Here is a 59038-nt window from a genome sequence, read left to right as displayed (position 1 = left end):
AAAATATTACTACACACCTATTGGAACGGCTGAAATAAAAAATAGTGGTAACACCAACTACTTGTGAGAAAGTGGAGCGCTTGGAACTCTCATTCATTGCTGGCAGGAACGTCAATGGTACGAACTCTGCAATACAGTTTAGCAGTTTCTTGCAAAGTTAAACAAACACTCACCACGTGACCCAGCAATTCCACCCCTGCATGATTATCCTGGAGAAATATAAACGTGTGTTCACACAAAAACTTGTACAGGAGATTCATGACGTCTTTATTTGTAACAGCCGAAACCCGGAAAACCCAGATGCCCTGCAGCAGGTGAATGGTCAGACACCGCTGTGGCCCGTCCACACCACGGAACACCACTCAGCAAGAAAAAGGAAGATGCTGCCGATACCCTCAGCACCCTGCCTCCACCTCAAGGGCGTGATGCCGCGTGAAAAGGGCCGGTCTCACAGGGCTGCACACTGCCTGGTTCCATTTATATGACCTTCTCTGTGGGACAATGGTAGTGATGGAGGCTAGATGGGGGGTGCCAGGAGTTACGGTTGGGGGGTGACTATTAAGGGATAGCACAGGGATGGTCTTTGTGGGGTGGGACAGGTCTGCATGCTGACTTGTGAGATTATTCAAATCTGCTCGTGTGGTAAACTCTCCACGAACCACGGACACACGCACACACGAATGCACGTAGAAACTGGTGAAACCCGAACAAGGTTCGTAATTTACTTCACAGGACTGCACCAATGTCAGCTTCCTCGTTTTTACAGTGCGCTATGGTTATGTAAGATATTCAAGGAACCTGGGTGAGGGAGCATGGGAACTCTCCGTACTAGTTTTGCAATTTGTGTGTCTTAAAGTATTTCAAAATATATAAAGTTATAATTTAAAAAAAAAGGACAAAAGAAAAACCAGGAAACTGCAACATATATATAATAGAAAAAGAGGTACCATTCAAAACATATAGAACTCCTATAAGTCAATATGAACATGGCAAATAACCCAATCAATAAGTGGACAAATACCAGGAAACAGAGAAGAAATGTAAAGCCACATCCCATACTCAATCTCATTAATAATCAAATAAGTTCAGCTTAAGACAGCAGGAAATATTCATTTCCATCCATAAAGGGCTGATGGCTTTATGACGTGGAGAAGGGGCAGGGCCACACTGCTGGTGGGAGTGTAAACTGGCCAACATTCCAACAGGCAGCTCGACAGCACATCTCCAGATTTTAAATATTTACACCGTTTGACCCAGTAATTCTAATTCTAGGAAATACAAAGTTTATAAAAGTTTATAACAGTGAAAAATTGGAGGTGACCTAAATGTTTGTTACAGGGAATTGGTTACACAAACTACAACAACGGCAACTGCTATTTAATTGGCACGTTCCACGTTCCAGGAACTCTCCTAAGTGCTGTATGCATATTAACTCATTTGATCCTCACAGCAATCCTAGGAAGCAGCTTCCGGGTGCTCCTTTTTTTTTTGAGGAAGATTAGACCTGAGCTAACATCTGCTGCCAATCCTCCTCTTTGTGCTGAGGAAGACTGGCCCTGAGCTAACATCTGTGCCCGTCTTCTTCTACTTTATATGTGGGACGCCTGCCACAGCATGGCTTGATTAGCAGTGTGTAGGTCTGCACCCGGGATCCTAACTGGCAAACCCCGGGCTGCTAAAGCAGAGCGTGCAAACTTAAATGCTCTGCCACCGGGCCGGAGCAACAATAAGGATTTTTAAAGGTAAAAGACTAAAAATTGAAAAGAGAGAGAGAGAAGAAAGAAAAGAACAAACACCAGGTAGGAATTGCACAGTCTTGGACACTCGTTCCCCGCCCCCCAGCTAGGGGACGGTTGTCATGGAGGGTCTCCCCTTGGCTGGGGGCTCCTTCTCCCTGAGAGTGAAGCAGGTAGGTGTTGACTCATGTAGGTGGCAGGCCACCCTCCCCAGAAGTCTCCAGGGCTGGCCCTTCCCTGAGGAGCTGATAACCCCCCAGGGGAACATGAGATCCTGGCCACTGTAAACCACTTCAAAGGAAAAACGACAGACTGGATTACAAATATCATCAGAACTGAAGGTCAGAGGGACAGGCCAAGGTTTTAAAATGTGCATAACAAACACACAGAACATACAGCGTATGGATTTGAGATTCTAAGAATCACATGGGTTGTGCTTTAAAAATGCCAATATTTGCAACGTGGTGGAAATTACATTCCTTGCAACTACTTAAACTTATGATGAAAAAGCATAAACATCAATTTAAACATGTGCAAAGGGGCACACCACTTTTCAACATCATTTGAGGAGCTACTTGAGCCAAAAGAAACCACAGATCCCAGCCTTGCACCACGCAGGCTGTCTGATCCTGGCCTCTCAATGGCCACAGCTCTGAACCTGCCTGTCCTGGACTTAGGGCTCTGCCAAACTGTGAGGCAGGAAGTGTCTGAAGTCTTCTGGCAAGAAAGCAATTTCCTTTTTTTTTTCTTTGGTGAGGAAGATTGGCCCTGAGCTAACATCTTACCAATCTTCTTCTATTTTGTATGTGGGACACCACCACAGCATGGCCTGAGGAGCAGAGTAGGTCTGTGCCCAAGATCCGAACCCACAAAACCCCAGTCTGCTGAAGCAGAGTGAGCAAACTTAACCACTGCACCTCTTGATTGGGATCCAAGCTTAAAATGTATCCACCCTCTCTGGGAGAAACAGGAAAAGGCTCACTTGGTGGCTAACACCCATGTCAAAAGCTCCACCTGTTTGGGGTGGGGAGGGCTTCCTGCTTAACCATTTCCTGTCCACTTATGGGTGAGCGACACTTAAACTATTGACAAAGGTGTACTTAGGTGGGCTGCAGCAAAGCAGGGAGCTGCTCCCTAGACTTACAGGTGTGACGCTGCCATGCTGGCGGCCCCCGTCTGTGTCTAAGTCCAGTAATAATTCATTTGCTGTCAATAGTAAAACAAAGTTTTAAAGAGCTAACATTTAATCTAGGAAGAAACACTCTTCAGCAAATGCTAGTACCCTTGGAACAGTGAGACGGAGAACTTCAAAGCCGTCCTCCTGGTCATTAAATAGGAGAAAGTCCGGGCGTGGACCCAGGCTCATCGGGCATCTCCGTGCTCTCTGGGCCAAGGCTGTGCTTGAATCTGGTGCAAGGCAAGGCCATGTTTAATGCAAGCTGGCAGGATGATTTTGAGAGTCCTCTGGAAGTGCTTCCTGGTGCAGCTGGGATTCACCGCCAGGTTCCGACCTCTGGGCCATGAGCCCTCTTCCTCATTTAATCCAACCATAGATGCTCTCGGGCACTGCCTCCTTCCTCCACCGCCACGCTCAGCCTGACTGCCCGGGGAGGCTACTCGCACAGACGCCACGGTGCAGTAATGCGGCGGCCCCACAGCACACTCGCAGCACAGGCGTGGAGACAGCTGTCAGGGTGCAGGCCCAGGCCAGGGACACACCAGTGCGACCGGCCACAGGGGAGGAGAGGCCCCTTCAGCACATGTTACCAAACCTGGCTCCCTAGGGTGGGCCTCAGAGCAGCCTCACATGAAACTGTCAGGGGAAGGGACGCTTCAACGAGAGTTGGAGTTAGGCCAGGAGGCATGGGGGGCTTTGTTGCGTTGAGATACTTGGGCCTGGCCCCCTCTTCCTAATGAGTCACCTGCGTTTCCTTGGAGGAAGCTTTGCCCGACTCGTGGTGCGCAGGAAGCAGCAGGGCCCTCTGGTTTGGGGGTCTGCCGTGCTTCTGCTTTGCTCACCTGCTCTGAAGAACACTGTGGTGATGATGGGGAGAAGATCCCAGAAAAAGATGTGGACAGAAGGAGCTGGAATAATGACTCCAGGGCTGTTAACTGGAAACGAACTGAAGTAGGAAACGGAGAAAAACACACCGGAATAGCTTGAGTTTTCTATTTCACGAGACTGAGAGGTCAGCTAGGCCAGCTAAATGGAAAGGACTGAATGCCTTTAAGGCCCTTCAAATATCCTACCCCATTTAATCTTTGGAATAACCCCAGGAGGCAGAAATTACCACGCCGTATCAGTAAAGCAACAAGCTCAGAAATATCAAATGACACGTCCAAGGTCATCTAATAAACAAGAAGTGACATGGGAATTCAGCCCTGAATGCCACGTGGGTCCCTTCACCCCACTCCACTGATCTAGTCTGAAAGCAGCTGAACTTCCAGGAAGCGAACCTTCCCGGCTACGTGGGTTTGCTTCCCCTCCTCCCCAAGTTATGATTTAGCTAGAATGCAAGGGTGGAGAGTGGCCTAGGGAGCTTCATCTCGGTGCTAACACTGACTTTGCCCTTCCCCCGGCCCAGCCCACCCTACTCACGAAGGGCAGGACGTGTGTCCTATTTGCAAACCTATTTGCATGGGTTGCTCTTTGTCTGCCAGTTCAGAATAACACTAAAGCTGCCTGTCCCCCACCCCCCAAACACACACACACACACACACCCCCATCGCACTTAGGAAGACGTCGGTGCTGGGGCCTCCTTCTCCAGGAAAGGAGGCTATTACAGAAGAAATTATTTGGTAATAAGCCAACAGGAAGCTGAGCTTGGTAGTGAGGAAATAAACCAGCCCTGGGCCTGCAAAATCGTGGCCTTATGCTCTTATTTTTCTTCCTTTTTCAAGTCAATCTATGGGAACTCTTCTCCTTCAGACATAGCCTGGAGGGGGCAGAAACGCAGCCTTCAGGGGAGGGGCTTGGCCTGGGAGCAGGAAGACCAGGGCAGAGCTGCCAGGAAAGCTGGGAAAGGCCCTGGTGGTCAGGTGGGGCCGAGGGCGGGTCAGGTGGGCCCCTGTGGTAAGCTGAGGTGGGGGCGTTCACCGGAGACCGTGTGGAGGGAGAGGGCCCTTGGCAGGTTTTCTGGGGTTGGCAGCAGACCAGAAGGCAAAGGGAGGCTGACCCAACCCCACCCTCAGCCCCCTTGCCTCTCTCTTGAAACGCCACACAGCTAACAATCCACGCTCGGGGTGAAGCGCTCCATTGTCCCACTCCCCGAGAATGCATTTTCCTCAGCAGAGGACCCTGAGCATCCTGAAAGTCTGAAAGGGGAATGTCAAGCTCAGAAGGAGGAGGGAGATGCTCGGAGCGACCCAGGGAGTAGCTCATGGTTTTGAGGAGGGTTGACCTTGCTTCCTGGTGGTTGGGAAACAAAAGGACTCCACAGAGGGAAGGGGCAGATGGGTTGCAGAAAGGAAACCTCACAAAAAAAATGTGATCTATTCATACAGTGGAGTATTATTCAGCCTTAAAAAGGAATGAAATTCCTGATAGGTGCTGCAACCTGGATGAACTTTGAAGACACTATGCTAAGTGAAATAAGCCAGACGCAAAAGGACAGATATGGTAGGATGCCACTTACAGGAGGTACTTAGAGTAGAGAGGTTCATACAGACAAAAAGTAGAATGGTGGTTATGAGAGGTTGATGGGAGGGAGTACCGGGGAGCGGGTGTTTAATGGGGACAGAGTTTCTGTTTGGGATGAAAAAGTTCTGGAGAGTGGTGATGGCTGCATAACATTGTGAATGTACTTAAAGCCACTGAACTGCACACTTGAAAATGGTTCAAATGGTAAATTTTAGCTTATGTATATTTTACCACGATAAAAAACATAAGCCAAATCTAATAGAGCCTTTAGACCTAACTTCCAGTTTGCAGTAAATGCAGGAGTTAGAAAAACCAGTTAAATGACACTATGAAGACACAGTCAGACAAATGTAGAACGCGGGACACCCTACAGAAAACTGAACTTCAAAACGTGAATGTCATAGGGAAAAAAACTGGAGGAGTTGTTCTAATTAAAAGAGACTAAAACGAAACAATAACCAAATGTAATGCATGCACCTAATTGGATCCTGCGTCAAAAACAAACTCAGAAGACACATTTGAAACGAGTAGCAAGAGCTGATTAAGGACTAGATATTAGGTGATATTAGAGAATTAATGTCAGTTTTCTTAGGTCTGAATACGGTATGTGGTTATGTTAGAGAATGTCCTTATTTTAGGAGCTACATGCTGAAATATGCTGAATTATCTAGGGATGAAGTTTCAAGATAAGCGCAACTCACTTTCCAGCGATCCAGGAAAAATCCACACCTATAGAGGGAGATAAAGCAAATATGGCAAACCGGAAACGCCTGTTGAATCCTAGGTGATGGCTGAACACTAGAATTCTTCCCATTTTTCTATATGGTGAAAACATTCTTCAGAAAAAGTCGGGGAAGAAAAGTTCTAGCTGCAGTTTAAGGAGCCGTGTGACCTTAGGCAGACTCCTTGCCTTCTCTCAGGCCTTATCTTCCTCAGCTAAACAACAGGCTTCAAAGTACCTACCTCACTGCTGTCTGGATTACAAGTGTGAATCACCTGGTCCAGGTGCCCAGGGGCTGTGGGGTTATTATCCTTAGTATTATTATGACAATGCCCAGCACGGTGCCTGGGACATAGAGTGACGAGTGGCTTTGGGAAAACCACTTGAGCCGCCCGGGTCTCAGTTTCTCAGCCTGGGTCGGGGGGGAGGGGCGCCCTGGAGGCCACCCCGACCCACCAGCGCGCGGTGAGTCATAGTGGAACTGCTGGGAGCGCGGGCTGCGGAATCGGGGGCGGGGCCTGCGGGTGGGCGGGCGTGGGAGCCCAGGCCTGCAGGGAGGGCCGCCTCGTCGGAAGTGGGGGGCGGAGCCTCCTCCCTGCGGGCCAATCACGGAGCGGATGTCAAGACGGGCGCCGAGGACAGAAGTGGAAGATGCTGGAGGATTCCGGCGCTTGCGGCTTGGGCGCTGCGGCGGGCCTCCTCTCTTCGGGTGACTGGGCCGCCCGGTCTGCTCAGGCCCTTCCCTCCCTGGTCCCCAGGGCACGAGAGGGGACGCTGCAGACCAGAAGCCCGGCCCTGCGGTCTCCTCCGGGTGTGACCGCCGGGCAGAGCCACGTAGCTCTTAGACCTGCTTCCTCCTTATAAAGTGAGAGCAGTAAAACCCCACGTAGGAGGAGGACTAGACAGGTCCCAGTGACTCATAACTAGGAGATGAAGGAGAGAATGGCGACTTGTCCCTCTGCCTCGTGGTACCGCTCGTCTTTCCGAGTCTTTCTACAGTGCACGTGTTATTTTGGTAGTCAGGAAAAAGTTAAACTAAAAATGAAGCCATCCTTTCTGGCTAGCTCACAGAGTTGTACTTGATGGCTCCTGTGCACTGAGGCAGCACCCGAAAGGAGCACTTCGGATAGTGATTATGTGAAACTGGAATGTAAACCGGGTATTGGAGGATACCAAGGAATCACAGATAATTGTTAGATGTGATAATGGCTTTATCAGCCATAAAATTATCAATAAAACTACCCATTTTCTAGAGCTGGAGGCGGAAGCAAGGTGAAGTTGACAATGTCTGGGAGCTGCTTTGAAACAAATGCTAGACCGAAGTTTTAGTTGTTGCTTTGTCTAAGAGATGTGATTGTCATTGGTCTTTCTCTGAGGCTTGTGAATACTTTAAACACGGTGTGTAGCACTTTAAGAAATGGAAGAAATAGGCCTAAGTGGGGAGGGTATCTTCCCTATCCCCAAGCTCTTTGGATTATTATATCTAGAAAAGACTGTAAAAAATCCAGTGTTTCTCTTGGTGACAATCCTAAGAGTGTTTGCAGCTGTCGGAGCTTTCCCAGGTGAATCTTTCCTGGATCTTAACATTTCTTTCTCGTCATTCATTTCATGGCATTTTGCCAATTGCAGGGCAAACGTCTATGGCAATCTGAAAAACCAAATACAAAGTGAAATGAAGACTGATCCTGAGTTCCTGTCTCCATGCTCGCCCCAGTGGAGGTTTTCAACCTCCGCTTCAGGCTGTTTGATGCCCAGTAAGCAGTGGGTGAATTCCTACTTCTCCAACTATTCTCCGAACTTTAAGGAATTCTTGCTCAGTTTGCAATTCTTAAAACAATAGTGACATAGGGGACATTGGCCTTACAGCAGACACAATTTCAGTGAGAAATTGCACCAAAGGCCCTCTCTGTCATTGGGTTAACTTGAAGGTTTACAAAGGGCTGCGAATTCTCATTTAATCCTCATTTTACAATAGTCCTGCAGGTTAGATACGGCTACAAGCCCTATTTTACCAACAAGGGCACCGAATCTTAAGTCAGGAGATGTGTCCAAGTGACACAGCAACTGCACCGCAGGACTCAGCAGCCAGTGACTCTAACCGTTGGACAGCACGGTCGTTGCCGACCACCCCACAGCCATGCCTCATCTCAGGGCCCTTGCACCCCCGCCCAAGTACACGTATCTAAATGGTCGCAGAAAGGCGGTTCCCTCGCAGCCAGGGGCGTTTTAGAGGCATTTGCACCAACCTCATTTGCAAACCATTTACCGGACCCGCGAAACGGGTTCAAAGGAGAGCCGTTTTCGGGGAGGTGGGGCTGTGGGGGGTGGGGGAATCCTCTCCCGCTCGCCAGCGGGCTCCAATCGCGTTGTCTCATTCAATCCCAAACGGTTCCCGGCCAAACGCGCGCCATCGCCTCCGACACGCACGGGGGGCTGCAGCTGTGGTCCGGGGGGGGCCCGCAGGCGCCTGGGCAGTGCCGCTCCCGGCTCGGCCCGGCCCGTAGCCCCCGGAGGTCCGGGTGGGGGCCCCCCGGAGGGTCCTGAGGCTGCCCGGAAGGCGGGCGGACGGCGCTCCCGCGCAGCCCTTGAATTTCCACCACGACCCGCCCCTGAACCAGCGACGGGGCGCATCCAATGGGAAGGCGGCTCCGGGCCCCGCCCGCCGGGCATCTCTGGCCAGGCCACGCCCACCGCGCTCGCCCTTCCCCGGGGCTTTAAAAGCCCGGCCGCTGGGCGCCGGGGGCTCCCAGGACCCGCGCGCCGCCTCACCTGTCTGAACCGCCAGCCGCCATGCTCTCCGTCCGCGTCCCGCTCGCCACCATCGCGGACTCGCAGCAGCAGCAGCTGCAGCTCTCGCCCATGAAGGGGCTCAGCCTGGCGGACAAGGAGAACACGGTGAGCGCGCGAGGGCCAGGGAGGGCGGCGGGCGCCTGTGGGGCGTGGGCATGCCCCTCACCGCGCGTCTCCTTGCAGCCCCCGGCCCTCAGCGGGGCCCGCGTGCTGGCCAGCAAGACCGCGAGGAGGATCTTCCAGGACCCCGGCGAGCCGGTGAGTAGCGGGCTGGGGGCGCAGGGGGCAGAGCGGGCCTGAGGGCGCGAGGAGCGCTGCATGTAGGCGGCGCCACGATTGGCGCCAAAGCCTCATTGTTTCCTCGGCTGTTTCAAACCCTAGCCCCTCCCCGGCCCGCGCTCCTTTCCCGCCAAAGTTCCCCTTCCTTATCGTTTCCTACTTGCACGTCTGTGTGTGTCCGATTGCTTCTCTGCTGCATTCCTGTTGTGTTACATATGGAACACATGTATGGCAGCTGGCCCTTGAAACCTCGAACCGCATGAGGTTGCCGATAACTGAACGTGCTTGGCCTGAAAAAATGGCAGTTTCATCTGGTGCGCCCTCTGCCTTAACATGTTCATGTCTTTCTCCCCCAACAGAAGACGAAGGTGCCTGCCCCCAGCGTGGAGGATGAGCCGCTGCTGAGAGAAAACCCCCGCCGCTTTGTCATCTTCCCCATCGAATACCATGATATTTGGCAGATGTATAAGAAAGCTGAGGCTTCCTTTTGGACAGCTGAGGAGGTAAGCGGATTAGGGAACTTGGAGACTTAAAAAAAGGGAGTTTAAGCCTTGCCCCGGGGGTGGTTGGGGACGTTCTGATTGGCGAAGGGAGCTGTATGTGAGGGGCGTATTCATCGAGCGGTGCTAAACTGGAAAGAAGGGTTGAGCACCGTGCGCGCGTGTGGGTCCTCATGCTGGATCCTTGTGGACTTCAGGTGGACCTCTCCAAGGACATCCAGCACTGGGAGGCCCTGAAGCCCGAGGAGAGATACTTCATATCGCACGTTCTGGCCTTCTTCGCAGCCAGTGACGGCATAGTCAATGAGAACTTGGTGAGTTTCCCCCCAAATTCTGCTTTTCCAGTATTTCAGGGAGAGCTAATTTTCGTTCCTCATCGTTGACCTTTTACCATACCGAAGGCATGTATGTTTGCAGGTGGGCTTCTTTTCTATGGCATTTCCCGTTTTATAATACTCTTTGCAATTCTTTCTTTATTACAGTACTTTTTCCCCTGACTGGAGAAGCTCAAAGGGTTAGTGGTAGTAAAAGGTTTACTCCCGTGCCTGCCACATTGCTCTCCTTTAAAATAGCGGTTATCTATGTTCTGATCTGTAAATTGAGCATATAACGTAAAATACCCAGCTTTACCGCAGAATAGTGAAGAATGATATAAAGAAATAAACCTTAAAATGGGACAAAAAAGGGAGTGTGATGCGACCAACATCCATTGACTGACTTGCTGCCGGTGGTCTTCCCTGAGGCTGAACCTGGCTGTGTTTTACCACTAGGTGGAGCGGTTTAGCCAAGAAGTTCAGATTACAGAAGCCCGCTGTTTCTATGGCTTCCAAATCGCCATGGAAAACATACATTCTGAAATGTACAGTCTCCTCATTGACACTTACATTAAAGATTCCAAAGAAAGGTGAGTGTTTGGGTGGTGTGCCCGCATGTCTAGGACTCACTCATTGTTCCTTTATTTCGTTTTTGAATTCATATAGGGATAGAAAAATGACTCTCAAATGCTAAGTCAAAGAAATTCCCGGCACCCATGGTCATGTCTGCTGAGGAAGAGGCCGAAATTCACTTTATTAGCCAATCACTTAACAGTCATGACGTTCTTCCGCGTAATCTGTACCGTTGATCTAATGTTCTTTTGAAAAAACATCCTCGAGGCTTTCTCTGATGAACTAAAACCTAGGTTGACAGTTTTTACTCCTGTGGCAAATCTGTTGACCCACATGTGAGGCGGGGCGGACTGGAGGATGCAAGGTAGAAGGTCACCGCTTCTTGCAGAGCTGGTGAGAGGACAGGAAATGAGGCCAGAAGTATAAGCGAGGAATGAGTGATGCAGAGGCAGCCAGGAACCGTGAGACTGATTCAGACAGGGCAGTTTGACGGGAGTGGTGGTTTATATTAGGGGATAGTAGAGGAGAAATAAAGGTAGCTAAGGCCTGATTTACATTTTGAAGATGCACTGGAGAGGAGGGGGAAATTAGAAGTGGACTATTGGAGTGGTCTAGATACTAAGGTCAACTTCAGGAGCGGGGCCTGTGGAATACAAGTGGTCAGCTCAGGGAGATGATTGCATATCGCCTGGGGAAATGTGAGGAGGAAAAAGAAGTGGTGACCTGAAAGGCTAGCAGGGGTGAGGGAACCCTTTGAGGGCAAAAAGATTTGAACATGTTTGTAGACAGAAGTGGGAAAAGAAGGTAAAGGTGGGCATGATTGAGGTGAATTGCCAGAAAGGGTAGGATCAGGAAGGTCTGGTGGTTACGCTGCAAAAGCTAGGGAGAGGGACCAGCCTGGTGGAGTAATGGTTAAGCTTGCGTGCTCTGCTTCGGCGGCCCGGGGTTCATGGGTTTGGATCCTGGGCACAGACCTACACACCGCTCATCAAGCCATGCTGTGGCAGCGTCCCACATACAAAGTAGAGGAAGATCGGCACAGATGTTAGCTCTGGGACAATCTTCCTCAAGCCAAAAAAAGCTGGGGGAGAGGCACACCCAGGTCTCCACTAGACCACATTGACATGGAAAGAGAAGGGAAGGGGCCTGGTGGTCTGATGACCTTCACTTTAGAACAGGTCACCTGGGAAGGAATATCTGGGAAGTCAGTAGGCTGCCAGGGTGTGAGCAGGGACAGGTTGGAGGCAGAGGAGGGTAATGAGGAAGACCCAGTTAAAGGCTGGGCCAGTGGATTGCCTTCCTGACCTGGGATCAAAGTGGCACAGAATTACAGTAGGAAGCAACCTGAGGTGTGTTAGGCTGTTGGCTTTAATTGTTTTATTATATGCATATGGCATTTGGGCCCAAATAATTGGCCCGATGATAGTCTTGGTGGGGGGGCTGTCTACTGAGGGAGATAACAGTAAGCACAGCTTAAGCAGTCCTGGCAGTTAAGGGTTTATGGTTCTTCAGATTGAAAGATAGGGCCTGTGAAACATGTCACAACTTGGACTTCAAATAATGAAGCCAATAAATGCTCTTGGTGTAATGCACTAAGAGTTTTAGTGTTAGTCATTCTTAGGGCTCAGTATGAACTAAAGAATACCTAAATTTGTATTGATGTAAAGCAAATCAATGTTGAGATTTTAGCAAGAACAGTGGAGCAGGAACCAGTAAAGAGGAAACACTTGTTTGAGTCTCAATTTGGCCTCGATCCCAGTGTTCTTCTCTAGAAGCCTGTGGTGGGAGGTCTGTGCTGACATTGCTGATGCTCTGTGTGCCTGCTAGGGAATTTCTCTTCAATGCCATTGAGACGATGCCTTGTGTGAAGAAGAAAGCAGACTGGGCCTTGCGGTGGATTGGGGACAAAGAGGCTACCTATGGTAAGGACGCCTTTGGCCTTAGACCTGAGCTTCACTTTCTAAGTGATGTTACTGGTTTGTTTGTCCTTCATTCCTCACTGTGTGTCTTGGTGTTGACTCTTAATAGGAGAACGGGTTGTAGCCTTTGCCGCAGTGGAAGGAATCTTTTTTTCTGGCTCTTTTGCATCCATATTCTGGCTCAAGAAACGAGGACTGATGCCTGGCCTCACATTTTCCAATGAACTTATTAGCAGAGATGAGGTGAGTCTAAATCAAATAACAAGCTGATCTGCACCCCACACAGCTATGACATTGTTCCCTCAAGGGACCCCAGGATGATCAGATGCGTCCTGTCCACGTTTAACATATGCATTCAACCATATACATATTTGACAGAGAATGAAATACTTTGAATTACTTTGCTTGTATTCTCAATATGTTATAATATAGTCATACATATGTACTGCCCTATAGGGATGTTTTATTATTTTTGCCTGGTATTCTGTGTGATCCTACTGTTCTTCAAAGTTCGTTCAAAAGCATCCCAATGAAATGAAAATCCACTCTGCTCCAGTGTGTGTCTTTGAATCCACTTGGATTAAACTGTGGAAAGGAAGGTGAAGGTACCCAGACATTTTAAGTTAAGCCACATCTGGATTACTTGGGGTTTAATGCACTAAAACTTGGCAGGCTCAATTCACTTGAAATTGCATTGCTGATTTCCGGAGCATTAAGATGTAAATCTAAAAACTAACTCGCCTAGTCGCTGAGTTTGGCCTTTCCTGCTGGGAGTAGTGGCAAAATTAGAGCTCTCTGCTGCAGAAAGAATGAATGCTCTGAACGGAAGTTCTGCCCCATCCTTTGCCACCACACAGAGCAGCAAGTAGCACACCTGGCCTGCCATCGTCATCTAGGTGGCAGCATTGAGAGCCTTGGGTGGGGCTGAGCCTACCTCAGGGTGGCAGCAGAACAGACAGTAGCTGAAGTCATCTTCCCTTTGACAGTTTAAGTGCCTTCAAGATGGCCAAGCAAGATGTGTGAGGAGCATGTGGGAAAGGCTAAAGCAGTTTCCTATCCCATAGGAGTGACAGAGGTCTCCCAGTTTTATAGTGATCTGAAACTTTTTCTTCTAGGGTTTACACTGCGACTTTGCCTGCCTGATGTTCAAACACTTGGTGCACAAACCTTCGGAGCAGAGAGTAAAAGAGATAATTATCAATGCTGTTAGGATAGAACAGGTGAGCGATGCGTCCGGGCCTTGTGCTTGCGAGAGGACATTTCTGCGCTTTTGTTTTATTGAGAAGCTGTGCTTGGTCCCTAGGAGTTCCTGACGGAGGCCCTGCCAGTGAAGCTCATTGGGATGAACTGCACTTTAATGAAGCAGTACATTGAATTCGTGGCAGACAGACTTATGCTGGAGCTGGGTTTTAACAAGGTACGGTATTGTTGATAGCCTTCTGGTTCTTTTTGAAACTGGAGTTCTGTATTGATGTTTTGCTGTGAACCTTTTCAGGTTTTCAGAGTAGAAAATCCATTTGACTTTATGGAGAATATTTCACTGGAAGGGAAGACTAACTTCTTTGAGAAGAGAGTAGGCGAGTATCAGAGGATGGGAGTGATGTCCAGTCCAACAGAGAATTCTTTTACCCTGGATGCTGACTTCTAAATGAACTGAAGATGTGCTCTCATTCTGCTGATTTTTTTTTTCCTTCTCATCCAAAGAAAAAAAAATCAGCTATTTCAAGTGTATCAACGAGCTACACCATGAATTATCCATAATGTTCATTAACGGCATCTTTAAAACTGTGTAGCTACCTCAAAATTAGTTCTGTTTATTAAGAAGGCTAGCCGTGTTACATAGAGCAAAAGCATAGACAAGGCTTAGGTTAGGGAAGATCTCGTCCATCCCTGTTGGGCTTTTGCAAGCAGGCTAGCTGCACGTGGATTCACCGTGGCTCTGAACAGCTCTTGGCCTCTGTGGGGACTCGAGCAAGTCTGCTCCAGCGGGATTATTAAGCTTTCACTTAGCGCCACAGGCCGTTGGAAGACATCAGCCTCACTGCTTCAAAGCAGATTTTAAAGTTTGCTTACTGATTTGTATATAAAACTGGCACTTTACACATAAATAAACATAATTTGTACTGTTGAGGTAAAGGCCTGATTTAAACTAACTTTGTTGGTTTCTCACCAAACGCAGACCTATTGGCCGCTAATGAGAGCCGATTCAAAATTTACTCGGTGACAAAAATAAGTTAAACCTGTGTAAACTAAGCATGTTATTTGTTCTTTATTTTCTTTAATGAATTGAAGGGCTTTTTAATCAACTTTAAAGTCAGTCGTGTGCATACCTAGCTGTTAGCCAGTTGGTGCCACATACACGACGACAAGTTGTGTTTTGTATTCTGTAGCCCAGGTCAAGTACCATGGGATAAGAGATAAAGGAAAAAGGAGCTTCTAATTTCAATAATTAGGAATTAAAGTGTGGCCTGGGCAGACTGCTGGCAACCTGGGGGTGTGAAGGACAATATCATTTTATTTCTCAAATTGTATTTTTCCTAACTTCCTCTTAGTATGAAAGATCCTTGAAATGTCTTCATAGCTGGGATCTAAGATAGTATTGTAAATTGATTTTCAAATCATCCTTGAACGAAATGACCCAGCTAAGATCTTGCTCCTATTAAGTGGTAAAAGTAGGACTGAAAATGGCTCTCCAACAAGTTGTATTCGTTCTGAGTTTGGTTTAATTTGTGTGTGAGTAGGTACTGTTGACATAATCCATTTATATTTACTACACGTCTTAAATTAGAAAATGCTTTTTTTTTCTATATGTCCTTTTAGATATATCTGTAGTTCATACTTTGAAATAATTACCCAGTATTATCTTGCAGTTCATAGTTGAGTAGATATCGTTCAGTGCAATTACTTGTAGCATTTGCCTAAATCTGAGCATCACCTGGTGCATTAGAAAACTAGTTTGTGTGAGCTATTAATACATGTTCCATTCAAATAGTAATTTCAGAAAGAAGTATAAACTAATAGATATACTTAATAGGACAGTTTGAATCAATATGCCTTTATGTTCCAATCTGCCAAAAAAAGGCCAAGGTGTTACTTGGGAGACAAGCGTCATACATCAATCCTTTGGCCACATTTGTTAACACATGTTGTGTGTTGGCTGACCACTAGCCTGTTTCATTGTCAGTTTTTTTATTGTATAAATGGTCAAATAGCCCATTTAAAAATTTCTGTAATATGTGATCATTTTCTATCTTTTAAATTATTGTTACCTAAAGTTAATCCAGATTATATAGTCCTTACACTTGTGCAACACAAAAAACACACCAACACTTGGCCTGGCGTGGTCAGGTACAGGTGGAAGTTGGGAGCAGATTTTCGGATTCCCTTCCCGTTAGCTGTGTGATGTAAGAATTAACTTCTGCCAAGTAGGAGTCAATTTCTTCATCTGTTTAAATGGAAACAGATTTTGTCTAAAGCGTTTCAAAATCTCTTAAAATTGAATACTGCACAAGTGTTAAATGATTAAAATAGAACTGCTCTTATGTCAGTTCCTTGATAAATCTTGCATTTCAATTCAGGAAGAAAAAAATCAGGAAGTATCTCATGCGTGGGGTTTTCCTCATGCCTGTTCTGGCACAAGGTATATAGGAAGAGGTGCACCTGAAAGGTGGGGCCCAAAAGCATCACCTGCCACACTGCACGTGGGCGGTGTGAGGCCAGGAGCCAGTGAGTCCGCCTTCCTAACCACCCTGGGGGAGCCGCTAATCTGGGCCTTGGTTTTCCCATCTGTAAAGCAGTGGGGGTGGGAACAGATGGGGCTGAAGCTTCCCGGTGGGGTTTTGCTTTGTTCTCCCATCAGATTGACCTGTGTGGACTTCCGCGTGGGCTCAGATCAGTCCCTCTCTATAAATGCCCTTCCTGACTCAGTCCCACCCACCTTAGTAAAACCTTTTAGAAATCACACCTGTCCGTTCCCAAATGCCAAATTGTGTGTCACCACTTTTGGTCTGCAGCTGTTCGTTTAACCAACAGCAGCTACCTTGTCAGGCACTGTTCTGGGCGTTGGAGGTGCAGCAGAGGAGGAAACTGGTACATAGTGAATTTGGGTGTCGGGTGGGGATGTGGCTTTGGGGCCAGAACAGGGAAGGAGCAGCAGAGAATTCAAGCTGGGTGGGAGCATTAGGAGGCGTGGGGACGGTGACACTGTTTCTCTGGGGCAGAGGTAGGGACTGGGGGCGAGTCTTACTGATAGTGATGTTTTCTGGGGCAGAGGCGGGGATTGGCGGCCAGTCTTCCTGACAGTACTGCTCTTGCCTTCCTGCTTTGTTTGCATCAAAATTCTCACCGTGTTTCTCCTATGAAGGAGGATGCTCACTTAGAATCCGCAGGTTTTATCCATCTCCCTATCTTAGCACGTGGCCTCGGGGATCAGGCCTTCAGTGAGTGGCTGATGAATGAGGAAATTAATTTGAGCTGAGTACTTTGGGGTGGGTAAGGTCTTGAGTAAAGGTGTTCTGTGTCCTGGAGGAACCCAGCACAGAGCTTTGCCTTTGCACCCCAAAGGCACTCCATGAATGTCATTTGATTCATAATGTCAGCTGGGTGGCACCATCAGGCAGCCATGACCTACTGGAACAGCCTCCCTGTGGGCAGCCCACAGTTGGGTTTCCTCTGTTCACTTATGCCAGCCTCACATGCTCTCCCTGGAACCCCCGCCCCACCCCGCCCCCCATGCCTCATTGGGAAGACCTGCGTCAGTTCGTGTGGTCAGACCACTGTCAGAATTACCAATGGATTTGATGGATAAAGACTCATGGGCCCCATCCCAAACCTACTGAATCAGTCTTAGGGGGACACCAGGGAGCCTGCGATTGTAACAAGTTCACCTTGGGAGACTCGGGTATTTGAGAGCTGGATAGGATGAACTCCTTATATACAGTTCAGGCCAGTGGTTTTCAAGTCTGAGTGTCCATTACAATTGCCCGTGGGCTCTTAATACCACTCCTGGAAAGAGCCCTGTTCAGTTTTAACTGGCTGTGCTCTGATTTGCACTCCAGATGCACTGAGCCCCGCACTTAGGTAAGAGGCACGTTTACTGCATGTGGACACGGGGCCAAGCCTGGCTGCTGACAGCAGACCTGTGAGGGCCTCCCTCTGCCTGCTGGGCGCTGCTGTGGCCTGTGGTCCAGTCAGCACTGGCTCCTTACAAAGCCGGCACTAGATGGGTCATTTGTTGCCCTCCGGCCAGGGAGCTGACTGGTTTTTTTCATGTTACTGAGGATCTATGGCCCTGTCATTGTTAGTCTGGGGATCCTGACATAGCGAGATAGTCCCAGCCCCTCAGTGAGTGGCTGCAGCTTTGAGGCAACAGGATTGCATGGCTTGACCCATTCAAACCAGAGAAGACTTCCACAGGACCCCTGCCCCTTTCTGCAGAGGGGCTACCCTCCTGGTGTGCTCTGGGCACGGGAGAAAGAACGTAATTAGTGGTGTCTCCTTGTCCTTCCCTAGAGGGGCTTCCCCACATCAGGATGTTGATGAGAATGGCTGGATCCACTGCTGTATGTAAGGTCCGGTAATCACAGCACCTTAGCTTGGCCGGACTAAGGTACCCTAAAAACCATTCTGCTCTGACACCGGCCAGTGATAACCAACAGCAAAAGTCAAATGGGCGATGAATTCCCAAGAAGGGGAAACTCCCAGGCACTGGGAACGAAGACACCGGCCATGGGAGCCTGTGCTTGCAGCAGCCCTGGGGGGAGCGGGGTTCTTAGCCCGTTGGGTTTGGAGAGGGGGATTCGCCTGCACTAGGAGAGGAGCTGGAACCGAGACCTCCACATCGAGCCAGGACCCCCAGGGAAATGGGGGTCAAGAAGTAATCCTACCGGCCCAGGGGAGAGGATCACGGTGTTGGTCTTGCTGGACCCCAAATCAAAACCCCAGGCCTGCACCTCAGATTGGCACTCTGGGAACTCGCGGGAGGGGCGCAACCCCAGCCCAGCTGCACGTGCTTCCCACAGGTGGAGCTCACAGCCAGAAACTACAAAACGTGAGGTAACAAACTACACGATCGTAGGAATAGTGGGTTTAAAAATCCCAAGAACTTGACGTTGTAAGACCATAGATACTATTGTGATCAAAGGGGAAAATGAATCAAACCCAAAGAACAGTGCTCTGAAGAAGCACTAGGCAGACGGTGAAAAGGACCAGTTAGGATTGCTGGGAATGCAGCCCATGCTGGAATTAAAGCTCCAGTGAGATGAGACACAGCTGAGGAGTGAGTGACCAGAAAGGATATTATCTGAAGGACTTATCCAGAAGTAGACGGAAAATAGGAAAGGACAGGAGAGATGCAAAGGATGGAAGGGGAGGCACCTCCTTTCTAAAGGGAGCTTTAATGGACAGAATGGGTAGGCGATGTTGAGAAAGTGGTCATTTTCCAGAAGTGGCTCGTCCTCACGGTCAGGAAGTCCGAGGACCCCAGATGTTCGAGGCCGCCCAGTCCTCTTGTGTCCAGGCAGGACCACCAGGCGAGGTCCAGGGGCCAGCATGGACTGGGCAGCTGTGATCTAATGGCCGTTCACAGTGTGGCCACGCTAACCTGGGGGCAGACAGGCAAGGCTTTGGGGCTGGATGATAGCAGGTGAAAAGACTTGTGGGAGCTGGTTCTAGACACGCTGACGTGGAGACGTCGGGCCCCTCTCGTCTGGGGCAGGCTGAGCCTCGCCGGGTGTGGCCCAACGTGAGAGTTTAAAGACCGGCTGGAGGTTACCGGTGACCAGAGAAGGCCTCGCTCTGCACCCCTCTGAATTTGGCAGAGATGGTGGGGGCGGCTGCTGTCCCTCCTGGCTTTGGCAGGAGAATGAATCTGCCTCAAGAGTGGGTAGGGCCTAGAAAGGCTCGCTCTTCTCCCAGAGGCCACTAACTGACCACTGTGCCCACTCTCAAAAGTCCCCTGACCACAGCCACTGGGGTTCCAGACTCCATGCAACAAGGACCAGTTTCCTGCCAGCCAGCCAGGCCTAGGACTTGAGCGTCTGGTTTGGGGATGGGAGTGGCCCTGTTTCCCCCCCTGACCTTGGAGTTCAGGGAACAGAGGGTTGGGCTGCTGCAGCCACCTTGCAGCCATGAAGGCAGGCCTGTCTTGAGAGTGGGGCCCACACATGGGAAAGGAAAGCTGATCTACAGAGAAATGGGGTCCTCATGACTGTTTTCTGCATCCAGCCATGCCTGAATCCCACACCCTAGACTTTTCACTTAAGTAAGCCAATAAATTCCCAATAGAATCAGGTTGGCGTTCTTGCCGCAGGCAACAAAGAGTTACAGGTGAACAGAACCCACAGCCCTGAATTCATCTGAGCCACAGTCACCATGGCAGTGACTTTACAGATGTGGCCAAGAGGCTCAGGGATGTCGGTGCCTTGCTGAGGACCCTACATAGAGAAACAGGGGCCGACCAGGAGTAGGACACGGGTGTACTGGCCCCATGGCCACACTCCTGTCCCTTTACTACACACCTCCCTTCATGAGGGGATGGGTACCCCAGCCTTCCTTCATGCTGGTCCTGCGGAAACTGCTTCTGGATCTGCTGCTGCCTCGCTCCCCTCGTCCTGCTTTCCCTGTGCTTGGCATGGTGGGGAGGCTGTGCTCTGCTTTGTCCCCGCCACCATGACCATGTGGCCTGTCTGGGCAGGAGCCTCTCTGTTGCCTGTAAGTCAGAGAACATCCTCACTGGCCCAGGGGTTGACCTGGGACCTGCTGCCCACTTGCTTCTGCCTCGAGCTCCCAAATAAGGTGGCAGGCTGTGACGGGTGGTGCACCACACTGGAAGGCTGGGGAGAGAGCCAGACACTCACAACTGATTGGAGTCCCAGGCTTAGAAACAGGAGAGTGGGGAGCAGTAACTGACCTGGGGGGTGGGAAACAGGAAGGTTCCAGCTGTTTCTAGAAAGCACTTGGAGCAGCAGGTGCCTGGGTGAGGTCTTGCACGGTGCCTCTCTGAGCCTCCCCTCCTCTTGGTGCGGCAGCCTCTCCTGCGGCCCCCAGCCAGGCCCTGCCAGGACTGAGCCAAGAAGGGTGTGCGTGGTGTGAACAGGCGCATGGGGCCAGTCAGCCTCCTCGGCTGATGCAGGCGCTGAACCGTGTTTCCACCGCACAGGGGGCCCCTTTGTTTCCGTTGGTGCAGGGACAGCGGCAAAAAGCCTGGCTTTAGAAATGGTCATCGTTGTGGCCGGCCGGGTGGCGCAGCGGTGGTTAAGTTCGCACGTTCCGCTTTGGTGGGCAAGAGTTCGCTGATTCAGATCCCCAGCCCGGACACGGCACCGCTTGTCAAGCCATGCTGTGGCAGGCGTCCCACATACAAAGTAGAGGAAGATGGGCACGGATGTTAGCTCAGGGCCAATCTTCCTCAGCAAAAAGAGAAGGATTGGCAGCAGATGTTAGCTTAGGGCTAATCTTCCTCAAAAAAAAAAAAAAAAAGAAATGGTCATCGTAGAATTCGGTGACTAGTGCCTGGCATAGTTTCTAACAGCTTTATTGAGAGATAACTTACAGACTGTCCACTTCAGCCATTTAAAGTGCAGGATTCAGTGGGTTTGAGTGTATTCAGAGTCACGTAACCATCACCCACAGTCAGCTTTAGAACGTGGTCACTCTGTACCCAGCAGTCCCTCCACGTCCCGGTCGCCCCCGCCCCTGGCAGCCTCTGGTCAGTGGTTCTGTCTGTAGATTCGATTTTGCACCTTCCTGAGCTGCTCACTGAGGAAAAGCTATTAATGGAAGAGGCACTGGATTTTATTTCCAAGAGATCGTTTAGCACGTCAGAGGCAGTGGAGGGCGATGGTTCTGCCATGAACAGAGATTTGATTTACATTTCAGAAAGCTCTTTCTTCCCTTGGCATATCAGAAAAATATTTTACATTAAAAAAAGATGGGTGACATTGCCTGGAAAGGGACCTTGTCGACTGAATCAGGGAGCCTGTGAGCCGGCTGGCAGACCTTCAGTCCCTCACCCTGGGTCGCCCAACATGAGCTGAGCCCTCCTCCCTCTGTGCCCAGCCCTGTGCTGGGGGGAAGGGCGTGGCAAAGGCCAGGGGTCAGGAAACTAGGCTGTGGGGCCAAATCTGCAGACTCAAGCTAAGAATGCTTAAAAATATATCAAAAGAACGATATTTCATGACCCATGAAGATTACGTGAAATCCACATTCCGCGCCCATCAATGGCTTCCTTGGCCCACAGCCTCGCTCAGGTGTTTGCATACTGTCTGTGGCTGCTTTCACGCTACACGGCAGAGTCGAATCGTTGCGACAGAGGCTGTATTTTATGTAGAGCTAAAATATTTTCTATCTAAAATATTTTCTAGCTTTTGGTGACCTCTGTGTGAGGCATGACCTTGCTCTGGAGGGGCCCACAAGTCGAGTCAGGAAACCGGAAAGTGGTAGACGGTCAGTAAGGGTGGGCTGGAGCCAGCAAGTACCTGATCTCTGGTCAGGAGCCGACTGCTGAATTGTCAGGAATTTTGTGAGTACATTAGTTTGCTGGAGTTGCCATAACAAAGTGCTGCAGATTGGGCGACTTACACAACGGACAGTTATTTCCTCACAGTTCTGGAGGCCAGAAGTCCAAGATCAAGGTGTGGGCAGGGCTGGTTTCTCCTGAGGCCTCTCCTGGGCTTGCAAATGGCCGCCTTCTCCCTGTGTCCTCACCTGCTCGCCCCTGTGTCTACATGTGCACCCTAATTTCCTCTTCTTTTTGCCTTCTTCTTCTCCCCAAAGCCCCCTGGTCCGTAGTTGTATGTTCTAGTTGTGAGCGCCTCTGGTTGTGGCATGTGGGACGCCCCCTCAGCACGGCCTGATGAGTGATGCCATGTCCGCACCTGGGATCCGAACCTGCAAAACCCTAGGCCACCGAAGCAGAGCGCACAAACTTAACCACTTGGCCCCAGGGCCGGGCCCTACTCTCCTCTTCTTATAAGGCCACAGTCAGATTGGGTTAGGCCCACCCATATGACCTCATTTACCCTTAATCACCTCTTTAAAGATCCTGTCTCCAAATATAGTCACATTCTGAGGTATTGGGTTGGGACTTAAGCATATGGATTTTGGGGGGGGTCTCAGTTCAACCCGTAGCACTGAGCTAGTTATTAGATACAGCCATTATTAAAATTAAATTACATAAACTTGCAATTAGATAAATTATGTTAGAGAGCAACATAATAAATATTCAAAAAGTCTATCTTACCACGTTACTAATATCCACGTTCCTGAGGCCATTTATGGCTGTCGTCTCTGTGCAGTGGAAACAGCTGGATGACGGTGTGTTACTGAGCATCTCTCTCCAGTTCCGTGATTAGTAACGTCAGTTCAGTAGCTCAGAATCAGCTTTGGTGGGAGTCTAGGCACCATGGAAATTGCTAATGCTCAATGCAGGGTCCCCTCCGGTGGAGCTGGGCGTCCGACATTTACCAGCACACCACTGATGCAGGGCCCTGAGCGCCGAGACAGAAGTCAGCCTGGGCGCCATGGGCACCAGGAGAAGGCCAGGCCTCGGGGAGTCGGAAAGGCTTCACAGACTGGGGGATGCCAAGTGAACCCGGAGCGTAAGCGGGGTTGTCCAGGCATGGGGGAAGAAGGGTGACATGGGTTTGCAAAGCCCTGAGGTAGGAGAGGGCACCCTGCACCTGGGGATGTGGGTGATGGCAGGGGTGGTGCCTGAGCCACCTGCTGGGAGAAGAAGTGGGGAGCTGCGAAGGGAGGTCGGGTAGGACCTGGAGCGCCCAGCTAAGGAGGTTGCACTTGATCTGGCCGTAATGGGGAGCCACGGAGGGTCTTGGAGCCAGAGAGGGAGGGGCCGGGGCGGGGAGGGGAGCCCTGGCTGTCAGTGGGTTTGTGGTTATGCCTGTGTGTGAGTGTGTGTGCCAGGCGCTGTGACTTGCTTCTCTGTGTCGCCTGCTGGTGAAGGTTCTCCGTGCATGCTCGGGGAATGGTTGATTCATCCCGTTCAAGCTGAAATCTTTGACGGGAGACTCACCCCCTTCTCCAGTCAGCGTTGGAAGTGGAAATAGTGTGAATGTGGAGCCGAGGGGGCATGGTGAAATAAGTTATGGGGTATCTATACCCAGGATGCTAACCAGTCATTACAGATGGTAAATACGAAGGGTCAACAGCAGCACGGACTGCTGCTTACAGAATCATGATGAACGAAAGTAGTACAACATAGCATTATACGTGCAGTGTGGCTTCGAAGGTGTAACAGCGCGTGTGTGTGGGTGAGACGGGCAGCATCCCCAGTGAGAAGTGCAGGCGATTGTCTCACTGGCAGGAGGGAGAGCAGTTTTTCTTTCTGTTCTGTTTTTCTGTTCTAATTTCCCTGTAATAAACAGCAGGTGCTGCGACTCGGGGCAGGACCCCTGCGGGCAGACGGCCGTCCCCGGCCGGCCGGGGGAGCTGGAGGCAGAGGGACCGGGCAGGGTCTGGGGGCCGCTGGCCACAGGAGCCTAGGCTCGGCTGCAGGGCGGCGGCCTGGCCCTCCCGCGCACCCACCCCCTGCAGCTGCCTCGGGATCTTGCTGGGAACCGGGGACCAGTCACTTCTGTCCAAGAGGGTGGCCGGGAGGCCAGTGCTGCCGCCCCTCTCAGTTCCGAGAGCTGACGCCAGCCGCGTCCCCCCCACTGGGAGCCTGCCGTGCCCCGGGCTCGGGGCTTAAGTCTGCAGGTGGCAGAGCCGGCACTTTGTCTGGCGGTGTTGGGCCATCTGTCCCTCCCACCCCCATGGGTCCCCCTCGGAGCTTCAGAGAGTTGTGCCACCTGGCCACGCCCAGTAACACGCTGTGCTGGGATGTGTCCCTGTGTTCACGTGGGAGACTCCCCTGGGGAGGCTGCAGACCCCTGTGGCGGGACCCCTCCCCCCCTCCTTTCGCATACCAGGTGGCTGCCAGCAGAGGCCTCGGCACACGGTGGGTAGAGGGTAAATACTGTGACTGACAGAACGGAGGGAGCCTGGCGTCTGACGCCGGGTCTTGGAGTCAAGGGTGCAGGCAGTTAAAGGTCATACATTCCCAGGTCACACGCAGGAGGGGGTGGGGGGCAGGGAAGGACCCCCACCTGTTTTTGTTGGGAAGGACAGAGCAGGGGTGGGGGGTGCTGATCGGGGCCGGAAACAGTAGTACCCTCGAGGCAGGCGTACCAGCTGGGAGGAGCAGGGGCGTGGGGCTGGGGGGCCAGGACTCACTGTGTGTATGAGAGCCCTACTGTGCATCCATCCGCTCAGGTGCCGGAGCCGGGGAAGCACAGGGCCGATGAAGCCAGGGCCTGTGGAGACTGCGCACTGACAGGGAGACGGCAAACCAACTAACCAGTGTGCGGTAAGTCAGGGTGACAGTGCAATGAAGAAAATGATGCAGGAGGAGGGCGGGTGATGGCGTGGGCTCTTTCACGAGGGTGGCCAAGGAAGGGGTCTCTGAGGAGAGGAGGGAACTGGAGGAGGAGGAAGTGGGGGACAGACGCGTAGTTAGCAGAGGAAATTGTGTTTCAGGCAGCAGCAGGGCCAGTGCAAAGGCCCTGAGGCTGGAATGTCTTTGTCCTTTGTGTGGTCAGAGCACAGTGAGGGGTGGGGGCAAGAGTTGGGTCACAGTGTGTATGTGTGTGTAGGGTCTTGTGGGGGCTTGTAGGCTCAAGTAAAGAGTTTGGCTTTTGCTCGGAGTGGGATGATAAATATGGGGGTGTTGGATGGGCCTCCCATTTGAAAAGCAGCACTTTTGTTTCTGTCTGTCAAGTGTCAGTCGGGATGCGGTGGAAGCAGTCTTGCTCAGAGGCTGTTGCGACTCACCGTGCAGGTAAGAGGTGGTGGCGAGTGGCCGGGGTGGGGAGGGGCTGAGGGGGAGGCGGCGGGCAGGGTGGCCTTATGCCCGATTGGAAAGGCAGCTGGCCGGACTAGCAGGTGGTTTCATGCGCATGAGAGGGGAGTCAGGAGGCTCCGGGGGCTGGCTGCGCACCCGGCAGGAGCGCTGTGGGGATGGAGACGCGGGCGGAGCCGCAGAGGCCAGTCCTGGTCCGCAGGCTCAAGCTGGACGGGCGGTGCGCACGTGGGGCCGGAGCTCAGGGCAGGGGCTGGGCCGGGGCGGCGGTGTGGAGTCTGATCCACACGGGGCGTTTGGAGTCTGGGGCGGGCGAGCCCACGGGGTGAGTCCAGACAGGAGGGGAGGGTGGGGTGGGGGCAGGATTCGGTGTGGCAGCCAGCACTGCGGGAATGCCAGGCGGGGGTGGGGGTGGGGGGTGGCCCCTCAAGGTTTCCTGAGCCTAGCTTTAGGCTTCTTTATCCCTCCTGGGTCGCGTCCTTGGAAAGCGACATCCTTTCCATTGAGTCAGCCCACCTCTCTGCTGCGCCGCCCACCCAGCCCTCTTGAAAGAGGTCTCTGCAGTTACTGCCACCTTCATGTCCCTCATGCCTCAGTTCCTGCTGCCTGGCTTCCTCCTCCGGGACCTTTGCTTTCCTTTTCCCCAAAATTTATATAGTGCTCACCATGCACTATTCTAAGCACTTTTCATATACTGACTCATTCACTGCTCACAATATCCCTTTACAGGTGAAGGACCAGAGGCACAGAGAGGTTAAGTGATTTTCCCAAGGTCACAAAGCCAGTAAGGGGAGGAACTGGGGCAGCCTGGTTCCTGAGTTGGGGTCAACCTGGTTCCCGAGTCGCTCTGAACCTGGATGTCGGTTGTGCCGCCCCCCTGTGGCCAGTGGCCCGCTTCGGTTCTCACTGCGTCCGCTTGGCTCCCTGAGCCCGGCGGCCCCCGCTCGGTCTCCTTGGCCGTCCCCCCGCACCTCCTCCTCTCTGCTCCCGCACCGTTTTTCCTGGAGCCTCTTCAAGACTGGCTGTGGAATCGCATCCCTCTCTGCAATGCAGGTGTTGAGTTCCAGACCTCACGTTCAGCTGGACACCTCCCCCTGGCTGTTCCCCGGCACTGCCCCAACTGCACGCCAGCCAGGCTCGTGGTGCGCTGTCCTCGGTCCGGGCGCCGGTCAGACGTCCAGGCTGGGCCTCTGTTATTCCGCGCGCGGCCAGGCGGGGGAGTCCCGCCCTCCTGTCTATGCACCGCACCTTCCGCGCGTCCTGCAGCCATCCGTCCCCTACCGCGCGCGCTCCCAGCCCACCCTTGCCCCGTCCCGGCGCGGGGCACGGCAGTCTCCCTCGGATTATGGCCGCGCTCGTGGTCAGGCCGCGCGTCCCCGCCTTGCCCTCCTCCACTGTTCTATCCACAGAGCATCCGGGATGATCCTGTAGAAAGCACATCGGGTGCTGCCCCTGTGTTGCCACTGCTCGTCCTGCAGGAGCCCCAGGGCCTCCCGGCTTCCCCGCGCCCGCGCTGCCTGCCCCTCCCTGGGCTCCAGGGCTCGCACGCGCTGCCTCTGCTCCCCACCTTGCCTGCCCCTCACCCCCTGTCCAGCTCTGCTCTGTCGCGTCTCAGCCTCGAGGTCACTTTCCCCCGGAGCCTCCCCAGACCCCGCGAAGCTGGATCAGGGGTCCCCTCTTCTGAGCGTTTATCAAGCAGAATCGTACCTGTCACTTTTCTGACCCCTCCCCTGGGTTGTAAGTCTCCTCAGGGCGGGGACAGGGTCTACTGCTCCCTGGGTATCTTCAGCCAGTATCTGGCAAGGGGCAGGCACTCTGGATTCTCTCAGTAAACGTTTGTTAAATGAATGAATGAGTGAATGAATGAATGAATGGTTGACCTGGGGGTAGTGGGTCTCTGACACAGTAGCAAGAGGGTCTTGCTGGTGGGGATTAAGAGATGATGGTTGTGGAGCCCAGGCCCCTGAGGGGCTGGTCGGTAAATAGGGCTCACTGCCTCTGCCCACTTTCTTCCCTCTGCTCTCTCCTGACGTCCTGGCTAACTGGTGGATGGCTGTAGCTGCTGAGTTGACTGTTAGGTCCGTCCCGCCGCCCTGCTCATGCACAGGCCCTTCTGGAGACTGTCCCGTAGCCAGGAGCGTCAGGCCTTTGGGGCCTGGAACCCGAGCCGAAGTTGGAGTCCTCAGGGCATGCCGGCTCTTCCTTGCACAAGTGTCCCCAAGCTCTGGGCCAGGCTGTGCTCCCTGCCCAGGACTCAGAGAGGACACAGACGGCAGCCGGTGCCCGAGGCGTCTCCTTGGGTTCCTGCAAGGTCAGAGAAGTCTCACATCTACTGGCCAGTGCACAGTTTATTTCTTTTTCAATTTTCTTTGGAACCTGTGCTTGTCCAGATGTTCACATGACGTGGTGGGAAATGAGTTTTATGAAGCTGCTGGCAGAGTACCATTTGGCATCCCTGTGGTTCTAGAGATTTCTGGGGCCCTGGGGCTGGGCTCCAGCTGCAGTCAGCTGCCTGCCTTCTCCCAGCGTTTAGCTTTTGAGCCCGGCAGCATCCTCGACCCTAAACGTGGGAGTGACCTCATGACTCCGGCCCTTCAGTGACCACCAACAAACTGTTCCTGCCTGTGGGTGCAATGCCTGTTGTTAATAGCCAAGCTCTTGAGAAATTGTAGGGCATCTACTTCCTTTTGAATGGAAGACTTCTAGAAATATTTATATCTTTGCTTCTGTAGATCCAGGAAGTCATCTTAGCCCAGAGGAGGTCAGCAGGTGGAGTGGGATCGCCTAGGAGACAGCTGCAGTGACATCATGCACTGCGCGCGCAGGTGTACTCACGGTACGCTGAGCACCGAGGGATCTGAGCTCTGTCCCAAACCCTCACTGAGTTCTAGCTAAAAGTGACATGGTCATTTGTGCATTTCAGAGAGGTCAGAGCGTGGTGGATTACGGCTGTGTGCTTTCAGTCTTTCGTTTTGCAGAGACCCGGGCTACACCCTCACAGCCAGTGCCACGAAGCTGCAATCACTCTTACTATGTGCAGTGCGTTCCAGTGTTTTCTATTCTAATCCTGTTTCATTTGTTTTTCTAAAAATGCTGTTTGCAACCCTCTCCATTGATTTCCTGTCTCCTGAATGTTTTTAATGGCAGTTTGAACAGCGCTGGATTGGAGAGAGGGAGACAGGAGGCAGCCTGGGCAGAGGGTGCTGTCACTGTCCAGCCAGAAGCAGCAGGGGCATGGGGCGCCGGGCCCCCGGGGCAGACAGCATGAAGGTGCCATTATGGTGGGCGTCGGCCCCCGGGGCTGTGCTCGGTGCCTCCAATCTGACATGGGGGAGCTCCCGTAGCAACAAGAGGGGGCCTGTGATTGTGTCGTGTTGGGGAGTCAGAAGCTGTGGTTTCATAACTCAGACACGCTGCATGGTGTCTGAAAGTCGTTTCATTAAATATCGCGTGGAATCAAAATAGAAATTACATCTTTGGGACAAAGCCATTCAGCCAGGAGCCAGGCATTCTGAATTGGAACCAGAATAGTCTCATGGAAGCTGGAACTGTGGATCCAAGGCAGCCCTGTCTATACGGCCAGCCTCTCCCCTGGCTCACATCTGAATTCCCAGCAGTGCAGGTGGTCCGGGAGCCCAGTCCACTTGCAGGAATCAGAGGCAGCTGAGGGGGGAACGGTGACAAGAGCCCCGCTTTGTTACACTTCAAGGTACCTGCACCAAACCGAATAGTTACATATATTGTTGCTGACCCTCATCCACCTTCTGGGAGGGATGTCTAGGTGAGGACGCTGAGGCTGAGAGGTCACCATATTGGCCTGAGATCCCACAGCTGGTGAGAGGCAGAGATGGGGTTTGAGGGGCCGGCCCCGTGGCCAAGTGGCTAAGTTCGCGCACTCCACTTTGGCGGCCCAGGGTTTCGCTGGTTCGAATCCTGGGCACGGACATGGCACCGCTCATGAAGCAATGCTGAAGTGGCGTCCCACATGCCACAACTAGAATGACCCAGAACTAAAAATACACAACTGTGTACCGGGGGGGCTTTGGGGAGAAAAAGGAAAAATAAAAATGTTTAAAAATAAATAAATAAATGGGGTTTGAATTCCAGGCCGCTTCCACACCCGTCTTCCTTTCTGCCTCTGAGCTCCCTCTCCTCCATTGCTCCTGGGTTTTGCAACTAGATGACCGAAGTCGAGAGGCATGTACCAGTTAAATCCCACTGTCTAGGGGAGGGGATGGGCCTCTGGGCATGTTTAAAGCTCCCAGGCAATCCTAATGTGCAGCGGGGGCTGGGAACCACTGCTCTACAAGGTTGGGAAGGGATGCGAGTGGGCTTTGAGTCTGCCATCTGCCCCAGCCTCCGCGGGGTGGTCCGGCCGTTCAGCCAGTGCCTGAGCAGTACCTCTTCTGCAGCCTGGTAACCCAGACCCTGCAGCCCTGTGAGTTCTTACCCCCAACCCCTGCCCCCAGCCCTGAGCTCATCCCCCAACCCCTGCTCCCAGGTGTGTACTCATCCCCCCAACCCCTGCCCCTGGGGGTATGCTCACCCCCCCATCCCTGCCCCCAGGTGTGTACCCTTGCTCCCAGGGGTGTGCTCACCCCCCCGCCCCTAGTTGTGTTCTTAACACCCCCCTGCTCCCAGCTGTGATCACATCCCGCCCCCCCCAACCCCCAGGTCTGTGCCCATGGCTCCACCCCGTCCCCAGGTGCGTGAGAGAGTTCTAGTTGCTTCACAGCCTCGTGTGGCCAGTCTTTTTAATTTCAGCCATCCCAGTGGGTGTCAGGTGCTCCCTCTGTGGCTTTAATTTGCATTTTGCTAATGACTGATGACAGCATCTTTTTATGTGCTTATTTTCCAGACATGGATCTTCTTTGGTTAATTGTCTATTCGAATCCGTCGTCTTATTAGGTTGTCAGGGTTCTTTGTATAGTCTGGATACAAGTGCTGTGTTAGATACATGGTTTGTAAATATTTGCTCCAGTCTGGGCCTTCCCTTTTCGTTTTCTTCACAGTGTCTTGAAAATCAGAGATTTTTAATTTTTATGAAGTCCAATTTACTGGGTTTTTTTCTTTTATAGTTTGTGTGTCTCCTGTTTATAGTTTTCTTTTATAGTTTTTGTGCGTCCTGTTTAAAAAATCTTTCCCAACTTGAAGATCATGAGGATTTTCTCCTATGTTTTCTTCTAGAAGCTTTGTAGTTTTAGCTCCTGCGTTTAGGCTTCTGATCCACTTTCTGGTTCACTTTTGTGTGTGGTGTAAGGTAAGCATTGTGGTTTATCTTTGCAGATGGCTATCTTTGAGGTGGTTTCGAAAGAAGGAGGATGTGCCAGCTTCTCTGCTGTGTTCAAGCTACAAGGCCCCGTTGCCCTGGGGTTTCTTTAATAGGCAAGTTTACATTCTCCAGTGGGGTGGAGTCTTGTGAAAATGGGAAGATAAATTACCAAGAAATAAATAAGCTACATATTTTGCATATCTGAGTGTCATGTGTTAAGTTGCAGCCTGGCTGCGTGAGACTCTGCGCTTGGTTTCTTCTCTCTGCGTGCTTGTTCTGCAGACGAAGGAAGGAACTCAGTTCCTCCATCCCTCTGGCCGCTCGCAGAGGAGGCAGCCCGGACGGCTCAGAGCAGTGGAGTGCAGGCTGGGAGCAGAGGGAGCTGGGTGTGTCCCCATTCAGGCCCTCAGTGCTAGGCCACCCTTTCTTCTGGAAGTGCTGGTGGACGCAATAGCTGATCTCCCACCCCACACTACGGCCGGGTTCTCGGGTTTTCCTCCACCTTTTCTAATTCCTTCCCCTCTTCTATTTCAGGGAAAGTGTTTCCTTTCCGCCTCAGTACTTCTGATCCTCGTTTGGCTGGCCGCAGCCGCTGAGCCATGAACCACTGGGCCTAGCCTGAGTGATGCCAGCCCCCCTCTTTCCAGTCTTCTCCAGCACATGGGTTTCCTCCAGGACACAGCAAAGAGCTCTCCCAGAGCCGGAATCCCCCAACTGAGGAAGTGACACTGAGCCAGGGTTACATGACTCCCATGGTACCTCCAGGGAGGTGTAATTATGTTGTGAGTTTCTCCCAACAACACTGGCTCTGCTTTAAGTAGAAGAAGCCCAGAGAGGTTGTTCAACTTGTCCAAAGTCACACAGGCAGTCTTCCAAACCAGGTCGTCTGACTCCAAGCCCCCACCCCACGCTGCTCTCCGTGTACTTGGTTCCTCTGGCCGGGGTCTGCTTGGGTCTATGGGAAGGTACCCCAAGGAGCCGGTCTACACTTTGGAAATATAATCCAGTTTGTAATGGAAGAGGGATATGCACAATCTTCTTAGAGGGAGAACAGCTCCCAAGCCTATAAGATCTAAAGGGAGCTGAATAAATGCTGTGAGCAAAGAGAGAGGCAGGGTCCTTGGTGGGGGTCCCCGCCATGGTTCCTCTGGGATTAGGCCCCTCTGAGCCATGTGGAGAGCTGGGGACAGCCCCCAGGGCAGTGTGCCTCCTAGAGGAGTGCTCACGGAGAGGTGCAAGGAAGAGAGAATGGAGGTGCAAGAGGAGGCCCTGTGTTGGATTCTGGAATGCAATGATAAACAGTGGGGAGGGGGCTGGTCCTGAGCTCAGCCCTTTGACTGTACTGGGATTTCCCCCAAAGCCCCAGGGCGAGGGGCTGCAATAGAAGGACAAAGAGTATGGACAGTGGACTTGGAGGAGGGGGAGGCTGAGCTTCAGCATCCTGGAGGGCCAGGACCGCCCACACCAGGAGCAGGAGAGGAGAGCCACAGAGAGGCCAGGTGAGAGCACTGTGCCTGATGCCTCAGGACCCCCAGGCCCTGTGACAGAGAAGGGTCTGGGGTGGCAGGTGGAGGTAAGACTGCATCTCTGGGAGAAAGTAGTCCCATCCTTGTCACAGCTCAGTTGTTCATTGTCAGTGAAAAACCTGGCTTCTAGTTTATACATCAGCCATGCGAGCTTGGCTAATGTGAGTTTTCCCAGCAAGCTAATCTGTGCTCTGGTTCCTGCACAGCAGTGAGGTTTCTGGGTGGGGTCAGCTGAGGGGTAAACGCTGCCTCGGGAGTCTCTTGGAGGACAACCAGCCAGTTTCAGACACCAGCCACATAGCTGGTCATGTTTAGTTCAAGCACAAAGATTGTGAAGCCCCATGATGAAAAGGCAGATGAATTCCAGTCGACCCAGGCTTTTCGCCAGCCTTTGCAGCCACGGCTGGGACTGGGGTTGTGATGCGAGCTGGGAGAGACCCACCTTATCCAGGCCGTCCCTCCTGTGTGTGGGGGAAGTGCTGCTAGGGGCCTGCTCATTCCTCCTTCCTACCGGCCACATTTTCAGCACAGCCATGCTGTGTGCGGGACTTGCCCAGAGCCCTGCAAGGGACAGAGAGATAGATCCCATCCAGTTCTTGACCTTGAGGCCCTGGGGGCGGTTTGTCTAGAGGGGCTGAGGGGGCAGGAGACCCGGCCCTGTTGGGGGTGGGGACAGTGGTGAGGGAGCATTGGCCCTGCCCTGGACTCACCTGGCTGCACCTGCTGCTTCTGGCTTTTCTCACTCCGAGGGTGGTCCCCGCAGGCTGGATTTCCATAAATTCCATAAATGTGATAATCAGTCTGTTCTGAAAAGCAGTTCTGGCTTACATTGTTTTTGGAAGTTTTGACCGAATGCACACAAAGAGCTAGATTAAATTAAAACAAAATTGCAATCGCTGAGTTAATGACTGTGACAATACAGATAATTCACAACCAAATTAATGCAATATTAGGTCTCATCATTATACTAATCTTCGCACAGCAAAATAGAAACAACAGTTGTTTGGGGAGGAATGATTCATTTCATGGGGAATCAGAGTTTGGGGAAAGTCTCAGAATTTGCTGCTGTGATCTGAGAAGGCAGAGGAGCTAAGATTTCTGAAGTGCCTACTGTGTGGGAGGATGCAGGGGGCGACAAAGAGACAGTCCCTCCTCCCAGGGCATGCCAGTTCACCTGGTGGGGACAGCCTTCAGTGACTAAGGTGAAGTGGCCTTGAGAGGAAGAGTGCCATAGGGAAGGCTTCCTGGAGGCGGGGGCACTGAGCTGAGCCTGGAGAGATGAGTAGGATTCATGGGGTCTCGTCTGCCCTGCTCGCCTTGCTTTTCTCTGCAGCCAGCTACAGTCTGGCTCTTGTCCCCTTTCCACTTCTGAAATGCTCTTATCAAGTGACCTTCCTGTTGCCAGATCCGCTGGTGGGTCCTCGGTCCTCATCCTCCCTGACTCCTGGCAGCCCGTACTCCTGGAAGCTTCCATGGCCTCTGGGGCTCCCATGGGCTTCGCCAGCTCCCCTTCTCGTCTCCTCTGCTGGACCTCCCCCCCCAACCCCCGCAACTTGTGAACCTGTGGGCTCCAGGGCCCAGCCCTCCCCTCCTCTCTCCCGACTCGCTGACTCCCACTGATGACCCGCACACTCAGTCCAGGCCTGGCCCTCCCAGCAGCCACACCCAGGTGTCTCACTGCCTACATGCTGCCTCCCTGGATGTCTAATATTTTTTAAAACCAGATTTCACAATACAGAAAAATGCACACATCGTAAGAGCAGAGCTGGATGCTTCTCCATAAAGTGAATGCACTTGGGGCATCGGCCCCTAGATCAGGAAAGAGAAGGCTGCAGCACAAGTACAGCACGAGGATGCCCCTCCTGGCCCCTCTGTGCCTCACTGCTTGGTGTGGCCATGACCCGACTGTCACCTGGGAGGGTCTTGCCGGGTCTGGTACCACATGTAAGTGGAATCATAGGACATCTGCTCCAGCGTCTGGCTTCTTTGGCTCCACGCCATGCTGGTGGGACTCGTCTGCGTTGCCGTGTAGCTGCAGTCCATCCTTTCCGTTGCTCTGGGGGTATTCCGTTGTATGAATATACCTCGGTTTATTCCTTCCACTCCTGATGGGCATTTGTGTGGTTTCCATTTTTAGGATAATGAGTAATCCTGGTGGAGGGGCTAAGGGCTCAGTTTTACTTCTTATCTGCAAACGTCCTGTCCTGCAGGGCTGAGCTTGACGTGGCGGGGGAGGGTGAAGGTGGCACCTGTGTTTGAACGGGGACCTGCCAGGCCTGGGCCACAATAGAGTGCCTACTGTTGGGCTCTCAGGCACCAGAGCTGGCCTTCATATTTTAAATAAAAGAGTGCATGAATTAATGAAGGGATAAATAAATAAATGAATGAATGAAAGGAGTGGCAAGTGAATGAATGAATGCATTCTGAGAAGAATGCCATTGCATGCCGCTTTGTGTCCAATACCGTGCTGGTCATTTTCATAAACGCTACCGTATCTAATCCTTGTCACAGTCCTTTGAGATGGGATTGATTACCTTGATTTTATGGATGAAAAAACCCTCAAGGCTCAGGGATCCAGGTCATTTAACTTCTCTGGGCTCAGTTTCCCCATCTGTAAATTGGCAACAGTAGGTCTCCGCCTGTTGCTGAGAAAATGAGTGAGAGACTGAGTCATCTTCATGGTTCGAGGTCACATGGCTTGTAAGTGGCAGAGCCAGGATTTGAACCCAGGAACCTTGGGTCATCCCACTGCACCATTTCCCCCACTCCACACCGCCTGCCTTCGGGGGCTTTGGGAGACTGAAGGGGTCGTGGCTGAATCTTTCCAACCCCAGCACATCTTTGTCTCTCCGAGCAGCAGGGCGTGAAGGGCTGGTCCCCGAGTTGCCTCTGTCCTCTCCTGCCTGGAGTCGGGGCAGTGATGACACAGATGGGTTTGGACGCAGCCCTGGGATCTGGCGCCCTCCCTCGCTAACCTTCCTTGTCCAGAGGAAGAGATTAGTGTACAATTGCATGGTCTCTGCTCACTAATTTCATTTTCTGTGTCTGGAGTAATAGGGCCTCTTGAACTCATTATGCGAATTTAAATTCAAATAATAACCAGCTTAGCGAGTGCCTCTGGAGCTCAGGCTGGGGCTCTGCCCTGAGCAAGGCCTGGCTGCTCCCAGCAGAGAGAATGGCTCCGTGGTTCCAAGGAGCAGCCTCCTTCCCCAGGAGCACGGGGTCAATCAGCCGATCGGTCAGCTGTGACCAAGCTGAGGCCACACTGACTCAACCGGGGCAGGCCCAGGAGAGCCCCTCTCAGTGCCTTCACCTTCAGAGAACCAAGTAGTAATTAGAACAGTGACCCATGAAGAGCCATGCCTGGAGGCCTGGTGGGGGCTTAGCCTTTTGGATGGGACAGTCTCTGGGCTTCTTCCATGAATTAGTCATTTATATCACACTCTTGGGCCAAGAGATGGATGTCAGTTTTGAATGGGGACCAAGTCTGGCCTTACTTTTTATTTACATCTGGTCCTGAGAGGTGAGGTGGGGGTGGGTGACATTTTCAAAAGAGTCATGGCCCCAAGCAGGACAAGAACCACATCCCTAGTGAGTGGAGCCATCCTTAGTTCAAGCTTGAGTGGTTGAAGAGCTGTGAACAGTAGTTACCATGTGCTCTGGGGGCTGAGACAATGAGCAAAGCTCCCTGGGCATCTCAGACTCCTGGAGGATCCCAGGAGGTTGCGTCCATGTTCACTCCTCATTGATTTCCTCACTGAATTCCTTGTTTCTTCCAGAGACTGCTCCCCTTGGCTAACAGTGTTCACCTCGGGTCTACTCCTGTATCTAATTCTCAGGAGACTGAGGCCAACCCTGCTCGGGTTTCTCCTTCCATTCAGTTCCACCAACAGCCCTGGGCCAGCCTCTGCACTGGTGACACTGAGATCAGACTCAGGGTCTTTCCGTGAGGACCTCGCAGAGAGGCAGGTCTTAGAGGGATGTTTTCCAAAGCTGGATTGTAACAGTGCGACCACAAAAAAACAGCTCCAGAAGGAAGAGGAGGCCTGGGGGTCAGTGGACTGAAGCAGTTCAGCAGGCTGCCTTCCCGCAGGACTGCTCAGAGCCTTTAGGGCTGCTGGGCGGTGTAGAAGGGGGCACTTCTCAAACATACACATGCATCACCTTCTCTGCATGTGAGCCACACGGCAGCCTGGACCAGACCCTTCCCCAGCCCTAGGAGGTGGGCAGCATCTCCATTTTACAGAAGAGGGACAGAGCTGCCAAGAGGTGAGGGACTTGCCGGGGTGCACAGAGCTCAGAGGGGAGGAGCTCGATTACAGACAGATCCCTCACTTGGACGGGCCCCTCTCGGGCTGTGAGGCCCTACAAAGTTGTTGGTTCATGGAATGGTCCAGAGCTGCCGTGTCGTGGCCTGGGCGCCCTGAGTCGATGGGGATGCTGCCTCAGTAGGGTTGCATATAGAGCATTTTGGGGGCTGGGGGTAATTGACGTCAGTCGTGAGCTCTGGCCCAGGAATCAGGGGCTGTGTAATGAGTCCAGCTCTGCCATTTATTGGCTGTGTGAGTTGGACCGGTTCCTTCTGGGCCTCGGTTTCTCCACTTGGAGATAAAGGAAACCTCTCCATCCCCAGGAAAGCTACTGGCAACCGATTCCTCAGCCTGTAGACAACTTGATGCATGCACCAGTATAGTCGGGAAAAACCGTTTTCTTTATTTGCCTGGAAGCCCCTGCTTTTTTCTGGCCAAGATGCCCATGTATCTTAAACTAACTGTATGGTCAGCATGAGGCCAGAGTACCTGCAGGAAGACTTGGATTCTGGTTGGGGCTCTGCCTGAACTTGCTGTGTGACCTTGGGCAGGGTATCTCCCCTCTCTGGCCTCAGGCACTCCACTCTATCTTCACAATGAGGCGATTGGACTTGCTGCTCTCAGGGCTCCACCAGCGTCTCATGACTGGGGTTCTCCAGGTAGTGGCTAATGTCTTGTGGTTGCAGCTGGCCAGGCCTGACAAGGGAGGGGACTGCAGGATATCTCCACCCCACAGCATGTGCCAGGAGACAGGTGCAGCCGGCTCAGCCTTCAGTGGGCGAGAGATGAGGTCTTGGTGGGGGGGTGCCCCATGGCCCCCCCCACACACCCCCCCGCAGGCAGGGCCCCAGGGTCCAGTGCTCATCAGCTCAGCAGGTAATTATGCGTGTGCTTTGTTCCCGCACAAAGGAGCTCTCAGAGAACCTCCCAGAGGCTCCGCTTCCTCCCTCGCTGATTTGATTTCTTCAGAGCTGGAGTGTGAAAGCCGGGCTGAACCTGCCTAATTGTGCCTGCGAAGGCTATTCAGAGAGACCATTCTTGGAAGGAAATCAGGACAATTAGCTCTTGGCTGCGGGGAGAGGGGGAAGCGAGCTAATCATGGTGAATGTCAGCCTGTTCCCCGGGGAGCCAGGGGGCACAGAGTTGGGAGAAGAAACGGGAGAAAGGAGCCGCATCGGCAGGCAGGAGCAGAGGCCCAGCCGGGACAGGGAGGGCTCCGGAGGGCTCTCCTTGGGCTCCATGACCTTGGGCAAGCCACCCACCCCTGGGGGCTCCATTCCCTGAGGCTGCACGCTGAGGCTGTGCAGAGCAAGCAGATGGAGCCCATTCTTCACGGAATGACAGGTGGGAGCTGTGGGTCTGAGCAGATGGTGCGGAAGGGCCTGCAGAGAGCGCTCCTGTGGCCAGTGCAAACCCTGCTCCCTGGCCGACCCTCTGCGCCGCGCTCCCGCTCCGTTTCCAGCCTGGGTCAGAGGAAAGTTTCTCGTTCTAATGCAAGCACCTTGTGGGCTTCCAGAGAGGGGGCAGTTCAAATCCCAGCTTGGCCTCTTAGCTCGGTGATGTTGGGGACGTTCCTCAACCTCTCTGAGTCACCATTTCCTAACTAAATGGGTGATAGTGCCGAGTGGTGACACCCAGTGGGTGAGAAATGCTCGTTGGCGTTGCTTCAGCATCACGAAAGTAGGGTCCATGTAAGTTCCTTTCCCCCATGACCAAAGTGTGTGTGTGTGTGCTCATGCGTGTGCGTGTCTGTGTGGCTATTTGGACAGAAGTGTTTCTAAACGGAGTATGTGCTTTTTCTATGTTTTTTGACTGGAGCCCAGCGAGCACATTCCATCTTTTTCTTTCAAAGAGGGGTAGAGGGTGTTAGAGTCTGAGCTGAGTCTGCATCTGGGCTCCCCCCGCTCAGCAGGTGTGTGTGACAATCGCTTCCATCTCTGGTTTCCTGGTTTCTCAGTAGAGATCATGACCACACCCACTTCCTAGGTGTGTTATGGGGATTAAACTCGTTAATAGGCTCAGAACCAGGACTGGCACTTGGTAAGTCTCAGTTACTTTTAGCAACATCATTATTATTTGATAGCTCAGAGTCACACTGTAAAGTCCACATGTGCCAGCAGGTGAGGTGGGGATAAATCCATTCGTGTGTGGCTGAAACGAGAGAATGGGGGCTCAAGTTCAGCCAGCGTTCACTGGCAAGGCTGGCAGGCTGGCATCCACCCGTACTGGTCAGTTCTTGGACCATGACAGTCGTTAAATATTTTGGACACCATCCCTGGATGGAAGAGAGAGAACTCTCAGGGCTGCTTCCAAATACAGGGCATTGGGAGACAGACGTGGGTTTGGCCAGAGGTGCTGGCCCTGGAGGTGCCCAGTTCTGCTGTGGGAGCCCAGGGCGCTGCGAGGCCGCTCCTCTTTGAAGCTGGCCCCACAGCCAGTCCTCTGGTCCCTGGCGGTCCACCTGGGTGTGAAGCTGCTAAGCCAGCCTCAGATTTTTCAGTCAGTCACATGGGGACAGGCTGCCTCGGGCTGCCACGGCGGAGAGAGTAAGCTTCCTCCATTTATTCCTTTATCCTTTGGCTGCTCCTAGAATGAGAGGCTTTGCATCCCGCCCACTCAGAGGGCAGCCCACTGCACTCGTTAGTTTTCCTCATCTCCACACTCTGCAGGACGTGTTGGAGATCCGGCATCTAAGTTTCTCAGTGGGCACCTTCGCCGAATCCCGTGGGATGAAATTTCCGGCTGGGAGCAGGGCAGAGACCAAACGTGGGACCTCCCAATTAGTGGGCCCCCGAAGTGACTGCCCCAGGACTCTGCTCCGTGCAGGAAGAAAGGCGTGTGAAGCTAACTGGGGGTGCCAACACGATGCAGGGGACCAGCTCCTCATTCTGGGCACAAGGGAGGTAAATATTGGAATGCTAAATGAAATAATGGCGTTAAACAAACTCTGTAAACGGCACCAAGCCGCCAGGTGCTCATGTTATCATGACTAGAATCCTCTCTGGGGCGACGGGGTGGAGAAGGAGCAGAAAACACGACCCGTGAGGAACGGTGAAGAAATCAGGGGGACTTCTTCCCCAAAGAGACCTGGAAAGATGCATTTGACTTTCTCCAGTAAGGGTTTAGTTGGAGCCATGTGCCGTGTGCACGTGTTCGGACTCCACGTCGTGTCTCATTCCTGTGCTGCTGGGTGGGGCGGGGGGTGGGGGCGGACTTGGGCTCCGCGTGAAGAAGCCCTTCCAGCAGTCAGCGGGAATACAGCAGCTGGTGGCAGTTTGCTGGGCATCATGGGGTGTCTGGAGTTCTGTCCACCCCGGGTTCAGCTGAGTGTGGTGGGGGCCGCGTGGAGCAGATGGAGCCCTGCTCAGTGGTGCTGTCTCCAGGCCCAGCCTCCCCCCACAGCCCCTCCCCACTGCCCACCTGCCGGGAGCACACAATTCCATCTTAATACCTTTTCAATAAAGCCTTAAAGACGACAAGCCCCATTTCCGAGCTGAGCAGAACAGTTATTTTACACTTCATCTAATTGATTAAAATTACTCCTCTAAATTAACCAGGCCTTGCAGAGCCCCAAGGGCAGCAAGGCCTGGAGCCGGCGCAGCCTGTCCAGGAGAGATGCTGTGGGAGCTGGGCAGCAGGGGCCTGTCAGAGCCCCTTCTCCTCAGCCCAACTGCCCCCACCCCAGCCTCCTGATAACCTGCAACCTGTCAGCCAACTGGCTCCTAACAGGCTCTGTAACCTCCCCAGATGCCAGTGTAACTAAAGGGTGCCTCCCTTTCCGGGTCGGGGTGGGTCAGGGACACGACAGCTGCTCACCGCGCACAGTGAGGCGGCAGGCAAGGTATTTGGCGTCCAGGGTCTCCTTTAATCTTCCAAACTCCCCCAGGAGGTAGATAATTATGATCCCATTTTACAGCTGAAGAAGCCAAGGCCTGCTAGATGGTGCTGGGGACCAAGGCTCACTCGGTGGACTCTGGAGCCCCAGCCTGTCCACTGCCCCCTCCAGCCATGCAGAGGCCCCAGGGCTGGGACAGTGCCTTGCCCGTGTGTGCTTCCCACTGAACCCTGATGGGGTGTGTGCCCCGCACCCTGCAATGCTCCAAGCGCCCCCCCCATGTGAACCTGGTTAAGAGGGTGCCAGTTTGTGCACACTCTCCCCCCGGGGAAGCTTTATGTCCTGTGAGGGCTGGGGGCGTGGGAGAGGGCGACTCAGCCTGTAGGGAATGGGTGTGCCTGCGCAGGGACTGCCCCGCACTGTGTGGGGCTGATGTCGGCATGATATCAAATTCCTTAAGAACAGGAACGTGAGCCTATGCCTCCTTCGGCTGGATTCTGTAAAATTCTGTGTGGTGCACACTTTGACACCTGCCAAAGAGGCCTGTCCCAGCCTGTTTCAAGATGGGGCTCAGACGCCACCTCCTCTGGGAAGTCCCCAGCTCTCCGGCCTTGTGTTTGGCCTCCCCTGGAGCATCTCCCCTGCCGTGGACTTGATTATGGGGAGGTCCCTCCCCTGTGCCCATCTCCACTGGGCCTCCCTGGGTCTACCACAGCACTGCCCCACAGTAAGTGCTCAGGAAATGATTGTCAGATAAAAGAATGGACGTAGGAGAAATGAGTGCCTGGACTTGGAATGGACCCCCTAGATGGACTTGGGAAGAGTCTTCTCCGGGCAGGTCCCTGCTCCTGGACTTCTCTGCTCAGCCCGAGACACCTTCTGGCCCTGAGGCCGCAGGGGGCTGACACACCCTCCTCCCTACCCAGACCCAGGTGGTAAATGCCAGCAGTGCCCTTGAGCAGGCCTGACACAGCTGGTGGCAAGATGGGGAAGGGCAGGGTCTGGAATTCCCCTGAAGGCGGAGCACCCTCCTGGCCTGGGGGCCGTGGGTGTGGGTCTGGGTGGGTCTGTGTTTGGGGGGCGGTGCACGGGTGCATCAGGGGCGCGAAGGCCGAGGTCCTGCCTTGCTGGTCTTCTACACCCACGGGCAGTGCATAGCCCTGCTGGGTGCCGACACAAAACACACCAACGTGAAGGTCCTCTTCCCTCGGCTTTCCTGCCTCCTAGCTCTGCCCCTCTCCGCTCTCCTCCCCGGGCCAGCAGGAAGTGGAGGCAGCACGGAAGCCAAGAGCCTGGGTGGAAGGCTTGGGGAGCGTGATAGGGTAGGCCAGTTCTCATGGGGGAAGTGGCTGCAGCCAAAGTTCTCCCGATGGAGCTGAGACCTGTGACCCTGTCACTAACCGCCCGGAGGGACCCGAGGGTGGGTTCGGAAGCATTTAACTGTTTGGGAAGCAGTCACCAACCACCCTGAACAGACAAGCCCCACCATAAGGGCAACGCCTGTGGCCTTGGCCTCGTTTTAGTGCTAAGATCTCTCCAGGAGGAGCTCACGCCTTGTGACCAGAACCTGCAGTGGACGTGGAAGCCTGTGGTGCAGTTGAGCCTGCACAAGCGAATGCCCACCTCTCCCTTTGTGGTACTCGTTCCCCATCCGAAATAAAAGACCCCTGCTTTCCCGTGTTTGCGGACGGACACCATGACTTTGCAAATGATTCCGTGTGGGCTTCTATTTGCTCAAGTCAGTTTACTTTGTGTGACAACTGCTTCTGGTCCAGAGTCTGATTTTAACTCGCCAGGAAGTGGACCTGCTCTTGCTTTGGTAACAGCCCAGGGACAGGGTCCCCAGACCAGGGCGTGGGTTGTGGGTTATGGGGGGTGGGGATTGGCCGTGCTGGCCAGGGTGAGAGGAGGCGGGTTGTCTGGCTGTCAGGTGAGCCTGGACGGAGGTGCGAGATGTGGGATCAGGAGCAGCGCCCCCAGCCCTGGAAGCCGTGTACTTGGATCACACTTTCCCAGCTGGAGTTCCTCATGGCAAGTGTTTATGGCCTGCCCATTCCCGTTTTCTAAATCGAAGATGATCATGGCTGTTTCCAGCTCTCTTCCCACACCAGGCCGTGGCGGCCTGCTGCCTCTGCGTGGTTAATAAACCCGTTAGTCAACGTGCCTGCTTGCCCGGAGGAACTGTCCCCAGGGCTTTCTCAGAGACATGTCTCAAAGCAACACAGCAAACTGTCAGAAGGAAAACTCTTCCTCTATGCATTTGGGTTCAGCATTTGGGGCCTGCAAATTTAACTGACCATGGACAGATTAACAGGAGAAAGGATAAAGGAGAAAAAGATACAGTTTATATGCATATGAAGTGCACGAAAGAAATGGCTCAACAAGTAGACGTAGGGGTTTACACACCTAGATTCATAGGGAAAAGGGAAGGGCAGGAAGAACACTGGGTTTCTTTAGGAAGGACTATGGGCTTTCAGGGGACAACCGGGAGCTCAGACCGTGGTGGTGGTGGTGTTTATGCGGATGGTCTTCTCCTTTCCTTCCCGGTGGAACCTCATGGGGAGGCGTTTATGGCAGTTTCATTGCCAGAAGTGTCTGCCTTGAATCAGATAAGGGAAGCTCCCGAAAGGCTTCCTTGGGTACCTGTTGAATCTCAAATGTCTTTGGTTTAAAATAATCTTCGCACCAACTCTGGGCGTCAGAGTGGGTCCCCACACCACTCTCAACAACTATACCCCACCCCCCTTCAAACAACTATAAAGGTCGGTGACCTCTGAGCTGGCCCGGGGGTTCACCTTCCAGCCCGTTTCCTGTTTATCCATTCCCTGCTCCCTTCTCTCCTCTTGTCCCCTTCCTTCTACCCACTCGCCCACCTCTTCCATCCTTCAATCCCACCTTTCCCCAGTAGCTGACGTGTGCAACTGCGCCTGGGCTCCTTAGGCAAGAGCTCCCAGCACCAGGCCCAGCGCGGGCGCAAAGCAGGCGCTCCACACAGGCCGCGACTTCATTCATTAGTCAGCACTCAGCCTTCCAGGCCCCAGTGCCTCACTTCTCTTTATAAATTCTCGAGTTGAAGCACACTTTTTTTTTTTCTGAGGAAGATTAGCCCTGAGCTAACATCTGCTGCCAATCCTCCTCTTTTCGCTGAGGAAGACTGGCCCTGAGCTCACGTCCACTCCCATCTTCCTCCAGTTTATATGTGGGACGCCTGCCACAGCACGGCTTGAGAAGCAGTGGATAGATCCACACCCAGGATCCGAACCAGCAGACCCTAGGCCGCTAAAGCAGAACGTGCGAACTTAACCTCTGCACCGCTGGGCCAGCCCCCGAAGCACCCTTTTTGAGTATAATTTTAGACGTCCAAAAAGAGGGAAGATGTATTAGATTAGCTACTGGGTCCAGAACTGTTCCTAAGAAGGTGACTGTCTTTGTTCCAGGAAGTGCCCTCATACATGACGCGGAGGCCTGGATGTCCCTGGACCAACTCAGCAGAGAAGACTGAGAAACGCTCTGCAGGAGATGAGTTCTGGTTTTTGCAGCACAGACAGTAAAAGATGAAAAGGCCAGTGTGATGGGGGGTGGGCCCGGCTGTGGGCTCTGGGCTGTGGGTGGAGGCCAGGGTGCTCCCAGGAGAGGGCATTCTGACACTGGCGGGGCCTGCTGCTGCTTTTAAGTGGGCTGGCACGGCCCCAGTGCCAGCTTCCCTTTCATAGTCCCCTGGACGTCCACCAGCTCCTGAACGCTCTGTGTGAATGAACTTGAAGTTCAAGCTTTCTGAGCTCGAAGGACAGCTGAGTTTCACACCTGGATTTCTGAGGGTGGAAGCAGGAGCCCAAAAGCTGAGGCCCGGGAGGATGCAGCCCCGGGGATCTGAAGGAGTCCTGGAGAGGCTGTGAACGAGGAGGTAGGGAGACGGGAGGCAGTTTGTCCCAGCTCCTGAGTCCCAGGAGGCCTTGGCTGACATCCAGTTTACAGAGACTGAGGGGGTCCCACCTGCTAACTGTAATTCAAATTCTGGTACCCAAGCGAGCCAGACCAGAGGAGCAGCCCCAGCCCTGCCCTGAGGCTCTGCCCAGCTCTTCCTTACTCTGACAGGGAGCTCCACCCTGGCTCCTGCCACGAAGGCCAGCTCAGGGGAGCGCCCTGAGACCCGGGCTTAGCCGAACTTTCCGGAGGAAAGGGATGCCAGCTGCCTTTCTCTGCAGGCTCCCCGGCTCTAAGGAAACCCCCAGACTCCCCAGCTGTGAGCTCCTGTGCCTGCCAGGAACCCTTGTCACTCTTTCCACCTTCTAGAATGACCTATTTGCAATTTCCCCAATTAACTGTCACATTTCCTCCTTGGCTGGAACCTGGAATTTGTTTTTGAGTCTGAGCAGGTGGCTGGAGACACAGAACATAAATATATCATGATGTGGGAATTGGCTTGCTTATCATGGAAACAAATATCCTCTCTCCTGAGAAGGGGTCTCTGGGCCAGATTGCTGAATAATCCCTTCGCTGGCTTGGATCTCCGCAGGTGGGGGAACTAGGCGGCCCCCAGCCCAGACTGTGGGCTCTGGAACCAGGGGGTTTCAGGATGAGTCACTGATGCTGGAAGGGGGAGCTGGATTGGCTGTGTAGTCAGTCTTGTTTTCCTGTCTAGTGTGAGTGTGTGTGTGAGAGAGAGAGGGAGTGAGGGAGAGAGAGAGGTTGATGCCAAGGAGATGCCTGCCTCGCTCATTGGCTCGGCTGCCCTTGGTGGCTGCAGTCATTTTGGGCCTGTAATGGGGACAGACACAGGCCCCGGCTGCGAGGTGGGTCATGTGAGGCCTGGGTTTCTCTCTGTCCCCTCCCTGCTCCTTCGCTCCAACAGCCTTCCTCCTGGAAGAAATCCTGAGGCTCCCACCTGCCTCCGAGCAGCAGAGAGAGCAGAGACTGCTCCCTCCCAGCCACAGCCCCTTAACAGCACAGGAGATGAACGCCTGATTAGAAGTCAGACGCCAGAAGGAGGGTTGTTCTAAAAAACCAGTGCAAAGGAGGGGCCAGGAAAGGCAGCCTCTGCTAAAGAGTCCCCTAGGCAGGGGCCAGCACCTCGGGGCTGCAGGCAGCTCGGAGATCCGGGGCCAGGCCTCATCAGGCGAAAAGAGGTCATCTAGAGGCCCCACCACCCTGAGCAGACACAGGTGGAGACTCTTTTGATGGGTGGCAGGGCCCGCGCAGACCCCAGGCAGCGAGTCTGCTGCGGGGCCGCCTGGCATCAACCCATACCCGCTCTGCTGCTTCTGTGCAGCCTGACCCAGCGTCCTCCCAGGTGACCTTTGTCCTATCCCTCCCCGGGGCTGTTGAAGGGACTAAATGAGATAATATGGAATAGAGTTCGGGAAAGGGAAAAACAGCCCCCCAGTAACGACCTTCACGCAGTCACGGGGAAGAGGCACCGAAGCGGGAGAGGGGCCAGCCGAGTGGGCAACTCTGCACCGAGAAGCCGTGGTCCGTCTGCTCCGTCCCGTCTCCTGACAGCCGTCGGGCCTCCAGAGTCTCGCCTCCAGTCTAGCCAAGGCCTCTCCTGGCCTTCCTGCACTTGCTCATAAACAGAGGCCTGAGCGTGAAAGAGGCAGGCGCTGGCGGGGTGTGCCGTCCAGTGGGCGCCAAGGCTCTCAAGGTGACCTGCAAAGCTGAAAGGGCTTTAGTGAAGTTATGATTCGGGGAGTCGCAGAGGAGCTGTCCTGGGCGTTGGGTCAGGACCAGGGACTGGAGACGTCCCTGGATGACATTCTCCTTTCATGAGGGACAGAGCAGGTCAGCCTGTCAGCTGGGCAGAGAAAGGAACAGTCACGGACACTTCCCCAGCGCCAACATCCCTCAAATAGTTTTTCAATAAGAAATATTGAGTGTCAGCTGTGTGTCAGACGCTGTCTGGACAGAAACCCGGTCTTGTGGCGTTAGGAGGAAAGGAGAGCACAGGGAGCCGGCTGTGGGGGCACCTGCGCCCCGGGGGCTGGGGTCTGGGAGGGCTCAGGAGAAAGGTCCGCTTCAGGGATGTCTAAAGACTTGGGAAGAAAACCTGGTGGGGAGCGCAGGGGGATGCTTCTCCAGGCTGAGGCACCCCCATTGGCCAAGGCCCAAAGATGAGAGGTACCACGGCTCCTTTGAGGGATTTTAGCGTGAATTTAGCTAAATGTGTTTTCACATGAATATACCGAGTGGGGGGGGACGTGGCGAGTTCACAGGGCATGGGTTTGGGAGTCAGACAAACCTAGGTTGGGTCTTGACCCAACCCCTCACTGGCCACATGACACCAGACAAGTTACTCACAGTTTCTCTAAACAGGGAGTGCTGATCCCTCCCTCACGCCATTCTGGGGAGGGCTAAGGGGGTGATGGAGGTGAGGGCAGCACTGTGCTGGCGCCATGCGGCCCTCCTCCGTGCTGCTTCCCTCTCCCTTTCACCATCTCCAGCTGGAGGACCCGGGGCAGGCTGCGACGACAAGGCTGAGCGAGGCTCTCCATTCTCTACTTATCAAAGATTTATGGGAATCCGGCTCAGCTCAGAGCTCGGGGAAGGCACAGTGAATGCCCTTTTGTTTTTAGCTCAATTTTGTGAGCAGAATGCTCCTGGGGCTGATAGATTTTTCCCAGTAATGAAATTGTAAAAAGAATTGAGTTATGCCTCTCTGGCTCTAAAGGACAGTCCGGGCCCTTCCCCAGTCCGCCCTGTGTCTCCAGCAGACGCTCACTTCCTGTGCTTGCTCAGGCCCCTTCCCCTCTTCCTTCTGACAAGGCCTCTAGACTATGATCCCCTGAAAGAGAGGGGCTTGGGGTGTGCACTTCATTATTGCACTCAGCGCTGGAGACATAGTTTGTGAAATAAAATGTGGGGACCCTTGCTCGAAACTGTTATCAAGAATTTCAACATGGCGACAGCACAGCGTGAAACCAAGCCTGGGCCCTGGCGACGGGCCTCCCGTAGTGCCTGGCAGGTCTCATTCGGGAAACGCCTGGTGAATGAAGGACTGAGTCTCCTTGCCCCTCTCCCTTGCCTGCCCCTCTCGTCCCCCCATCCTGCTGTCTCCCTCCTCCTCATGGCACTCGCTGGCATGGCCGCTGGCTGCTTCAAGCCCTGCTGTGCTACTTGCTGCTGTTGAGTCCTGAGTCAAGTGACTGAGACTGTCTGTGCTCAGTTTCCTCGTCTGCAGAACCGGACAGCGACAGCAGCAGCCCCTCCCCTTTGGGGCAGCGGGGGCTCCCTGGACGGCCTGGGTCACAGAAGCATCTAGAGGTGCTGCCTATGATTCGTGTTCTTTCTCCTCTCTCTTCTCTCTCTCCTTTCATCTCCTTCCTTGATTTTGTTCCCCTTTTCTCGGTCCCCTTCCTCCCCCACCACAGCCCCCACCCCCAACATGCACGATAGTGGCTAATGCTGACCTGCTCTTGCTACTGAAAATCTAATGCCCGGGCTCAGCAAGTCGCCGGGGAGCAGCGTGGGCAGGTGCAAGGGGAGGCCCAGCTCCAGCTCTCCACTCTGAAGCCCCCACCTACGCCTCCTCCCCCAGGGCAGGCCCCTCAGTGGATAGGAGCAGCCCTGCTCACCACCCCTAGGCTCAGGCCTCTGGGGCACCTTGGAGCCTCACCCAGAGTTGGCTCTCATGCCTCAGGCAGAGAAAGAGAGCCAGGAGGGAGACAACGGAGGACCTCTGAGTGCCCTGCTGTGGGAGGAGGGAGGTGATGGAGGCCCCTCTGTGGGAGGAGGGAGGTGATGGAGGCCCCCCTTAGGTAGGAGGGAAGTGAGGGAGGCCCCCCAAGTGCCCCCCTGTGGGAGGAGGGAGGTTTGTGAGGACACAGAGAGAAGGTGGCCAGCTGTCTGCAAGCCGGGAAGACAGCTCTCACCGGAAACCAAACCCTATCAGAATCGCAATGTTGGACTTCCAGCCTCCGGAACTGTGAGAAATAAATGTCTGCTGTTTAAACCCCCATCTGTGGCGTTTTATGATGGCTGCTGGGGCCGGCTAAGACCGTGGCACTTGGGGAAAGCTGTGTTCCAGATGCCCTCACGGTGGCCCTGCTGCAGCGCTGACCTCTGCAGAGGGCATCGCCTGTCTGCGAGCTGCCTCCTTGCAGACCCAGCCCTCTATGAGCTCCTTGGCAGGTGGGGACCAAGGCTCATCCAGCTCTGTGTCCCCAACGAAAGCATGTCCCACAATAGCCTGGGGGCGAAGTGAGGAAGAAACCCTTCCCAAAGGGTCACCCTTTCCAGAAGACCTCAATGACAGAGACTGCTGAATACTCTCCTGAAACAAAAACACTTGCTGCTTCTGTAAACTTTCTCCTATGTGATGCATCTTCACTTTAGAGAAAATTTGAAAATAGAGAGAGAAGCAAGAGGAAAATACGCCCATAACCCACATATAAACAGAGAGCCCTGCTAACACGCTGTTGGGCCGGCTTCTGCTCTTTAATTGAGACGTAAGTGCTTTTTCTCTCATTTAAAAATGTTTATCGAGATACAACACACAAAGCAGGATGCACAAATCTTAGGTGTGTGGTTAGATTAAGTTTCACACATATACACACCCGTGCACCCCCACCGGGATCAGGACAGAGAAGGTCACAGCTCCCCCGGGCTCCCGCAGGCCCCTCCTGGCCATCCCACCTCTTGCTCTGGGAACCACGATCTGACCACCACCTGGGATGGTCTTGCCTGTGCCTGAACTTCCTGTGAATGAAGCCAGTCTGTGGCCTTTGCGTCTGGCTTCTTTTGCTCATTATCACGTCAGGGAGACTCGTCAGCGTGCGCAGAGTGCTGGACTGTGTTTCTAATCGCCGCGTTAACGATTCCGTTGGACGAACACAACACTGTCTGTTAGTTCTGCCGTTGAGGGACATCGGGATTGTCCCTGACTATTGGCTATTGTGAATAAAGCTGCTATTCACCTTGCACACGTGTCTGTGGTCACATGCCCCCATTTCTCTGGGGAATATATTTAGCTGTAGGAGTGCAGGGTCAGGGGATAAGCCACTGCCCAGTTTTAGTAGAGGCGTGTAAATTTGGGGGTCTTAAAAGAGCACTGATCATAACACACGTTAAATTTTGTGGTCAGCTCTTTTCACTCAGCGTCATATGATAACTACTTTTTAAGTGAAATCTTTTATTTTGAGATAGTTGTAGATTCACCTGCAGTTCTAAGAAATAAGCCAGAGAGATCCTGGGAGGGAGACCCACCCATCTCCCTCAGATGTCCCTGGTGTCATTTGTACTCATTCCCTGGTGTTCTCTGCACTTTATCACCCATGTCGGTTTGCGGATCCACCGCCACAGTCAAGACCCTGGACAGTCCCCACGTGTCAGGGATCCCTCCAGCTGTTCTCCTGTGGCCACACCCACCTCCCTCCCACTGTGCCCGCCACCCTCTGGCAACCACTGGTCTGTTGTCCATCTCCATACTTCTGTCATCACGGGAGAGTCCTGTAAGTGAGCTCAAACAGTGTGGCAGCTTTTGGGATTGGCTTTTTGCACTCAGCATCGTTCTCTGAAGCAGCCCGGGTTGTCTCTCGGGTCAAGAGTTTGTTCTTTGTTGCGGCACGTGTTCCACGGCAGGCCCGGGCCAGCGTGTTTACCGCTCACTCTTTGAAGGACTTCTGGCTGTTTCCAGTTTTTGCCTGTTACAGATAAAGCTGCTGTGAACACTCGTGTGCAGATCTTTGTGTGAACATGAGTTCACAAAAGAGTGCAATTGCTGGATCAGATAGTGATCGCTGTTTCTAGAGGAGCCCAAGGTCATGGGTCACTCTGCTGATAATACATTCTGTGACCCCGAAGTCCTTATTATGACCCCTCGGGGGACCCCTCCATCCCGCGGTTGGGAGGATTAGAACTTCCCTCTCTCTAACCCGGGTCTAGACACATTTCCTCTGGGGAGGGCAGCACCTCACCCCGATCAGGCTCCCTCTGAGAGGGTCCCCACCCACGACCCTCCTGTGGGGTGGCAGAGCCCCACAGGTGGGCAGAGGATATCCTGGGTTTATTCTCTTTTCTCCCCAGAGGCAGGATCCAGGAGGTTTACAAGCCAACGCCCCCAGCTTCAGAGGCATAGGTCTCTTCACCTCAGTGTCGCCCACTGTGCAGACCGAGATCTTTGAGACAGCGCACAGAGCCGGCGAGAACGCCTGTCTTCTGGCAGAATCTGGCTTGGTTTGCGGGAAACTTGCTTACTTGCTTCCAGCAGAAAATACCATCTCGATTAGCCTGGAGATAATGAGAATTAAATCATTCTCTTAACTATAGAGACAGACTGGGTAAGACCACTGTGTTTTCAGCATCCTAGACAGAAACTGGTAACCAAATGGTTAAAAAAAAAATTCCAAGTCATCCATTATTTACCCTTGCCGCATAATGCACGAGGCCGTGAGCCAGGCCCATTTGTATTTTCAGCGTTGGCCTCAACTGTCAGCCCACTGCTTTGTGCAGCTGCCCGCAGAGGCCTCGACCCCTCGGTTGGCCCTTCCTCCCCTTAAGCTGTGTTTTATGGGGAAGGGACGGACCTCTGGCCCCAGGCCTCCTGCGTCCTGCTCACTCTGCTCCCAGCCTGGGTTGTGCTCCCTCTTCTACTAAATTCTACTCATCCTCCAAGGCTTAGCCTGGAAATGGCTCCTCCCTGACTCCTCCCAGGAGAGGAAGGGGTCCCCCCTCGCCCGTCCCCCTGCAGCACTTTGGGCTCTGGTAGAATGTTCTCAAGCACTGCCACCGCCATGACTTAACTGTTATGACTTATTTAATTTCTATTATCTGCCAGACACTTAGCACACATTCTCACATTGAACCTCGTGACAGCTCATGAGGCGGGTAATATAGTTCTTAACTTTAAGATGAAGGAGCAGGCTTAGAGAGGTTGATTAATTCAAAGACACAGAGCTAGTAATAGGCGGAGGTGCTGTTTACCTGCCAGAATTTAGTAGCTGTCATCTCTTTTCTTCTTGATCATTCGAAACAGAAGTTTGTTTAGTCTTTTCAAGAAACCAACTTTAGGTTTTGTTGATTCTGTCTCTTAGTGCATTAATTTGTGTTCTTACTTTTATTCTTTCCTTCTACTTTCTTTGGATTTATTTTGTAACTTCTGCAGATGGATCCGAGTTCATTACTTTTCGATCCTTCTTCCTTTCTGCATTTAAGGCTAGGAATTTCCCTCTAACCACAGCTGTGGTTGCATCCCACACATTTTGCTCTGTAGGAGTTTATTATTCCATACAAAATATTTTTGAATTTTCATTGTGATCTCAAGCTTGGATGGCACTCACATTTGACTAACTCCGTGGCTTGCTTTTCATTGTGTATGTACTTGGCACTGAGCAACTCATCTTCCCATCCATCTCTTCCTGGGATCAATCATGCAGATTTTCCCCCAGTCCCAAAGCAGGGTGACTCCCCATTGCCTGGCCTTTCCCCTGTAGGTTCAGCCAAGTTCGAGGCCAGTCCTGTTAGGTGGGCTCAGGTTACATGTCTCTGTACCACCTGTAACTGCTTTCCCACCCAGACGTCACAACCACTACTGGGTGAGGGCAGTGTCACTACAGGGATACCACAGGCTCTGTTCTAATTTACCACAAAAATAAGCAATTTATAACTTGGGTGCTTTAGCCATTATTGGTCATACATTTTGACCATGGGCCACTTAATTTGAGAAGATCAAGCAGCCCACTGCCTATGCATTCCAAGGGGAAAAGGCAGTGGTGCTAACAAAGTAGAGGGGAGCTGAATGAATTAACTGATCTTGACTTTATGACAAGATCGGCTTTGACATATCCCACTCAGACTCAGCCTCTTTCAGAAGGGGTAGGTCTGTGTTTTGAGTGTGGTGGGCAGAGAAGGAGGTGGTACCAGCAACCCATCACCTTCTCATTCCACGTCTGCGCCCAAGGATCAGGTCCTGGCAGGCGCCCTCGGGACGTATGGGGCTGATGCAGCCTCTGGCAGCTGGAGGCTCGGAGGCAGCATCAGGTGGCAGCACCTCTGGGCCAGCATCTCCTAGCCCCACCCCTCCCTCAGTAAGTCACTTTTCTTGTTCCTCTTGCTGAGCAGGGCTCTGGGTCTCATTGGCTGATTGGCTCAAAGAAGCAGGATGCTTCATATTGGCTCACTGCCTTTTCTGGATGAGGGAGACAAAGTCTCGTAACATCAGGAATGCAAACGCTCTTGCGGCTGGGTCTCCCTGACCAGCGCTGGCCTGGTGTTTTGCTATTTTAATCACAGGACTTGCAGTTCATAAACAGCCTCTGCTTCCCTCATCTCCCAAAGCTGGGTAATCACAGCTAAACTTAAACTTCCTTCCCCTCCCATATTCCTCTTTGCTAATAATTTATGCAGCCAACTTGCCTGGGAGTAGGGCGACCAGGTCACCCAGGTTGATGGGGACCATCCTGGTTGTAGCGCTGTAAGTCCAGCTTTGTGGGAGCCCCTCAGACTAGGCAAAGTGGGACAGCTGGTCATCCCACCTGGGGGGCTCACACTCGGGAATGTTCGGCTTCTCCTGTGGTTCTTGGCAGATGGAGTGAGAGAACCCGGGCAGAAGGGCTGAATTGAAAGGTTTGGTCTTGGGGCACCAGCCTGGTGCAGGGCTGGGACTCCATGCAGCCCCTGCCTGCCCCTTGACCTCCTCTTTCTCTCCATGTCTCCGTGCCATGAGCTGGGAGGGGAGGAGTGGGAGACCTGAGCTCTCTCTGCCTCCCAGAATGGATCCCCAGCCCAGTAATGCCAACTGTCCTTGCAGGAAGTGTAGCGCTGAGCCGTGTCACATCCCGGGCCTGGGAGGGGCTTAGTAACCATCTTGTCCTCCACTTCTTTTACAGATGGGGAAACTGATCCCGGAAAGGGAGGAGACATTCCCAAGTAATAATAGTGGCAACTCGACTTTGCATTGTGGGTGATAGGATAGCACAGGTCTGCACAGGAGCTCAGGTGTGAGCTCCGTCTCCGCCCTGAGAACCAGCCACATGGCAGCAGCCAGTGTGCCCAGAGTGGGCTCACCCAAAGCCCAGGGACAAAGGGCCAAGTCGTCTGGCTTCTAACATTTACAGCAAATCGTGCAGGATGGGATGGATTTGGAAGATTTCTGTGATGTTTTGTTTGACTAATATTTATTTTTCTCTTGTACCAGTATTTTAACAAACGTTCTGGAGGAAAGACAGAGGAGAATCAGTATGCAGCTGCTAAGCTTGGCTGCTGACTCCCGGGTGAGAGAGAGAGAGACAGAGAGACAGAGACTGAGATGGTGGGAGGAGAGAGAGAGACACAGAGAGATGGGCTGAGGTAGTGAGGGAGAGAGAGGAAAAGGAGAGACAGGGAGAGAGTCGGGGGCAGAGAAGGGAGAGGCTGAGGGCATTAATTCATTAATCTCTTCTTATAAAGACAACTACAGCCATGCGTCGCATAACAGATGTCTCAGTTGGCAACGGATCACACGTATGACGGTGGTCCCACAGGGTTAGTATGGTACAGCGCGGGTGTGTAGCAGGCTAGCCCATCTAGGTTTGTGTAAGTGCACTCTACCGTATTCACATGGTGAAACTGCCTAATGATGCATTTCTCAGAACACAGCCCCGTCGTTAAGCGATGCACGACTGTATATTAAAAAACTATTCATTAAGAAATTCTGAAACATATTATACTATATACTTTAAAAAAGCTTTTTTATGATGGGAAGTTTCAAACATATGCAAACAGAATAATGTAAGGAGCACCGTGTGCAATGTCAACAGGGATCAGTGTGTGACCAGTCGTGTCTGATCTTTGTCCCCATCCATTCTCTCCACTCCCAAATCTGGATTATTTTGAAGTAATTCCAGCCATAGCATTTCATCTGTAAATATGATTGACTATATTCTCGAGTATACCGAATATCTTCTTGAAAATACCCCTGAATGTATTCTTGAGGGTGAGGAATTCTTACAAATGTACATGCTTATGTCCCTGAGTGTCCCCTTCCATGCCTTTCAACTTCCTCTCTCTGTCCCTCTGTCCCCTCTCCCTGATCCCTCAACCTCCCATCTCTGCCCTCCCTAGTCTTCCCTAACCTCCAGAGCTCCACTCTGACCCTCAGTTTCACCTTCTAGGGGGTGGGCAGCCCAGCCTGTGCTGCGCTGGCTCTCCCCTCCATCGTCTCTCTCGGACTCAGTTTCCTCTGGCTGAAGCAGTAGGGAGCTGGACAGAGACAAGTGCAGCGTAGCTTGAATGTTGTTACGAAGTGAAGTGGAGAAGAATTAGCCCAAACTTGGTAGAAATCTTCGACATATTAAAAAAAAAATCCCATCCATATGAATCACGTAAAGCAGGAGGTCGTCAGAATCCTGACTGTGTTGACTGAAGTGGCCTTTTGATGTGTTGACGAGCTGTGTGATCTTGCACAGGTCGCCTCACCTCCCAGAGCCTCAGTCTCCGTCTCTGTAAAGGAGGTTGGACCATAACAGTGGTTTTCAAACCACTTTGGAAGCAGAGTCCTTTTTTCCCCCAACCAAAGCGTCAGTGAACCTTGCTGTGTATGACAGTTAAAAGTGAGGCCAGGGCCCACGGGAGCAGGTGCTGAGAGCAGGCTGCCTGGACCAACCCCACCCCCACCCCCATGCCTCGGTTGCTCATCTGCCAAATGGGTCTGAGTTTTCCTAGGATCAGATACATCTGAGGGGCTCAGCCCGGGGCCTGGTACACAGTCAATGCTCGGGAATCCCTGCCATCCTTAGCATTTCTTGCACCCTGTCTGGGGTCGGATGGGGTCTGGGGACTGGCTGGGCCTTGGACACTGCCCCTCTCCTCATCTTGGGCCAGCCCTCACCCTCCACTGGGCTTGGGGACACCAGTGTTCTGTGCTCCGTGTTCTCAGGTCCCAGTGAGCTGTGCTCTGAACCACCCAAGTCAGGCAGGGCCAGGACAAGGACCCAGGCTCTCTGGTGCCCACAACTCTGCCCCTGGCTCCCATACCCCCCAAGAGGGAGCTCGGAGGAGGTAAATGTACTGGGTGGCAGGGCTCTTGACAAGGTCCCCATGCAGCCAGCCTCTGGGGGGTGTTTGCCCAGCCTGGTGGTGCCCCCAACCTTGTATGGCATGTCCCTCTCGACTCCCGTTCCCTGAAGGCTCCCAGACAGGGGTGACCCAGAGGCTCGGGTCGTCCATCCCCCTGGCTTTTCACTGCTGTCGTGCGCTGCCTCCTCTTTCCCCACCAGAAGGGTCCCGGAGAATGATCAGCTCTGAAGTTAATTATAATTACAGACAACTGCAGCCTGGGTTGTCATAGAAACCCCGGCTCATGGCTCTGTCTGTGGGACTGCAGCTTCGCGACCTGGCAGCCGCAGCCGGGGACACACACCTCCTTCCTACCTGGGCTGCATTTCAACAATCCTCAGGGAGAGTTTGGGAGGAGATGGTAAAACGCAACCATAGATTTCGCTACTCCCAGCCGTTTGAAACTAGCAGGAAACCCCGAGCCCAGGTGACCAGCGAGAAAGGCTTCCTCTGCGTCTGCATATGAGTCTGCTCTCTTGTTCCCGGCAGCAGTTTCTGGGGAGACATGAGTGCTCTGAGGCCTGGCCGTCCCTGTGGGCCCCAGGTCACAGCGATGGCAGGTCACCAAGAGAACGAGAGAAGCAGGGGCTTTGGCCCTGTGCATATCTGTGTGACCTGAGGCAAGTCACTTCACCTCTCTGAGCTGGGGTTCCTGTCTGTAAAATGGGGATGGTAAAGCCCACCTCCTCACTTTGTCCGGAAGGTAAAATGGGTTGATGCACGGGCCAGCCACATCACTGGGTCTGTCAAATGTCAGCCCTCTTCCTACGTCATTGCTATCCTGGCCCCACAATGGCATTCTGGGACAGAGGAGGCGGAGGGGGGCCCTCGGCTCCCTGCTCTACCTTTGAACTTTGGACTCACACTCTTGGGTGCAGTGATTCTCAAAAGTGGTCCCTGGAGCAGCAGCATTTCAGCACCTGGGAGCTTGTTAGAAATGAAAATTTGCAGGCCCCACCCCAGACCCACCGAGTCAGAGACTCCAGAGTGGGGCCCAGTAGTCTGTTTTGAGGTGTCCGCTGGGACCCTGATGCCCCTCACGTGTGAGAACCCCTGCTGTGACGTTCATGGGTGATACCCTCTGTGCCCTTTCCCCGAGGAACAGCCTCCGCTAGTCTGCCTTCCTCCGGATCGGCAACCCCCAGCTCTTCCCCTCCACTTTGGGCCCGTCTGAGCTGGGTCCAGGTTGTCGGGGGCATGACGGGCTGGGCCAGGGCCACCCAGGGGTCCTGCCTGGGGTCTGATGCTCCCTCAGCGTCTCAGCTCAGGCTGCCACACAGAACACACCACAGCACTCATCTCTCGGGGTGCTGGAGGCTGGAGGCCAAGATCACAGTGCCAGCAGGTTCCGTTTCCGGGGAGAGCTCCCCGCCTGGCTTGCAGACAGCGGCCTTCCCACTGTGTCCTCACATGGTTTTCTCTCTCCCTCTTCTCATAAGGATGCCAGTCCTACTGGATCAGGGCCCCACCCTTATGACCTCAGTTAACCTTGACCACCTCCTTAAAGGGCCCATCTCCAAATACGGTCACACTGAGGCTTGGGCCTTCAACACGTGAATTTTACAGGGACACAAACGTTCAGTGCACAGCCCTGGCCTCCCCAGGCCCTGTGAGCTCATGGCACCTCCCTGCTGGGATGCCAAGGGGCAGCTGGTCTCAGCCTGGACCTCCGGCCAGGCAGTGGGTGTGGGGAGGCTGTTGTGGATCCTCTAGCACCATCCCAACACGCCAAATCCCTGAGGAGTGAGGCGGGGCTGGGGCCGGAAGATGGCAGGCAGGCTGCTGGGAGCGTGGCATCTGCCCTGGCAGGAAGGTCTCCCTAGAGGTGAATCCTTCTGGAACCTTCTGTGTGAGGAGTCAGGAGTCGAAAGATCCCAGTCCCGGCCTCGTCAGGAGGCTCTGTCCTGACACGGACACACTGGTCCCTTGGATACCGAACACCTGTTGGGCATTTCCTGTCCTGGGGCTGTGCTGAGCGCCTTCACACCTCAGCGCTCCGGGGATCCACAGGCAACACTCCCATCCCTCAGATGGGGACGGCGGCAGACAAGGACCAGGCAGCGCCCGAGTCGGGGGCTGTGACCCAACCCCGGGCACCGACAGCTCCTCGCGCCACAGCCGCCCGTCCACAGCTGGAAGGAGAGGAGCTGCTGTCAGGGGTGCCTCGGGGCGGGTGCAAGTGGGTGGCCCCTCCCTCTGCGGCAGCGCCCACTCCGGGCGGCCAGACTGACCGATTCCACAGGCTGAAAAGTTCACGCGGAAGCAGTCTGCGAGGGAAGAGGAGTTTGAGGAGCTGCCTGGAGCAGGGACAGGTGACTCATCACCATCAACCAGAGCAGATCGCAGACCGGAAGCCGAAGGCGACAGTGCCGTGCGGGGCCGGAAGGGGTGACCGAGCACACTTTGAATTTATGGTATTCCAGGTCTTGGGTGTCAGCTCTGCCTTGGCTGCTGGCCGATGACCCCGACTGGCGCAGGAGCCTGCAGGCAGATCCCTCAGTGGCTGGTGACAACCAGCCTGGGGGGCTCAGGCTGGTGTGGGGTGAGAGAGGGTGGGGTGTAGGGAGCTGGTGAGTCTCCACACAGCCCTGGGAGGCAGCAGTGTATGAAGAGCAGCTCCAGGCTGTGTGATCCTGGGCAGGGCACTTAACCTCTCAGGTTCTGTTTTCCCATTTGTGTCAAGGGAACACAAGTACTGACTTCACAAGGTGGGGATTAAATGAGATGATGTGTTTGAAACGTCTGGCTTGAGGCTTGGTAACCCCAGACGGGCTTCCTGAAGGCAGGGCAGGTCTGATTCGTCTGCACACCCCCAGCCCCTGCCCAGAGCCTGGCCCATCGTGGGCCCTCAGGAAGCATCTGTTGCCCTCCCCCGAGAGAGGCTTCAGGGAGAGCAGCCCCCCTACAGCCTCAGACAGAGCCTCAGCAGGGACAGCTGGTGAAGCGGGAGCGAGGAGGGCCCGGCTGAGCCACAACGGTGACGGCAGGAACAGTTGTGGGGCGGGGGGGGTACCGTGACAGGGCTGTGACTGCACCACTCACTGGAGGAGTGGCCCGGATGCTTCACCCAGAATCTCTGAGCCCATGTCCCTATGTAAAACAGGGCTGATGCTCTGCAGGGCTGAACTCATGCCCAGGAGAGGGACCCTGCACTGGCCTTGTAGGTAGTTAGCTCACAGAAGTAGAGCCAGTTGTCGGGGACATCGGGGAGAAGGACCAGGCAGGCGGGGCAGAGGCTGGCTTTTCTCTCCCCCCTTGCAGGACTTGTGGAGTTCTATTTATTGAGCTCACAGGAAGCCTGTGGCCGTGGAAGGCTGTGGGGTCAGAAGGACAAAAAGCCCTTGTTCTTCTGGAACTCTACCTCGACGTCTGGACCTAAGCTCCATACGTCCTCCCGGCTCTGGTCTTTCGTGAATGATGGTGCCAGAGGGATTCAGTGGATTCACAGTGAGAGCTGAAGGCCAGTGGCAGAGGGAACTGTGTTTCTGAGGAAATGTGGGGCTGTAGAAAGAGCCTGGGCTCAGACCAGGGGCCTGCATTCTGCTCTTGCTCTGCCTTGACTTGGTTTTGCAGCCTAACGATGGTGATGCTGATGCTGATGCTGATGCTGATGGAGCTGGTGAGGACGGTGATGGTGAGGATGGTGATGGCAATAGTGATGATGTTGGTGATGATGGTGATGGTGATAAGGGCGGTGATGGCAATGATGGTGATGTTGGTGGTGATGGTGGTGATGATGATGGTGA

General features: G+C 53.4%; 1 protein-coding gene across 5 annotated transcripts; it reads left to right on the top strand.

Annotated features, from left to right (window-relative positions):
• Positions 1–8837: 8837 nt before the first annotated feature.
• RRM2 (ribonucleotide reductase regulatory subunit M2) lies at positions 8838–43861 on the top strand. 5 transcript variants are annotated; one of them, XR_006888718.1, is made up of 12 exons: positions 8838–8992; positions 9071–9145; positions 9526–9669; positions 9864–9980; positions 10437–10570; positions 12381–12475; positions 12582–12715; positions 13588–13692; positions 13776–13889; positions 24740–24833; positions 25245–25304; positions 43706–43861. XR_006888718.1 is itself a non-coding variant. In XM_046662235.1 (10 exons), exons 1-10 carry the CDS (start codon positions 8888–8890, stop codon positions 14118–14120), a joined length of 1176 nt encoding a protein of 391 aa, XP_046518191.1. In that variant the 5' UTR covers positions 8838–8887; the 3' UTR covers positions 14121–15897. The 5 variants fall into 5 exon arrangements, 2 of the variants coding, with proteins under 2 accessions (XP_046518191.1, XP_046518193.1); XR_006888717.1 differs by lacking the exon at positions 43706–43861 and adding an exon at positions 30612–30768; XR_006888719.1 differs by lacking the exon at positions 43706–43861 and adding an exon at positions 28058–28530.
• Positions 43862–59038: the final 15177 nt, after the last annotated feature.

The sequence above is a fragment of the Equus quagga genome, chromosome 5 (genome assembly GCF_021613505.1).
Source record: "Equus quagga isolate Etosha38 chromosome 5, UCLA_HA_Equagga_1.0, whole genome shotgun sequence".
In the NCBI taxonomy this organism is placed as follows: domain Eukaryota; kingdom Metazoa; phylum Chordata; class Mammalia; order Perissodactyla; family Equidae; genus Equus; species Equus quagga.
The sequence above is the reverse complement of the archived record's forward strand: the minus strand, read 5'-3'. Positions and strand labels throughout refer to the sequence as shown.

Excerpts from the sequence above, each read along its gene's own strand:
- RRM2 (XM_046662235.1), top strand. The coding sequence starts at position 8,888 with ATGCTCTCCGTCCGCGTCCCGCTCGCCACCATCGCGGACTCGCAGCAG. Across the intron at positions 9,670-9,863 it reads CCTTTTGGACAGCTGAGGAG|GTGGACCTCTCCAAGGACAT; the intron begins GTAAGCGGATTA and ends TGTGGACTTCAG. Across the intron at positions 12,476-12,581 it reads GGACAAAGAGGCTACCTATG|GAGAACGGGTTGTAGCCTTT; the intron begins GTAAGGACGCCT and ends GACTCTTAATAG.